Source organism: Chenopodium album, chromosome 27, assembly GCF_948465745.1.
Source record: "Chenopodium album chromosome 27, dcCheAlbu1.1, whole genome shotgun sequence".
In the NCBI taxonomy this organism is placed as follows: Eukaryota; Viridiplantae; Streptophyta; class Magnoliopsida; order Caryophyllales; family Amaranthaceae; genus Chenopodium; species Chenopodium album.
The window spans coordinates 24,789,423-24,850,370 of NC_137860.1; the positions used below are offsets into that span (position 1 = coordinate 24,789,423).

General features: G+C 33.5%; 4 protein-coding genes, 1 long non-coding RNA gene and 1 other non-coding gene across 7 annotated transcripts; 1 reads left to right on the plus strand and 5 right to left on the minus strand.

Moving 5' to 3' along the window:
* Positions 1-14,914: 14,914 nt before the first annotated feature.
* Positions 14,915-14,997, minus strand: TRNAL-UAA (transfer RNA leucine (anticodon UAA)). Its single transcript has one exon. It is a non-coding gene; the product is annotated as a tRNA-Leu (tRNA).
* A 112-nt stretch (positions 14,998-15,109) lies between these two features.
* LOC145619355 (splicing factor U2af small subunit B-like) lies at positions 15,110-19,205 on the plus strand. Of its 2 annotated transcripts, none has more exons than XM_081674032.1 (6): positions 15,110-15,453; positions 16,949-17,035; positions 17,130-17,211; positions 17,328-17,454; positions 17,539-17,994; positions 18,105-19,205. In XM_081674032.1, the coding sequence occupies exons 1-5, from the start codon at positions 15,217-15,219 to the stop codon at positions 17,978-17,980; spliced, it is 975 nt and encodes a 324-aa protein (XP_081530158.1). In that variant the 5' UTR covers positions 15,110-15,216; the 3' UTR covers positions 17,981-17,994; positions 18,105-19,205. The 2 variants fall into 2 exon arrangements, with proteins under 2 accessions (XP_081530158.1, XP_081530157.1); XM_081674031.1 differs by having other exon boundaries at positions 19,026-19,205.
* Positions 19,206-20,857: 1,652 nt separating this feature from the next.
* Positions 20,858-23,798, minus strand: LOC145620327 (histone deacetylase HDT1-like). Its single transcript, XM_081674975.1, has 9 exons — positions 23,671-23,798; positions 22,718-22,788; positions 22,425-22,630; positions 22,054-22,124; positions 21,863-21,978; positions 21,630-21,743; positions 21,468-21,552; positions 21,243-21,363; positions 20,858-21,153 (listed from the first exon to the last, which is right to left on the minus strand). Exons 1-9 carry the CDS (start codon positions 23,687-23,689, stop codon positions 21,093-21,095), a joined length of 864 nt encoding a protein of 287 aa, XP_081531101.1. The 5' UTR covers positions 23,690-23,798; the 3' UTR covers positions 20,858-21,092.
* Positions 23,799-34,033: 10,235 nt separating this feature from the next.
* LOC145619118 (uncharacterized) lies at positions 34,034-35,214 on the minus strand. The gene is made up of 4 exons (XR_014108092.1): positions 35,117-35,214; positions 34,639-34,665; positions 34,477-34,538; positions 34,034-34,184 (listed from the first exon to the last, which is right to left on the minus strand). It is a non-coding gene; the product is annotated as an uncharacterized LOC145619118 (long non-coding RNA).
* A 2,053-nt stretch (positions 35,215-37,267) lies between these two features.
* LOC145621301 (uncharacterized protein At4g22758-like) lies at positions 37,268-38,800 on the minus strand. Its single transcript, XM_081676044.1, has 2 exons — positions 38,039-38,800; positions 37,268-37,667 (listed from the first exon to the last, which is right to left on the minus strand). The coding sequence occupies exons 1-2, from the start codon at positions 38,439-38,441 to the stop codon at positions 37,495-37,497; spliced, it is 576 nt and encodes a 191-aa protein (XP_081532170.1). The 5' UTR covers positions 38,442-38,800; the 3' UTR covers positions 37,268-37,494.
* Positions 38,801-45,977: 7,177 nt separating this feature from the next.
* On the minus strand, positions 45,978-58,571 carry LOC145619829 (uncharacterized). The gene is made up of 6 exons (XM_081674521.1): positions 58,540-58,571; positions 58,406-58,451; positions 56,875-56,976; positions 46,720-47,016; positions 46,487-46,592; positions 45,978-46,405 (listed from the first exon to the last, which is right to left on the minus strand). The coding sequence occupies exons 1-6, from the start codon at positions 58,569-58,571 to the stop codon at positions 45,978-45,980; spliced, it is 1,011 nt and encodes a 336-aa protein (XP_081530647.1).
* Positions 58,572-60,948: the final 2,377 nt, after the last annotated feature.

The following is a 60,948-nucleotide window of genomic DNA, read 5'->3' on the forward strand; positions in this document are numbered from 1 at the left end:
TATAGGATATCTCTAAACAATCATGGATTTATGTATTAGCATATGTAATATTAAATTTATATAAATCATATATTAATTTGACTATAAGTGAGACAAATATATGATAATTATCATCATAAGCAAGAAAAAATCAACTATAAACTAACTAACTAACTAACTAACTAACTAACTATATATATATATATATATATATATATATATATATATATATATATATATATATATATATATATATATATATATATATATATATATATATATATATATATATATATGTATATACATATATATAAATGTATTATATATACATATTTATGTATCTTAAATATATACATAAATATGTATATATAATACATTTATATATATATATATATATATATATATATATATATATATATATATATATATATATATATATATATATATATATATATATATATATATATATATATATATATATATATATATATGTATGTATGGAAATTCTCAATGGTAGCCCTCTACTTTTGCTTTTTCCCAATGGTAGCCAATTTTTTTTTCAGTTCTCTTTGGTAGCCCTAAACTTTCACATTTTTACAAATGTAACCTTAATGATGATTTTTTGTTAAATTTCCGTTAAATCCAATTGTAGTCTACGGAATACTACACAAGTTAACTATTCCAATAATTAAAAATTAAATTAAAAAAAAAAAAAAAAACAAACAAAATTCAAAAAATCAGAAAATACCCCCACGCACAAATACTCCCATCCTTATTTCTTCTCTTTTTTCAACCTCCAAACTCCATAGATTTATTATCCACCTTCATCACCATTATTTGATGAATGTGTAAATGTCCATCAACCTCCAAACTCTCAATTGTTTTATTCTCTAAAGCCTAAAGTGATCTTCATTTCTCCATTCTCCCCCTATTTATTTTCAATTAAATTCTAGGGTTCTTCATTGTCGTGGGAGTATTTTTCATGGATGGGGTTTTTGTGCATATATGGGTGGTTATTTTCATGGAGTGTGTGGTAATATTGTGAGTTGCGGGTTTCTTGGGTGGGGTTTTGTTGGGCGGTAGTTCGGTGTTTTCGTGGGTGGGGTTGATGGCTGATTTTGTGGTGGGTTTTGGGTTCTTGGTGGTCCATTTCGTGGTGGGTTTTGGGTTCTTGGTGGCCAATTTCGTGGGAGGTTGTTGCAGTTGAGTGGAGGGGGATGGAGAGGGGGTGGTTGTTGCGGTGGAAGGAGGGATGGGAGATGTAGTGGTTTGGAGTGGAGGGCTTTGGCCTTTTGGGGTTGGAGGTGCTCTCAAGGAAGATGAGTGAAGGGAAGGAGAGAGAAAATGGTTAACAATAGTTAAAGTTAACGGATATTTAACGGTTTAGACTTAATAAGGTTACGGTTGCAACTTTTAAAAAAGTTGAAGGCTACCATTGAGAATGCAAAAAAAAATTGGCTACCATTGGGAAAAAGCAAAAGTAAAAGGCTACCATTGAGAATTTCCCTATATATATATATATATATATATATATATATATATATATATATATATATATATATATATATATATATATATATAACACCCCAAAATCTCCCTCTACGTAAATACTATATTTATACGTATACAAATACCGTAGAGATAGACTTGGGCGTATTACCGCCACGTGAAAACGTAAGGCTTAATTAATTACTCAAATTGCAGCGGAAAAATAACTAACTTTTATTAATAATAGGAATAACCATAATAACTGTTTCAAAGTAAACTAATAAAAACTTGTCCATATATAAATAAAATTAATTCCTAACTATGTGATCCCAATCCCGACTCTATATGCGCACGAACAACTTCACACCTGAAATCAAGACTGCTTACCAAAATGGTAAACAGGGCGAACCAAAACAAAAGGAAAACAGATTAGCAAAAATGCTAAGTACGAATAAGTGCAAGGCATGTAAATACATTTATTAGACAAACATGCTTTCGAAATAACCATTTAAATTTAAACCTGTCACAAGTCAGTTTCCAAAATTAAACTTTTCAAAAATAATTAAACCTTCCATGGGTAGTAATATTCATCAATAAAAGCTTTCCAAACCAATAGATTTCCAATTTATAAACTTCTCAGTTTTTTGATATATTTCTAAACCAATTTTCCTCACCTAAGTGTGCACACCCCCCAAGCAAGTTATACTATACTCGAGGAAAGACCAGATCATACAAAGCTCATGGTCTTACTTAACCAGTCCCGGGTAGAGGGACAATTAAAATACCAAATACTCAGGCCCATAATGAGCTGCAAATTAATTGAATCAAGTAATTTATAAATCAACAACTTTTATTAAATCGATCAACACTTTTAAAGGTTAAAAAACTGTAAAATTTTATATTTCAACTTATTATGAAAATCGTTAACTTAAAAATTCATACGTTTATTCAAACAATCATTTACCCAAAACACGCATTGTATCAAGAACCTAGCCACCTATACGTACCTTGATCACGAGAATAATTAAGGTACGATCACTAAACTTGACCACGATCGAGGGACTCCTCCTACACAATTAAAATAACCTTAATTAATATAAGGTTAACAAAACTAACACAAAACTATAAATAATACTCTATTTGTGCATAAACTACCGAAATATTAACTTTATCAAATTGAAAAATAGCTTATGTTATTACTAAGAATAATAACATTAGTATGGAAGTGTAACGTTGGTATCATTAGTATCTTAAATTAATAATATTGAAAATAATGATAATACTCATGATGATGATGGTGTAAGGGAGTAAAGAGTCATCATTATAGTACTAGAATTCTTGCTGCAAAAAAAAAAAAAAAAAGGCGAAAGAAAGAAAATGCTAAGTCCACCTTCTAGCAAAGCAAGTCACGGCAGCAGGATGGTTTAGAGGCAACAAAAGGTGGCGGAAAAAGGTAATGTTTGGTCGGCAAAAATGGTGGTGCGGTTGTAGTGTTTAATTGAGCAAACAAGAAAGGGATAGAGGAGGGCTTGAAATTGAGAGTAGAGTAAAGAATTTTCTGATTTTTGGTGTGAGGACTTGTGAAGGGTTGAGGGTCTATTTATAGTGTTTAAGGGGTAGTAAGATAGAGTTAAAGGAGGGTTGAGATTAACATGGGAACATGATAAATGTAAGTTTGTTAAATGAATATGAGTGAAATTTAGTCTAGGTTAATTTATGTGGAAAAGAAACTAATGAAAGATATTAGAGAAAAAAAATAAGATAAGTGTTAAATGTTTAGGGAAATAAGGAAGTAAGAAGATTAGGAGATTTTATCATATAAAGTTAGTTGAAGATAATACTACCTTCAATTCTCACGGCCAAATCCTTTTTTTTTTTTTTTTTTTTTTTTTTTTTTTTTTTTTTTTAATAAAATCGAAAATCATAATAATATAATTAAATAAATATTTTAGATAATATCAAAATTAGTTAATACTTAATGTACATTAGATATTTCTCTTGAAATAGTTAGTATAAAATATGGACCGACCTTTAAAAGATAATTAAACCTATATTATTAATTTATAAATCCGAAAATAATTAGTTATTTAAATGATTAAATACTTATATTTGGCGCCAAAATTTAAAACTCATTTTGGCTCCAAGTTAAATACATTAGGAACTTTCCAAAATATTTTCTAAAATTCGGGGTATTACAATCTACCCCCCTTAAAAAAAAGTTTCGTCCCGAAACTTTAATACCTCAAATTAATATACTGAATTATCTTGATTTAAAATTTAGTAAGTTTATGCACAACCTAAGGACTTGACTCAAAAGACTCACTTAATAAAAACATAAAAATAAAAGCGCGAAACTCTATTGCATTCTACCCCCCTTAAAAGGAAGTTACGTCCCCGTAACTTAACCACTCACCATGAAAAAGGTTAGGGTACTTTTTACGCATTTCTGCCTCAGCCTCCCAAGTTGCTTCCTCAACCTTATGGTTTGACCATAGGACCTTGACAAGCTTCACATCCTTGTTTCTGGTGCATCTAACTTTACTATCTAAAATTCTCACCGGTCTTTCTTCATAGGTCAAACTCTCATCTAGCTCAATTGTCTCTGGTTCTAGCACATGTGCAACATCAGGAACATACTTGCGGATTTGACTCACATGAAAGACATTGTGCACCCTTTCCAACTCGTTGGGTAAGTCCAACTTATATGCTACTTTTCCAACTTTCTGAAGAATCTCGTATGGCCCAATGTACTTTGGGCTCAACTTCCCCCTCTTCCCAAATCTCATCACCCCCTTCATAGGAGATATCTTTAGCAACACCTTCTCTCCTACTTGGAATTCTACATCTCTGCGCTTCTCATCAGCATAACTTTTCTGTCTATCTTGGGCTGCTTTGATTTTCTCTTGGATTAACTTCACTTGCTTAACAGTTTCCTCGATCATTTCAGGCCCAAGTACAACAGTTTCACTTATGTCACTCCAACAAACTGGGCTCCTACATTTCCTTCCATACAAGGCCTCAAATGGGGCCATTCTAATGCTTGCATGATGGCTATTATTATATGAAAACTCAATCAAGTCTAAGTGATCTTCCCATGAACCTTGATCCTCCAATACACATGCTCTCAACATGTCCTCCAAGGTCTGTATGGTCCTTTCAGTCTGACCATCAGTTGCTGGGTGGAAAGCTGTACTCATCAGTAACTTTGTTCCCATGGCCTTTTGCAAACTCTTCCAAAAGTTAGACAAGAACCTCGAATCACGATCTGAAATGATATCTGTAGGCACTCCATGATACTTCACCACAAATTTCACATATGCCCTTCCCAACTGATCCATAGACCAAGTGTTTTTCATAGGTATAAAGGTTGCAGACTTAGTCAATCGATCCACAATGACCCAAATCGTGTCATTCCCTGCCTTGGTCCTTGGTAATGCCCCCACAAAATCCATGGCGATCGAATCCCACTTCCACTTTGGTACTTCCAAGGATTGAACCATTCCTTGTGGCCTTCGATGCTCTATCTTCACTTTCTGGCATGTTAAGCATTTTGCCACAAATTCTGCTACTTCTCTCTTCATGTTTGGCCACCAAAAGACCTTTTTCATATCCTTATACAACTTATCCCCTCCAGGATGAATTGAATAAGGAGAGTTATGTGCCTCCTCCATCAGTCTCTGCTTAATGTCCCCACGATGTTGTGGAATACACCATCTCCCTTTAAATCGAATACTTCCATCATCAGCAATAGTAAAGTCCAAAACCTGCCCTCCCTCAATCTTCTCTTTTATTGCCTTTAACTTCGAGTCCCCCAACTGACTTTCTCTAATCTCATCATAAATAGAAGGTTTCACTGCCAAGGCATTTAACATCTTACTGACCTCTCCATGCTCCACCACTTCCAAATTCATCTTCTGAAATTCTACACACAACTGGTCTGGTAAAATCATCAAATTCATCAAATGACCGGTTTTCCTACTTAAAGCATCAGCTACCACATTAGCTTTCCCCTCATGATATTGTATATTTACACTATAATCTTTCATAAATTCCAACCATCGACTCTGTCTCGAGTTCAAATATTGCTGAGTGTAAATGTACTTTAGACTTTGATGATCTGTGAACATTTTACAAGTTGCACCATATAGATAATGTCTCCAAATTTTCAAAGCAAACACAATCGCAGCTAACTCCAGGTCATGGGTTGGGTAGTTCACCTCATGCTGTTCAACTGTCTCGAAGCATACGCAATGACCCTCCGATTCTGCATTAAAACACAACCCAATCCAAACTTCGATGCATCACTATACACCTCATAGTGTCCACTTTCATCTGGCAAAGCCAACACTGGTGCCGAGGTTAACTTGTCTTTCAAAGTCTGGAATGCTTGTTCACACTCCTGGGTCCAAACGAACTTACATTCCTTCTTCATTAAATTCGTCATGGGCCTCGCAATCCTCGAAAAGTCCTTCACAAATCTTCGATAATAACCTGCAAATCCCAAGAAACTTCGGACATCTGACACATTCTTCGGTGTTGGCCATTCACTCACTGCATTGATTTTCGAGGGATCTACTGAAATTCCTTCCTTAGAAATCACGTGACCCAAAAAGGCTACCTTTTCTAACCAAAACTCACACTTTGACAGCTTAGCATACAACTGGTGCTCCCTCAGGATCGACAATACTTTCCTCAAATGATCTTCATGTTCCTCCCTATTTTTGGAGTAGATCAAAATATCATCAATGAAAACCACCACAAACTTATCCAAATATGGCCTAAAGATTCGGTTCATTAAATCCATGAATACTGCAGGTGCATTAGTTAACCCAAATGGCATAACTGTGAACTCATAATGACCATAACGCGTCCTGAAAGCACTCTTGGGAATGTCTTGCTCTGCAATTCTCAACTGATGGTACCCTGACCTCAAATCTATCTTGGAAAATATTCCAGCCCCTTTCAACTGATCAAATAAATCATCAATTCTAGGCAAAGGATACTTATTCTTGACTGTCACATTATTCAACTCACGATAGTCTATGCACAACCTCAAACTTCCATCCTTCTTTTTCACAAACAACACTGGAGCACCCCATGGAGAAGAGCTAGGTCGAATGTATCCCTTATCCAACAAGTCATCTAACTGAGTTTTCAATTCCCTCATCTCAGCCGGAGCCATCCTATATGGAGTCTTCGAGTAGGTCCAGTTCCTGGTACCAATTCAATGGTAAACTCAACATCCCTCACTGGTGGCATACCTGGTATTTCATCAGGAAAGACATCTGGAAATTCCTCAACTACTGGAATACACTCTTTCTTCTCATCCTCCTTTCTCACTTCCTGAACACTGCACATGTAAATAGGATAACCCTTCCTGACACAATTTCGAAATTGCAAGGCAGAAATGATTTTGATCCCTAAACTCTTCCCTTCCTTCCTATAAGTCACTGTCACTTTACCCGGACCCAACAATTTCACTTTCTGAGCAGCACAATCTATGTGAGCCTTATACTTTCCTAGCCAGTCCATCCCTAAAATCACATCTAGGTCTTGCAACTCAAACTCAATCAAATCTGAAGGAAATTCTACTCCACCTATGGTGATAGGTACCCCTTTATGTAACTTAGAACAATTTCTCACCTCCCCAGTTGGAATAGAAACATCTAGAGACACTACCAATGGACTCTCTAACTCTAACCTCTGGACTAGAGATTTTGAAACAAAAGAATGAGACGCACCCGAATCAAACATGACTCTAGCATTCAAAGAACAAACAAGGAAAGTGCCAATTACCACATCATTAGAAGCCTCAGCCTCACGACGATTCATCACGAACACACGACCCTTAGGGGCCCCTCCTGCACCGCTACTGGTTCCATTCCTCTGAGCTGATCCATTGGTCTGGGGTGGTTTAGGTGGGTTATTGGTCTCCTGGACTTTCCCCATCTTAACATCCTTCTCCTTAGTGTAGCACTCATACTCCCGATGCCCCAGTTTCTGACAGTAACGACAAGTCACAGGATTTCCCTCACAGTCCTTCCCTGGGTGGTTTTTCTCACATCTCTTACAAAAATAACTTCTCTTAGGCCTGGTGTTATTTCCATTCCCATGATTGTTATTTCCCTGTCCATTAGCTCCCTTCCCAAGGTTTCCCCTATTGTCCCTCCTGTTGGATTGCCCATTTCCCCCAGAACTCTCCCCAATCCTAGGCCTCTTATCAACTCCATGTGAACCCCCATCACTCTTCCTTTTCCCTCCAGCTGAGTTCTCTAACTCTCTCCCTCGGATCCCATATAGGTGGGCAGCTCTCCCATAGACTTCATCTAGTGTTTCAAAGGTTACCCCTCCCAACTTCCCCTGAAGACTTAGGGTCAAACCTTGCTCGAACCTTTGGGCTTTCAACTCCTCCGTTGGTACTACCTCTGGTGCAAACCTCATCAACTCAATAAATTTATTATAATATTCATTAATGGTCATATTCCCCATCCTCAGGTTGGTAAACTCCATGCATTTCTGCTTCTTCAGATACGCAGGGTAAAACTTGTCTCTTATTGCCTTCTTTAGTTCCTTCCATCCAAAGTTAGGGGTTTCCAAAAGCCTATCCCTATTTTGACTCCACCACAGATCAGCTTCTTCCCTCAAGTAATACACAGCATTATTAACCTTTAATTCTTCAGGACAGTTAATAGCATCAAACAGTTTGTCAAATTCCCTTATCCAATTCTCTAAACTAGCAGGATCCTCCTTCCCAAGGTAAGTGGGTGGCTTTGCAGCTGCTACCCTCTTAAAAACTTCCCCAAACTGATCCAAGTCGTTGCTACGGTTCCCTTGACTCACCAGTTGGCTCATGTTCTCAGCAATGGTAGTTAGCCTCCTAAGAGTAGCGCTCATTTTGGAACCAGTGCGTCTACTACTTCCGGCTCTCAAAGACATCCTGAATAACTTAGAATAACAAATACACATTTTAAAAAAAATTCATTGAATTCTTATTAATAATTGAAACTTCATACTTAGCCACATAGGCTTATTAAAACAAATAATCTTGTCACTAGGAATTCATAAGGGCCACTATTTGGCTTACAAAACAAAACAACTTGCTACTAATAGAAGAAATCAGTCAATTATTATTCTGAAGTTCTACTCTTGGTCTTAGCTTGCTGGATCATCTTTTCTGGCCACGTCACCTGTGTTTCCTGTGGAAAGTTGAGGGGAATCAGGATCTAAAAATTTAGCCATGTGGGTTGGATTTTGGTTAGGTTCAAGCAAAAAGGTGGGATTATATTCACTGTAAGTTGGGCTACGACAAGATCCATAGCTAGAATTGCGGTTCGGGCTAACATAGGGGTTAAGTTTACAGTTTGTGTTGTGGTTTGGACTAGATACTTGACCTCTTGGGATAGGGGGTTCAGGGAAATGAGGTGGAGATTCAAAGTCACTTGGGTGAGGGATTTCTGAGTCATCTGATGATGTATAGTCGAGGTGCAAACATGGAGGTGGTAAGGGTGGCATATCATGGTTTAGATTATTCAAGTTTTGTATTTCTCGAGGTGTAAGTTGAAGCGGAATTTCAGCAACTACTGGTCTTGGGGGTTGGCTCCATTCAACTTCAGTAAAATGTAAGTCTGCCTTAAAATTGGTTAAAGTTCCTAGCCACTTTCCTTCATGCATATAGGCATCTATGTTCCACAACCCATTAGGTTTAATTAAATTCTTATACTTTATTATTAATATATCGTATTTAGGTGTGTTGGGTAAGTGAACTAAGGCCAGTAGGATGATCCATGGTTCCTCAATCATAAATTTCATATTCCTCTGTCTTTTAATATCAGTAGCATGCCAAACAATGTCTGTTATAAAGTCACGCACAGAGATAGCATCCGATTTTACTAGCCTTTGATCAAAGAAATGTCTTCTAACAGTTTCCATCATCTGAGATAATACAAACTATTTAAGTAAGCAATTCAAATTTCCTCAAGGATAAATCCAAAATGAATACCAATGGAACTGAAATTCCATAAACACACAAATAACTAGACGACCCAATTTATACTTAGACTAATGCACATTAGCTGTTTACAAATCAAATAGTTTCAATTCATTTTATTTTCAAAAATAATAATGTACTCGATTCTTGATATTGGACGGTCAAGCCCGCGTCTCCCAGGAAAGTTACCTACAGCGTCGAGGAGAGCCTTTCCTAGACAGAGAGTCGTACCCATTATAGGCCTCCGAAGAGAACTCGAGCATCCTTTCTCAATCATCTTTACAAATAAGAAAATAGTTTTTATAGAAAATAATTTTACTTTCGAAGAATGCGAAACTCTATCTATCCTATATGCCCATCTTAAGTCTACCCATAAGTTTTATTTTCAGTTTTAATCTTTCTTAGACCCGGAAATCTGATACCACTTTATAACACCCCAAAATCTCCCTCTACGTAAATACTATATTTATACGTATACAAATACCGTAGAGATAGACTTGGGCGTATTACCGCCACGTGAAAACGTAAGGCTTAATTAATTACTCAAATTGCAGCGGAAAAATAACTAACTTTTATTAATAATAGGAATAACCATAATAACTGTTTCAAAGTAAACTAATAAAAACTTGTCCATATATAAATAAAATTAATTCCTAACTATGTGATCCCAATCCCGACTCTATATGCGCACGAACAACTTCACACCTGAAATCAAGACTGCTTACCAAAATGGTAAACAGGGCGAACCAAAACAAAAGGAAAACAGATTAGCAAAAATGCTAAGTACGAATAAGTGCAAGGCATGTAAATACATTTATTAGACAAACATGCTTTCGAAATAACCATTTAAATTTAAACCTGTCACAAGTCAGTTTCCAAAATTAAACTTTTCAAAAATAATTAAACCTTCCATGGGTAGTAATATTCATCAATAAAAGCTTTCCAAACCAATAGATTTCCAATTTATAAACTTCTCAGTTTTTTGATATATTTCTAAACCAATTTTCCTCACCTAAGTGTGCACACCCCCCAAGCAAGTTATACTATACTCGAGGAAAGACCAGATCATACAAAGCTCATGGTCTTACTTAACCAGTCCCGGGTAGAGGGACAATTAAAATACCAAATACTCAGGCCCATAATGAGCTGCAAATTAATTGAATCAAGTAATTTATAAATCAACAACTTTTATTAAATCGATCAACACTTTTAAAGGTTAAAAAACTGTAAAATTTTATATTTCAACTTATTATGAAAATCGTTAACTTAAAAATTCATACGTTTATTCAAACAATCATTTACCCAAAACACGCATTGTATCAAGAACCTAGCCACCTATACGTACCTTGATCACGAGAATAATTAAGGTACGATCACTAAACTTGACCACGATCGAGGGACTCCTCCTACACAATTAAAATAACCTTAATTAATATAAGGTTAACAAAACTAACACAAAACTATAAATAATACTCTATTTGTGCATAAACTACCGAAATATTAACTTTATCAAATTGAAAAATAGCTTATGTTATTACTAAGAATAATAACATTAGTATGGAAGTGTAACGTTGGTATCATTAGTATCTTAAATTAATAATATTGAAAATAATGATAATACTCATGATGATGATGGTGTAAGGGAGTAAAGAGTCATCATTATAGTACTAGAATTCTTGCTGCAAAAAAAAAAAAAAAAAAAAAGGCGAAAGAAAGAAAATGCTAAGTCCACCTTCTAGCAAAGCAAGTCACGGCAGCAGGATGGTTTAGAGGCAACAAAAGGTGGCGGAAAAAGGTAATGTTTGGTCGGCAAAAATGGTGGTGCGGTTGTAGTGTTTAATTGAGCAAACAAGAAAGGGATAGAGGAGGGCTTGAAATTGAGAGTAGAGTAAAGAATTTTCTGATTTTTGGTGTGAGGACTTGTGAAGGGTTGAGGGTCTATTTATAGTGTTTAAGGGGTAGTAAGATAGAGTTAAAGGAGGGTTGAGATTAACATGGGAACATGATAAATGTAAGTTTGTTAAATGAATATGAGTGAAATTTAGTCTAGGTTAATTTATGTGGAAAAGAAACTAATGAAAGATATTAGAGAAAAAAAATAAGATAAGTGTTAAATGTTTAGGGAAATAAGGAAGTAAGAAGATTAGGAGATTTTATCATATAAAGTTAGTTGAAGATAATACTACCTTCAATTCTCACGGCCAAATCCTTTTTTTTTTTTTTTTTTTTTTTTTTTTTTTTTTTTTTTAATAAAATCGAAAATCATAATAATATAATTAAATAAATATTTTAGATAATATCAAAATTAGTTAATACTTAATGTACATTAGATATTTCTCTTGAAATAGTTAGTATAAAATATGGACCGACCTTTAAAAGATAATTAAACCTATATTATTAATTTATAAATCCGAAAATAATTAGTTATTTAAATGATTAAATACTTATATTTGGCGCCAAAATTTAAAACTCATTTTGGCTCCAAGTTAAATACATTAGGAACTTTCCAAAATATTTTCTAAAATTCGGGGTATTACAATGTGTGTGTGTGTGTGTGTGTGTGTGTGTATGTGTGTGTGTGTATATATACACACACACACACACACATATATATATATATATATATACACACACACACACACACACACACACACATATATATATATACACACACACACACACACATATATATATACACACACACACACACACACACACATATATATATATATATATATATATATAGAGGAAGGCTCATGTAAGAACCCTCCTCTATATAAGAACCCAATCTTATATAAGAACCAATCTCAGCCCTTTATTAGTTTTGATCTAACCATCTAAAATGATCCTTTAGTAATGGCATTTCTGTAATTTTGAGAATTCCGTATTTAGAACATAGAAAAAAACAATTTAGAACATAGAAAAAAAATTTAGAACATAAGTAGAAAAAATTTAGAACATAAGCAGAAAATTTTAGAACATAAGAAAAATAATTTAAAAGATAGCAAAAATTTAGAACATAAACAACCAAAAAATTAAGTTAGAACATAAGAAAAATAATTTAGAACATAAGTTGAAAAAAATAATCGTAGCATAGGTAAAAATTAATAACATAATCTGAAAAAAATAATTTAGAACATAGAAAATATTTAGAACATAAGCTGAAAAAATAATTTAGATCATAGGAACATATTTAGAACATAATCTAAAAACAATTTAGAACATTAAATATAATTTGGAACATACGTAGAAAAAATTTATAATATAGGAAAAACTTTAGAACATAAGCTGAAAAAATAATTTAGAACATAGAAAAAAAAAATTTAGAACATAAGCTGAAAAAAATAATTTAGAACATAGGAACAAATTTAGAACATAATCTAAAAAACAATTTAGAACATTGGAAAAATTTTGGAACATAAGTAAGAAAATTTTTCGAATATAGGAAAAACTTTAGAACATAAGTTGAAAAAAGTTTAGAACATAGGAAAAAGTTTGTAAAATTTGTCAGGGACAACCTTTTATAAAACGTTTTTTGTCTGGGACAACCTTATAAATTTTTTTTGGCAAAGTCAGACCACTTTAAAAAAAGAATTGTAAAGGGAGACCAACCCCCACTTTCAGGCCATTGACCACCGGATTCCGGCGTTGACTCCCACGTGACTTGCGCGTGCTACCATATTCTTCTAATTACACCTCTTTTCGTCCAATTTTCGCACATAAAACCCCTTTTCCCATGAGAGAGAACGAATGAATTTGTGTGTAAGAGGGGTTTTATGTGCGAAAATTGGAGGGAAAAGGGGTGTAATTAGAAGAATATGGGAGCACGTGCATGTCTCGTGGGAGTCAACGCCGGAATCCGGTGGTCAATGGCCTGAAAGTGGGGTTTGGTCTCCCTTTACAAAATTTTTTTTTAAAGTGGTCTGACTTTGCCAAAAAAAATTTATAAGGTTGTCCCAGACAAAAAATGTTTTATAAAAGGTTGGCCCTGACAAATTTTCCAAAAAGTTTAGAACATAATTAGGGTTCTTACATAAGAAAGGGTTCTTATATAAAGTGGGGTTCTTACCGGATATATATATATATATATATATATATGTATATAAATATTCGTGTGTGTGTGTGTATATATATATATGTGTGTGTATATACATATATATATGTGTATACACATATATATATGTGTATATTACATATATATGTATGTATATATGTATTAGCATATTAATTAATTGAGATCAATGTGAGAACCAAGGTGAATAATAGGAACTAGGAACCAATCTCAGTCTCTAATTACGCTACATCCGACGGCTCACATCTCACCCGCATTCATTGACATTTTTGTAATTTCGCGAATTTTTAAACTTTTTCCCAGTTTTTTAATTTTTAAGGTAATTTCATTTACTTTATGACTGATTTTATTTACTTTTACTAACTTTTCATTTACATTTTACTATTTTAGAAATGTAACTGGAAATCACTTTGTAAAGTTGAAATATTACAAAAATGTCATTAATGACACAGGAAGCATGTTGACCGTCTGATTAACATGATCTAAGGTCCTAGATTAGTTTCTAGCTTAGTTCTTATTATAGCTTTTTTTTTTTGTTTTTTTTATAAGGTAAGAAAAAGGAAAGAATTAGGACACCCTTCTCACGAGGGGTGATCCTAAAGCGCGCGCGTGTGTGCGCGCGCGCGCGCGCTTCCTTCGTGTTTTTAGTTGACACGTTTTGACTTTAGCACTATTCTCACATTTCCCTTTGACTAAGTTTTGTGATTTATATGAAATGAGATTATAGTCATGTAGGATCTTGTAAGATTCATCATGATTTATATTTTCTAAATATCAACTTTCTATACTTTTTTCTTACAGTAATTAAAATATTAATGATTGAATTTGTGCATTGACAAACATGACTAAATTTTTTTTAAAAAACGTATTAATTAAAAAGAAACGGGGGAAGTATAATACTACCCTCTATGGTTTTTTATTCGTCCTTTTTTTTATGGTCATAAATTTATTACAGTTTATATAAACAAATATGATCGCCTTGTGTGGTTGACCACACAAAACTTGTTTATAAGTTATTGCTCCCTCGGTTCCTTGGTGAGCCATGAATGGGTCAAAAAATTAACTCGTATGTCAAAGTCTCAAATTATGATACTACATATTTATCTAATAGAAACGTTGTTCCACAGAGAAGAATAATATCACAAGTTCTACATCTTCTGCGGTCATCACTATCTACAATATTATACAAATAGGCGCACACCTTACAATAAAAAAAAGGGACATAAAGGGAGTTATATGAAAAGATGCTAGCAAATGCCCTTTTTAACCAAAGCTACAATTCTCTTTTTAGTATTGTATAGACTAGTAAGTTAAATTTTGTTTTTTTTTTTTTTAATAAATTTTTATTAGAAAAAAAAAAAAGAAAGAAAACAAAAAATAATGCTAGATGCTGGCTGTGGGGTTCGAACCCACGCGCACTTATGTGCAGCAGATCTTAAGTCTGCCCCCTTAACCACTCGGGCAAACCAGCCAATATGTTTACTTTTTCACAATAAAAATATATAAACAAAAATACTTCTTCGTAAAACAAAATTATAGAACTATCCAGAAACCAAACAACTTTTTAAATCCCCAATCTCATGTTCTTCAATCTTCTACACAAACAGTGAAAAACCAGCAACAACAAACCCTAGATCAATCTCAATTTGAAGAGAGAAAACTCAGAAAAAAAAGCTTGAATCAATCAACAATGGCGAAAAACTTGGCCTCCATTTTTGGAACTGAGAAAGATAGAGTTAACTGTCCTTTCTACTTTAAGATCGGAGCATGCAGACATGGCGATCGATGTTCAAGGCTTCATACTAAGCCTAGTATTAGTCCTACTCTTTTGTTGTCTAATATGTATCAACGTCCTGATATGATTACTCCTGGTGTTGATGCTCAGGGTAATCCTATTGATCCTCGCAAAATTCAGGAGCATTTTGAGGTAATTTTTTAGTTTTATTCTAATCTTTTTTTGATTGATTGTATTTTGGTTCGAGCAAATCTAAAACTATACGATTTTCGAATTTTTGCAGTTGATTTTTCGATTGTTTTCGGTTTGTGTCAATTTAAAATAAATAATGAATTTGAAAGTTTAGCAGTTGATTTATTTGGTCTTGCTATCTTGCTTCGTGTTAATATAAAATTGCTCAAATCATACGTTGATTAAAGTTTTGCAGTTGATTATTTGATTGTTTGTATTAATCTTAAGTTACAAAATCTCCTCATTCTTTTGCGGTTGTTTGATTGTTTGTTTCTGGTTTTGGTTGATCTAAAGTCTTATGTGGTTTTCACTGTTTGTGGTTGTTTGATTAATCGTTTCTGTTTTGTGTTAATCTAAATTAATAAGCTCATGAAAGCTTTGGCTTAAGCAGTCAAAATTCTACTTGTGGATTAGTTGATTGATTGGAATAATTTGTTATTACAATTAATTAACTAATATTGGAGTTATGATAAATTGGAGTTATGGTGAGCTGAATTCTTTGCAATATCCTGTTCTGTTCTGCTTGATTGCTTGTATAAGAGGACTGTGGAGGTTTTAATATTGTAATTCAAGAAACGTACTTGACGTTGGTAATGAGCAAGATCATTGTTTTTCGAGGATTGAGGGAAGTTGTGATTGGGTGCTTGCTCAGTTGATGTAGTTACATTGCTGCTAAGACTACTGGAATTAAAGGAAATGTACCATATATTTGAGGATATAATGTTGGTTGAATGCTTTTCTCGCTATCCTTGGTTTTAAAAAGCGCGCCTCGCTCCCAGGCTCTGGGAAATGGGCTTTAGCTAGGTGAGGCTCAGTCACCTACAAAAGGCTTGCGCCTCAAAGCGCCTTTGGTAAGGCGCGCCTTTGCGCCTCAAGGAAAATGACTAAGATTTAAGTTATAAATTGAAGAATGTTGGACATTATTTCAAATTCAGACTACCTTAGCTTTACATATATCATTATTTTATTGATTATGAATCTTTATAATTGGTATTAAGTACAATCAAAGTAAAAAATATATTGAAATAAATATATAAATACATGCGCCTTGCATATAAAAGGCGCGCGCCTTCGCCTTGCGCCTCGCACCTAGGCTGCAAGGACCATTTGCGTCTTGGTGTGCCTTGCGCCTTTTATAACTAAGTCGCTATCTTGATAGTATAGAATCATTAATGTATATGTATGCATGTTTGCTTAATTTAATGTGCTATCATTATTGCCAATATGTTCCAGATTTTTTCAAGAATGCTCATCCGATATGTGTTTTAAAGAATTTTTTTTGTGATTGTAAGTTGAATTATTCAAGAATCATATTGTTTTGTGGTGTCTACGTTTTATGTGATAAATACTTTGGACTGGAATTTAGGACTTGTAATTCTTTGACAACCAAATAATTAAGTTGGATAACATTTTGTTTCTTAGCCCTGATTATTTTTATTTTGGTATGAACTCCTAGGATTTTTATGAAGATCTATTTGAGGAATTAAACAAATATGGAGAAATCGAATCTCTAAATATCTGTGACAATCTGGCTGACCACATGGTAAGTATGTTTATCACATTTACATTTCGTCTAGTCATAATTTGAAATGTGCAGCCATAATCTTAGTTGTGCTGTTTCATCCAACCTTTTTCAGGTGGGCAATGTTTATGTTCAGTATAGGGAAGAAGAAGAAGCTGCTAATGCACACCGCAATTTAACTGGGAGATTCTATGCTGGTATTATACTATTATTACTTTTACGCCTTGTTAAAATCTTGCTTCAGAAGCCTTTTCTGGGTTTTATATTGATATGAATCAATATTAATGCAGTTGATCTGCAATGTGCTGTGTAGGTCGTCCTATTATCGTAGACTTCTCTCCAGTCACCGATTTTCGCGAAGCAACTTGCAGGCAATATGAAGAGAATAATTGCAATCGAGGTGGATATTGTAACTTTATGCATTTGAAGAGGATCAGCAGGTAAATTCAATGGCTTATTGTTAATATTCTTTCAGCTGGATGTATTGCTGGAGCCTGTGTTAACTTTTGAATTTGTATGGTCAGGGAGTTGAGGCGTCAATTGTTTGGGAGGTATAGAAGAAGACATAGCAGAAGCAGAAGCCGAAGTAGAAGTCCATACAGACGCAGAAGCTATGACTATGATGACCAACACCATGGGCGTAGTCATAGCAGCAAAAGACATGATGATAGGGAAAGCTATTATGAAAGCAGAAGCAGGAGGCATAGAAGCACTAGCCCTGATCACAGGCGGGGAAGAAGCAGAAGTCCTGCTAGTAGGAGGGACAGAAGAAGCCCTAGCAGGGAAGGTAGTGAAGAGAGGCGTGCAAAAATTGAGCAATGGAATAGGGAGAAGGAAGAGGCTGCTAAGATGCAGACTGATGCTGGCAACGATAATGATGTCTATTACAATGAAGGTGCATGCAATGGTGAAGAAAATTATGGATTCCAGCAGCCAGTACAACAAACTCATCAGGAGGGATATTGATTAACTTGGACATGGTTCGTTTCTTACTATTTATTTATTCATGCTGTGGTTGTTAAAGATTACTCACAATGGCTTAGTCCAAAGTTAATTAAATTTTTCTTACAGCCCATTTTCCAATGTGCAGGTGTGCAGGTTCACACTTAGGTCACATATGGAATGTGATGTGTTTCTCCTTTTTTATTAACAAACTTCTTTCATATTGCATGATGCATGTTGTGCTCAAAATGTTTTCTTCTCTAAGTTCCTTTTTTTCAAACTTAAAATCATCATATTTTTATTCTGACAGAGCTGTTAATTTTTCTAGTGTTGCATGCATATTAATTGTTTGTTCTGTAACTTCTTTTAAAGGCAAAATTATATAGATAGAACTCTGATTTAGATTCATCTTCCTGATTTCATGTTTAGTATCAAACCATTCTCTTCTCTACCAAAAGAGGTTTTTTTTTTTTTTTTTTTTTTTTTTTTTTTTTTTTTTTTTTTTGCAAAAATAATTGTCTAGTAACTTTTTATCTTACCCTGTAATCAAACTTATCTTAAGATTTTATGTTTGCATCTTTCTTTGTGTATGTTCTTTCTGTGGTAGAAAATGCAGGCTTAACCTTGCTGTCCTATATCTCCTAATTGTTATCTTTCACTGTGACTCATGCATTGGTCAAGTCTTTGTTCGACATTTTATCATCCTGCTATGTCATTCAGTTACAAAATATTGTAGATGGAAAACTCTTGTCATTGTTACTTATTGTTCTATAATGCTTTTTTGCTGCAAGTTTGTTATATTATAATGGTCCATGGACATATTTTTTGTTAAGTCTGGTTTAAAAAGAAAACCCTTATTTGAGAGTTTATACGGTCAGGAATAAGCCACAGCACTTCCAGAGTAGTGACAGCAAAGTCTCTCACATGGTTATTTATTAGGTTTTATCCTCCTCGATAATATATCCTCGGTCAAGATCTTACGTTTAAATGAGTTTTGCAGGTGCAGTTTTTCCTGCTTCAGGAACAAGCATCTTTTTAACCAGAGCTTATGGTGGAATTTTGTGTACAGGTGATCTATTTTTGGAAATATTGGAGGGTTGCGTTTGCAGGTTGCAGGTTGTAGCAGGTTCTTGGATAGAGGTGTTTCAGGTTTAAAGATCTCTCAAAGAACTATGTAATTCTGTTTTTTTTTTTTTTTTTTTTTTTTTTTTTTTTTTTTTTTTTTTTTTTTTTTTTTTTTTTCATTTGATCTTAAGCTCTAGCTGGATATTAAACTTTGTAGTATTCTGTATTCGAGACCAATGGTTTAGCAGGAAGTTTAGGAGTTTCAATCTTACTAATTAATTCTAGTATTGGATGCTTGCTTGTACTGGACAGACATAATGGCGATTGAGCCAATCGTGTTATTTAGTAAACAATATTCTTATTGCTTCTTGCCAATAGGAATGCCTTCTTACTGGAGCTGCTATTGTTTGTTGAAAATTTGCAATGTCATTCAAGTTTGTTTGGCTAGTAATAGTAGTGATTGCGATATTACTGGAAATTAAATCTACGATTTGTTAAGCTTTCTAGACTTAAGATTTTATGTATTACGTATCTGAAATCAATGTTTCAACAGCGGAATAAGCTAATTGGACGAAGTAGCTTTTAGGGAGCAAGTGATTAACAAATATCAAGTTAGGCCCTTGTAGATATATACATCAACAATTGTTAGAAACGACTCAAAACAGATTAGTTTAACAAATACATTGAAACAGCTAATTCTGGTTGTTGGATTTACTTGTACCAGCCTTGATATGCTCGGTTGTCTCGAGTCCTGATCAGTTCTCTACTCTACTCTTGTCGTCAATGGGCAATAGTTTCTAACACATCCGTCTCTCACTTGTTCTGCTTACAAACTCCTTCAGCACCCTGCTAAAGTCCTTGTTTCCAATAGTCAAGAGCCTGCTGCACGGATGTTAGAAATGTAAGAAATACTATCAATATCGGAAAAAGGTCTTTGTTGCATAATTTAATGATCTTACATAAGTGATCTTATATGGACACTTCTTGATGATCTATTTGGTCTGGATTTAAAACCAATTTCCTTGTATAAATTTATACAATTAGGAGATTACTTCCAGAGTACTGACAGCAAATTCTCACATTGTTTCCTTACTTTTTTTATTTTTTTATTTTTTTATTATTATTACAAATATCGTCAAGATCTTTACATTCTCTTGAGTTTTGCAGGTACAGCTACACCTCCTCAGTCCTCAGGAACAAGCAAGTTTTTTTTTTGTTTTTTGTTTTCATCACAACTCATGTACAGGTTAACATGTTTTTGGCAATGTTGGAGGATTGTGTTTGCATACTGTATGTTATCCTTCGAAGGAGTTTCGATCACCAGTTTAAAGCCTTCGAAAGGAATTACTGAAGCTTGTTTCTGTTTAATTTCAATCTTAGCCTCTAGGGGTTGTGATTTTTCCTTTTTTTACAACTGTATACATATTGTTTTAAGTTTTACTGTTTGCTTAATGTTTGAAAGTGGTTTTTGTTTGCTGAAACTGATATAATTCGATTGTTCTATTACTTCTATACGGAGTTACTCTTCAGAATTTCCAAAATGTCATAATTCATGGTAATTTCTGGTTTCTAATTTGTCTTGTCTTTATATTATGGAGACAGTTTAATATGCTATTTTTTAAAAAATTACGAAATCAGGCAATATATCGAAGAAATATTTCAATCAGATAAGGAGCACTTAAGGTAATCGTATGATCTATAGTGATTCCAGTGCATCTTTCCCATATTTTTAGAGACGAGAACAAAGCCTCCCCAATCCAGAAGAGGTGGGGGTAATGAGCAACACCATAAGCAGACAGAAATAATACAACATTACTAAACACAAGTGCTGTGCTCATAAATTCTTGACTTAATCATTGATATAGCAAATATTTTGCAGGATTAACATAATATTGAAAGTTCTACTCTGATCTAGATAACATCCTCCGAAGATGGTCACATTCCTCCCACAAACAATTGAAGACCAAAAAAACAAAAAAAAGGACACCAAAATTTGAGACTAAGCTCCTTCCCCTCTTCTTTTCACTAATCATTCATACAAAAACCCATTTAAATGATGAATTTCAACACTCTACTTGCCAGAATGCTTGGCCTTGTTGTGAGATTGCAAAGCGACATCTGAGTTAAAGGTCCTGCAAAACATTGATGCAACATGTTAGCTTCAAACCAGAGGATTTCAAGTTTACAAATTAGATGTATACAAATCTAAGAATTGACTTACTTCTTGCAAGAATTGCAAGATGCTGAGCCAGCAGACTTGGAAGCTGACTTGTCACCAGGGGTCTTGCCACCTTTCTTCGATGGGTGGGGGGTTGCTGTGTGAGCAGCACCCTTCTTTCCATCTGGCAGACGGTCATATAGGAATTGTCAGTCAAAGCAAGATATAACAGCGCAACTGTATAAAAAAAAAGGAAGATATGCTGCAAACTGGACATTGAACGCTAACCTGTTTTCTGGGGGGTGACTAGCTTAGCCTTCTTAGACTCGGGTGTCTTAGCATCAGCGTTTGGCCTTTTCTTGCCAGATGCAGCCTAAAACACAAATACATAAGATCAACAATGCTAACTTGATAGAACTATATTATTTAGGTGATATAACAAATGCCCACCTTTGCAGGTGCCTTTGCTGGTGTGTCATCCTCATCTGACTCATCATCGTCATCATCCTCTTCATCATCGTCGCTGTCACTACCAAGTTCACTGCTGAAAGGTGTTGGCATGTCCTGCAATAGCAATACTCCAGATCAACATATATACCACAATCAATCATAACAAAAAAAATTGAACTTGTGCAACAGTTAACACATCTTAAAGAGTACTATGTAAGACTATGAGTTGGTACCTCATCACTAGAGTCATCATCATCACTATCATCTTCATCGCTGTCTTCTTCAACAGGAGCGTTTTTGACAGGCTTTGCAGCAGCCTTTGGCTTAGGAGCTGCAGCAGCAGCTACTCCTGAGAGAGAATAACATCAGGCCATGCATCAAATGAACACAAAACTCGAATACTTAGTTCTATAAAAATATCTACCATTTTCTTGCTGCAAAATTGGAACCTCTTCATCTGATTCATCATCGTCATCAGACATCATTTCATCATCAGTGGCACAAGAAGAAACAAAGTCAAGGAAGCCAGATAATATAAGTCAAAATAGAAAAAAAAAAAAAAAAATCTTATAAGCAATTGAATAACATAAACAAAAAGACCTGAACAAACATTCAACAGGTCAGGTATGAGCTACTAACATTATTTGCACAACCCAAAGAAACTATTTCTGTACATCTAATCATAGTCTAAAATTGTAGAGCATCAATCACTTTCAACTGCAATAATTAACATAGACCAATGAAACAAATTGAAGCTAAAAATAAATTGTAAAACAAAACAAATAGTAAGGATATCTCATTGGCATCTCGGTCTGGTACCCCAAAAAGTGAACGCTTCCATTCTTGAAGTTGTGTGAGATCTCAAACTCAGAGTCAAACACCAAGTCGAAGGACAGTTGAGGTGTGGACTGGCTTAGAATTCCAAGCACATGATCCTTGCCTTCTACCTTGACACGAAGTACTACAGGCTCGTTATCCTTCTTTACGTCACTTAGTGTAGCCTGACAAAACAAAAAAAACCAAAGTAAGCCTACTATAAACACCAGCATTTAATCAAGTCGAGAAACTCTAGGTACCAATTCAAGTACCTGAGATAGATGGATGACATTGCCAAATTCGAGTTCCACCTTGCTAGGCACCTTTGACTTAACCTCAACACCTATACAATAACAAATCCACAAAATGACTTAGAACTTGAAAAAGCTACTGTCACCGCTATAGACTGGCACAGCCAAGGTACTTTCGCACACACATTCTTTATAACACTTTGCATAATATGGCATACATTCTCATTTTCACAACAAGAGCAATACAACTAAACAGAAATGACAGAACAAGTGAAAAATGAAGTTCCAAATACCCTTGATGTAGCACTAGATGGCGTAATTACAACCGGCAATTAGAGCTTTTCAATACAATTGAATCTACAAACAACCTAAAACAATTATGCGTGAACAATGCAAAGGAAATGGGCGATGGCATAAACCGCATTCCAACATTCAATATTTTTTTCAGCTTAAACATGATAATCTTACATCATTTATTATTTGTGTTCGATTCCAAAAAACACTTTCGAAAACTACAACTTAAATTATATACGAAATGGTTGTTATAGTTCATTTCAAATTTTCAAAACTTCCGCAAATTTTATTTTTTTACATAGTTTACGCTACATTTTTTGAACTTATTATCAAAAAATTTCACAAATCATATCAACACTAACCTAAAATCAAATGAAAATTTATAGATCATCATCAAACAAACATCGAAATGTATATACGAATTTCAAAACTACAGAAAACTGAAACAAAAACACCAAAACCTAAATCAAACACAAAAATAATCAAAACAAAAATTCATCAATCAAAATACCTAATATCATAAAATCAAAGAAAACTCCAGCACCAATAAACAAAAATCAAAATGAAACTCGGGGAAAAAAAATCGAGCACAAAATCAAAATAAAAATTGACACGAAAACATCAAAAATACAGAAATTTATGAAATCAAAGAGAAAAACAATGAGAAAGATTAAACATACCCCAAAATTGCATAGACATGGCGGAAGATCGAAGATGAAAAGTAGGGGTTTAGGGTTTAAGGAGGAGAGAGAAAGGAGCGTTTAGGAGGAATTTGAAAGAGGCGGAAGGGTTTAAGGGAATATATAGGTGAGTTGCTATCCAGCTTTTCTGCTTCTTGTTTATTAAATTTTTGTTTCCCATTTTACCCTCACTAGGGTTTTCTTTTTAAAAAACTTTTTTTATTTGAAAAATTTTAATTTTGGGTATTGGGCTGTATTAGTTTTGAATTGGGGCCTAGGGAATATTTGGTGGGCTGACTAAAGGAATGAGGTTATGTGGTGGCCATTAACCATTTTTAGTTTGTCCAAAAACAAACCTTTATGTTAGTTTGGTCAATAGTTATTATGTGCACCATTAACCATTTTTGGTTTGTCAAAAAATGAATATTTAGTAAAAAAAAAATATGAACACGTTACAAACCTAGACATAAACATGCAAATTTTTATGTTCATATCTTTATAAAGAAATGATCATCTTATATACAATAAATATTCTGTTTATATTATAAAACAATTGAATTATTACGAGTCAGACAAACTTCTTTCAAAAAAATGATGTTTATTATATAGTGTTGTATTTTAATATACTACATGTTCAAAATTGCGATTGTTCAGATTTTTTTTACCAATTGTTTAAAATTTGCGATTGTTCATATATTTTACTAAATGTTCAAAAGTATAGGCATGGTGCATTGCAATTGTTCATATTTTCAACTAAATGTTCAAAATTTGTGATGTTTAAATATTTTTTTTACTAAATGTTCAAATTTGCAATTGTTCGGATTTTTTTTTAATTAAATGTTCAAAAATTTAGGCGTGGTACATAGCGATTGTTCAGATTTTTTTTACTAAATATTCGAAATTTACGACGTTCCGATTTTTTTACAAAACATTGAAAATTTATAATTGTTCAGATTTTTTTTCCTAAATGTTCAAAAAAATATACGCATGGTGCACCTTAAAATTTGCGTGTATCAAACTCAGCCCATTATCTATTGGCGGATCTGGCCCACTTATAAATGACCCTTTGAATTGCTCATCAATAAAGAAAAAGAAAAAAACAGATGAACATAGTCGTGTTAGCCCTGCCTAGTGTAGTGCCTCCTCCTCTTGCTCCCCCCCCCCCCTCTCTCTCTCTCTCTCTGAGTTCTCAATTAAAGCGCATTCAACATCTTACTTCACGTTCTCCATCAGGTAAGTTGTTGTTTCTCTTAGTAATCATCATATCAATTTCACAATCCATGGTTCATCTTTGATCAAATAATAATAATAAGATGGAAATTTTGACAATTACCACCTTCTATTATGTCCATTTTAGCAATTACCACCTTGTATTTTTTTTTTTTTTTGAAAATTACCACCATCTATTTTCAAAAATATCAAAATTTACCACTTTTTCCATCACATGACGCCATGTGGGCCCCACACTTTACAAACCAAAGCAAGCAGCCCCTTCCTCCATCAGTGACATCCAAATTTGAATAAGCAACACAAGAGAAATTATGCTACAATTTAAAGGGGTATTCAAAACACACCCATCTGACCAAACTCTCCCATCCCAATCGTTTGGAGATTTAGGCACAAACCCTTTTACACACTGACATTGAGGAGAATCCATTAGATTACGATTGACAAATTAAAATTCAATTAAAGAGGGACTACAACTTACTTAGATCAAATTGCCAAAATTTTGTCACATATAGATTCAGAGAGAAAAGAACCAAAAATGCAATAATCTTCAAATAAGCATAGAACAGAGATTAAATCCGGATGAAGAACAAAATCCAATTATTATGTGCAATAAATTAGTAAATTGTTTTCCTAAATATGAAATTATTCAAAAAAGACTAGGAAGTTACAATGAGTCTTGTTTAGGAGCTTGATCCATATTTATTTTTCTAATATGCTCTTTAAAAGCTTTTGCAAATCTTCTGTGTAATACATCACTAGGTGGCAACTCTCCGGTATGATACCTTAACCCCATAGCGTCAATCATAATCAGTCGTTCTTGTGATTGTTTCAAACCCACTCGTTCTTGTACCTGTTTCTTTTCATTTGAATTCGACGATTCCATCTTCAAACCCACTCCTTCTTCTACTTGTTTCTTTAAATTAGAATTCGACGATTCCATCTTCAAAACACAAACAGATACCTTTCAATTCATATCACAAAACAAAATATATAACTACATTTAACAAACTTTACATTAAGACCCAACAATTTCTGTAAAAATATACACAATTATTCCAGGAAATTATAGACTATATCAGGAAATTGCATGAACAAATAAATAGAATTGAGAAAATAAACAAATTAGGTCCTGTTCTCTTACGTTGAAATTCAGTTTAGTTCAGTTCAGCTGAGTTCAGTTCAGCTCAGCTCAGTTCCTAATTTCCTTCTCTTATAAAATATTCATTTCAGTTCAGTTCAGTTCAGCTGAGTTCAATTCAGTTCAGTTCAGTTCAGTCAATGAGAACATGCCCTTAATCAAATATCCCAAAACCCTAAATCAAGAACATGATTCGATTAAATTTGACTCAATCATCAAATTTGATTCATCTCGCTTTAGATATGATAGCAGTGTGGAATAATTAATTATAACAAATAGTTCCATAATCAATCCGAACCCAAATCAAATTGACGGTTAACACTAGATTGTGAAATTGATAATTAATAATTTTGAAAAAACATCTTACCTCATAAGTCGCTTCAATGGAGGAGAGAATGCTCTGCTTCAACAAAAATATTCAGATTAATAAATAATAACACGAAGAAAAGCAACGTTCTTCAATACAATGCTCAATAATACGTTAATACGTTCCTAGTATATATTTATACTCGTGACTTGCAAGTAATATTGTTGGCATTACTTGCGTACTTTCGTATTCCATCTACTTAAGAAACAAATATTTTAGATATACTGTATATAAGAATAATTACTTCTAGTCAAAAAAAAAATATAAGAGAAGATTTGATAATGTATCCTTTCAAATAAAAAAATAAAAAATAATAAATAAATAAATAAATACATATTGAGAACTATAAGTTTAAGCAAAAATATAAAAAATGATAATTTTAACCTAATTTGTGACATACGAATTTTTAGGAAAGAGTGGAAGACACAAGATTATATATTTTTTTCTTAATTTTTTTTTTTTAATATGTAAACAATTACATGCGAATAACTTTTTTTGAGGAAAACGTTAGGGATTTTATTAATTAAAATCAAAGCAAATCGGCTTCCGCTAAATCAATGATGCGAATACCAAATCAGCAAATACTTTTGTTATTTGCTTGAATAATTTATGGTTAGAATTTTAACCAATCAATAACCTATAATTAACTATGTATACTTCAACAATACTTACCAAGAATGACATGTAATTTTTTTTTTTTTTTGAATGAAATAGGGAGGGGGTGATTTCATTAAATAATAATAGCCATTCGGCACGTACAATCATCCCTTAAGAGATCTAAATTCTCAATACAAAAATTAAATATCCCTAAAATAATGGCATCGCTTTTGCTCCTGGAAAACTTTAGATGTCTTTGCATCGTTCTTGACGGAACTCCATTGATGTATAGTCGCAAAAGAGATATAAATTGATTGATCATCAAGATTAGCAAATTTGCCAGGCGAATCTTCTAAATATGCACCCCTATACCAACAGACGCGCAATTCCACAAATTTACAAGACGAATCTTCTAAATTTGTATCTCTGCACACACTAAAACCAAACAAATAAACAATACTAAATCCTACATGGAGGGACTGACAAAACCCTACATGGAGGGACTGACTATAATCACCATACTGATGGTGATCTTTATTGGCAAAAAACATTAAATTAAAGAAGAATTTGGGGCTTACCATCGATAAAAATCGATGGCAGCCCCTAAGTTTTAATATGGTGGCTAGGTTTGAAAAGAGATAACAGAGAAAATTTTAGGGTTTTTGAAGAGAAATAATGTATGAAAATGATTTAAGAATGACATGTGTTGATTATTCTTAGTGTGATTTTTTTTTTTGGTTATTTTTTTGTTATTTGACATTCAATTGATATGAATACAACATAAATTACCAAAACTATTGAATATAATATTAATTTAAAATTAAAAAATAACCGTGCATGGCGCGGGACCTAACCTTGTACTTTATATATACAAATTGTGTAATATAAGAAATTTATGTGCATGGCTCAATAAACCTTTTTTTTTTCCTAAATTATCTTATTCTAAAAAAAAAATTTATTACTTTAACAATACTTACCAAGAATGACATGTGTTGATTATTCTTAGTGTATTTTTTTTTTTTGTTATTTTTTTTTGTTTAAAACATTCTATTGATATGTATACAACATAAATTACCAAAACTATTTAATATAGTATTAATTTAAAATTAAAAAATAACCGTGCATGGCGCGGGACCTAACCTTGTACTTTATTTATACAAGTTGTGTAATATAAGATATTTATGTGCATGGCTCAATACACCTTTTTTTTTCCTAAAATATCACTATCAACCTTATTCTAAAAAAAATATATATTTATTAGTGGGTTTATTGATTTATGAAGTCATAGAGGTTAATTATTTCCACAAAAAAAAAAAGTCATAGAGCTTAATAGTATGATATGATTTTCCTCAAAAATAAATAAATAAATAAATAAGGGTGTGTTCTATTCACCTGATTTTCACTGATCTGAACTTACTAAAACTTATTAGGAACTTATTTTAGTTGTAATTTGTACTTACGAACCCTTATCAAAATTTCTCAAACCTGATTTGAACTAATCTGAATTTGACTGGACTAATCTAAACTTATTATTTCTGAAATAAGTGAAAATAAGGTTAATAGAAACACACCCAAAATAAATTATGGTAGTTTTTTTTTTTAATGGTAGTTATATTTTATAATTAATGGTAGTTTTACGATTTAATTAACTTATAATTAATTTTTAATTTTTGATAAAATAATTTTAATAAGTCCACCCACCCACACACCACCCTGCCACCATCACCACCTCTCCCCCTACCATCACCGCCCAACCAACAACAGCAACACCCTCCCGCCCCCGCATCTCCCTCACTCAACCCTGCTCCCTCATTGCCACCATAGCAGCTACAATCAGCACCACCTTACGCCACCCATCAAACATTTGCAGCAGCTCACTTTGCTACTCCCACACACACCACCAAGCAATTATTAAAGCCACCGATGCACTGTCACTTCACCACCACCTTGCAACCCTTTTTCCGGGTTTCGTGTTTAACCCTACTGTAGGCGTCGTTTGAAGCGCGCCTACGTTAAGCATGTGGTGAATATGCTTGGCACTCATAGGAAGTGGGAATTGACATATACGATTAGGGACACGATTAGGGACAAGGAAAGTAGGGAGCCGCCAACAAGTTTTTAAGGAACTTGTAAACCGTTCACGGATCATAAAAGGCAACCACGAAAAGGGACAACGAAAGGCAACAACGATTGACCCGTGAAGGTTACACCCCATTCATAATCCATGAGATTACTAACTCCATATGGTTCGGAACCACGAAAGGAGGATCGGGGATGATGGTACGAAGTGAGTCATGGAGTCACATTCGCCCGTATTGGCCTCTACTCGATTCTTATAGTGAAAAGTATTTCCTGTGATCTCAAAGGCATGCAAATAAAATATTCAATTTGCTCCAAACTATTATTAGGCTAAATTGGTTGAATATTAATACAACATATAATTCTAGAATATTGGTGATCACTTGATTAAACAACAAGATTAAAAAGGAACCTAAACCGGTCGTCCAAATTATCTTATTAAGCGTGATATTCAATTACATATTCCCTTTAACATGCAATATGGTGATCATAAATAAATAATAGAATAAACATTAATATTGGAAGCAATTTAACAACAATAGCGTTAGTCCAAATCAAATAAAAATAACCCTAATCACGATACTAGCAATAAGAAAATAAATAAGTAATTAAATTAATTAATTACTCACATTCCGCGCGCTCCTTAAAATTGCTACATCATGAATAAATTGTTAGTAACTCCAATAAAAATATTAATCAAATTAAAATAACTAAATTAAATAAAAGTAGAGTTGATTTGGTCCAAACCCTCAGTTAATTCTACCTTTCACGTCTTGGTTTAAGTATAGAAATTCGGGTATCGTATAGACTCCTTAGAGTGCTTAAGGGATATAAAATGAGAGAATAGGGTGGCTAGAGTTTAGGCTAGAGCAAGAGAATGATTTGGTGATCAAGCTTGTTGATGATTGAAAAATGGGAGATATGACCTCTATTTATAGGGAAAAAAGAGGGGTCGAATCAAGAAAAGATAAGAATTCGAATCGGATAAAACTCTTGTGATAGACAGCAGTTTTTGCGGTTTTTGTTTTTATCATATCTTTTGATCCAAAAAATTAGAATAAGATGAATAAGATATTGTTGGAAAGCTATTAAAGTCTACTTTCTAACCCAATTAGAATCAGATTAAAATATTTTGTAGAATAAAAGATATGGCCGAAATAGTGAGACAGTGTCAGTTTTGGATAGAGTTTCGTATTTCTTTTATATCTTTTTCGTTATAGCTCGGAATTAATATTATAATATATAATTGGAAAGATAATTTCAAGAGCTATCCAACCATATAAAAATCAGATAAAAACAGTGAGGAACGAAGATAATTTCTGACTATCTTTGAACGTCTTTCAATTTGAATCGAATTACTAGAGGAGTTTTATTCTATTTCAAACTCTTTAATCTTATCTTTTCAAAAAGGATAATTAAGATATTTTAGAAACTCATAGAAGCTTCCAAATAATCCTAATTGTATTAGGAATGTGATTAAATCCTTTGGACCCTCCACATGATCATTGGGTCGTAGGTAAGGTGGGCTTAGGTTCAGTTTAGATCCAGTTTAGTGTTTTGGCCATAACTTATTTGTTATAACTCGGATTTGGGCTTATAATATATCGTCGGAAAGCTCTTTTCAAACCCCATCCAACCATTTAACAATTGGACCCAGATTATGGACCAAAATAAACTGATCTAAACGTATTTATAAAAAGGACACGAAATGAATGATTTTAAAGGACACGAAATGAATTATTTTAGGTTTAAAGGCACGAAAAGAGAAAATTAAGTTATGGTTTGGTGAAATGGGTTAGTAATTGGGTTGGTTTATGAAATTTATAGGGAATGAACATGGATTTAAGCACTCCAAAGATTACATACTCAACCCGACCAATAATGGCGGTGAAAGGTTGTTCATCATCGGGTTTGGTTTTGGGGAGACATTTTTAGGTGTCTACACCTACAAAATAGGGTTTTGGGTCTTCTGGGTTAACAAATTTTGGTGGTTTTCGTTTGGGGAATAGGGTTTATGGGGGTCGGAAAACAGGATAGGGGTGGTCAGGAAGGGGTGGAACCGGAACTGATGTTTGTGAAGGTGGAGCTTGGTTGAGGTTTTCTCGGTTTAGGGGTTCATTTGGATGGGTAGCGCGATGAGTAAGGGGAGGTCGGGGTAATAGGGGGTGGGTCGGCCGGCGGTGGGTGAGCTGGACGCCAGTCGGTTGGGGGAGAGGGGAGATACGTGAAGTCGTGAAGGGGAAGAGGAGAGGGGAAATGGTGGCAGGATGGTTGGGAAGGTGGTGGCAGGGGTGGTTGGGTTTTTTTATAACATAATAATAAAAGTAATTAATATTATTTTATATATTTCAAAAATAAAAAATATTAAATAAGTTTTAAAAAATCAAATTAAATTGACAAAATTAATAAAACAACGACACGTGTCATGGTAAACTATAAAAACAGGTTAACAATCGATTTTTGCCTGTGTTAAAAAGGACACCCCTTAAAAGTTGTAATATTATTGTATAATTCAAATGTTGTATTATTAAAAAGAACCGACCAAAGGTTGTATTATTATTTGCAATTTTTCCTATATTTAATTTTAAATTTCTTTTCCCACTACTACCCATCAAAATAGTGAAATTACTTTTTTTTTTTTTTTTGAAACACAAATTAGTGAAAATTACTAATTGCAGTTATATATATATATATATATGGAAGGTGTGTTCTATTCACTTGACTTTTACTTATCTGAAGCGTCGTACTGGTATTGTCGATCTTGGTCGAGTTTTGAGGTAGGATTCGTTGAATCTGTTTAATGGAACGGTGGAGTCTGACATTTTAGCTAGGTAATCCTTGTGAGGTTGCTGCCCCTAAACTCATGAAGAAATTGGTAGATATATATTTCACAAAGGTTACCGCTTCTGCAAAATCCGCCTTTTATTTGTTTCCTCGTCAGTCGGCATTGTGGAAGTCGTAGCAGGAAGATCACACCTCTGCTTGGCTTCGAGCAGTCCCTATTTCCGGGTTGGGTCAGACGATGAACGTTAAGACATACCGATGTGTGCTATGCTATCGGCTGGGTATTCCATTGTTCTCTATCTCGACATCGTGCTCTGCTTGCTCTCGGGTTTTTACTGGGGATATTTTCGGTGACCATGCGGTGTCGTGTGCTGGTATTGTAGGTATTAAACATCGGCATAATGTTGTTCGAGATACACTTGTTGATACTTGCTACAGATCTGGGATTTCAGCAAGAAAGGAGGTTGACATAGGGTTGTCTGGAGGATGACGGGGCCCTCAGACCTGCCGATGTGTTACTTTATTCATGGGATCGTGGTCGTGATGTATGTGTCGACTTCACAGGGTCTTCTCCTTTGACACAGACAGGGCTATCTGACTTTTTTCATGGACGGGTTGTGGCTGATGCGACTCATCGGAAGCAGGTTAAGTAAGAAGTTCGTTGTCGGGCGATTGGCTACGGTTTCATTCCCTTCACCTTTTCTTCGCTTGGGGAATTAGAGAAGGAGGCTGTTGCATTGCTGAAGCGGATTCAGAGGTTCTCGACGACGCAAGACATTGGGGCTTGTGCTGCAGCTCATATCTTCACTAGGGTAGGCTTTACTATAGCTAAAGGAGTGGGGGCCCAGATTGTATCTCGGCTTCCCACTAATTTATTGTAGGTTGTATGACTTTTGTTTTTGAGATATAATAATAATAACAATAATAATAATAATAATAATAATAATAATAATAATAATATTCATTGTTCAAATGATTAATTTCACAAGCATTAATTAATATGAAAACAAAAAATTGAAACAAAAAAAAAATGGATTAATTATGAATTTTTTTTATTATTTTTCATTATTATTAGTGGATTAATATCACTAATACATAGTTAAAAATCATTAATCCATAGTCAAATATTTTAGTTCACTTGCGTTTAGCTCCAATCAATTCAATTCAGTTTCAATCAGTTCATTTGTTTTCAGTAAATCGAAACAGGCCCTTACTATAATAAATACATGGTTTACAAAAGTTATTAAAGAATGTGAGTGGGTGTAGAATAAAATAAGATGGAAAATTTGATTTTTGCTACCTCACAAACACCTCGATTTCACTTTTCCTACCTATCAAAACTTTTATTTTATTTTGCTACCTAACACTTACCCTTTTTTTAAGTTTTGCTACCACTTAACGGAATCCGTTAAGTGAGTCCATAACGACACGTGTCGCGTTATTATTGGCCCAAAAAAATAAAAAAAAATAAAAAAAATTAAAAAAAAATTAAAATAAATAAAAAAAAATTAAAATAAATAAAAAAATAGGAAAAACCTAAACTACCCAGCCACCACCCCCGCACCACCCCCGCGCCACCACCCCCTTCCCCCCACCTCACCGCACCCCTCCCCGAAACCACCAGCCGCGTCGCACCACCACCCCTAGCCACCGGAACCCTTCCCCTCCCTTTCCCGCAACCGCCTCGCCCCCAAAAACCACCAAACCCAAAGTTGTTATGGTCAATCGGGTTGATAGCCACCTGCATCACATAATGATTGCTTCCAATGAAGGTTCGAGTACAAACCCAGTCGTTCTCCCAATCCCAAAGCTTGATTTGTTTGTCATCGGACGCGGAGATCACATATGGAAGAGTGGGATGAACAACAGTACAATGTGCCTCACATAATCATCATGCGCTATAAACTCCTTCACCTTCTCTATACACACGGATCATTTTGTCATCGCTTCCTATTACTATCCAATCCTTTTGTGCTACAAATATTGCTGATCTCACTGTTATAATTAACACATTGCTACTTTATTAACAAGAGATAAAATATATAGAGTACCAAATAAAAGTTTGATACACCCGGGTATATATAATAGACTCTTGGGGAAAATCAATGACATGCCTGGTACATTGGTAGCAACCTCGAATGATTTCTCCATGCTCTGATAGAAAAAAGATCAGAAATATAATAAATAAGTTGTAAATGTCAAACAGAAAGTAAAATAGCAAAAGAATTAATATTAATTAAATGATACATCTCGATTATTATTACCTTTGACTGATAGTTCCAGATTTGGACTGTTCCTGAGTAAAGACCAACCAAGATCCTGCATATTTTAGGGAATTATGATTTATTCTTTTAAGTAGGAAGATGTATTTTAGTTTCTATCTATATATTTACTGATAAGTGATAATGTAACAATTAGTCAATGCCTTATTAACATGCTATGTATAATGATTTTATTTATGGAGTTCCAAAAAAAATCATTTGCCCTTTATATGCATTTTTATAAAGGCTAAATAAATAAATAGTTTGTTTTGTTGATTAAATGAAAATATGGTGAACTATACAGAGTACACAAGTTTATATGAAAGGTTGAAAATCGTTCATTAAATTACCATGGCTGCACTGGATGAAGGTCCAATGACTTTACTCTAGCAGATTTTTGAGTGAATTCAGCCTGAAAATAGCAAAATTGCAATAAGACTTGTGAATTTCTAAAAATAGAGATTATGACAATTTAAATTGATTTTGTGGAAATTAAAAGATGTAAAGGTGACCTGGAATTCATTGGTGTTGATGAGAGACTGCAATAATCAATGAAAAATACATATGTAGTTAGATTAAAGGCACAAATGTATATCAATATAAGAATTTCATTTAATTTTGACTCAGAAGAAACATACACATAAGAATTTGTTTGAAGTAAAAGTTTCATTTAATTTTGACTAAACTTACACATAAACATAAACATAGACATAGTAAATGGTTCTTATTAGAACATAATATAATAAAAAAAAAAAAAAAAAAAATTGACCAAAACTTGATCTTCTAATTAAAGAGTTTAAATTCTTTTTAAAAAAATAAAAAATAAAAAAAATAATTAAAGAGTTCTAATAAGACTTACTATTCTCCATCCAAAACCGAAAAAAAGCCTAAGGAATAAGACTGCATAGTAGGTGACCATATTATTTTATTTCTTCTTAAATTAAATAAAAAAAAAAACGCACAAAATGATTTAAATACATATTAAATTACCATTTTGATTTCTTGAATGTGGAAATAAACTTAAAAAATCTTCTTTTGAGTTCACAATTTTGTAGAAGAAATGAAAAATAATAGACAAAATGTATTGCATGAATTTGCAACAAAGTAAGATGGGTATTTATACTATATTTGTCACGACAACAAGAACAAGGAGTTTTAAAAAAATAAGGTTACTAATTAATGTCATCATCAAATATACTTTAAACCGTTGAATTAGTTTTTTGTAAAAATGAAGGGTGGATATTCAAGTGTGTAATGGAGTCTTGTTGAATAAATGTGCCACCGCTAATAAAAGAAAAGTCGTTTTAGGCTCCTTTGATACTGTATATCTTATCTTAAATGTGCCTCAAACTATGCACATTGGGCCTAGTTTTACTTTTAGCCTTGTCCAATAGCCCACCAAATGTGAATATACATAATACTCTGATCCATACATCATAAACATTCATTTTTTTTCTTTTTAGCAAGGATGAAACAAACAGCTTGATTAATATGCAAAAACGCTAACAAACTCATTGCATCTATTATACTTAGACAAACTTTTAAATAAAACGGATGTTCAGTAAATTACTGACCATCCGTTATAAAGTGACATTAAAATACGCAAAAGTTACACAAAAATGCACAAAAGTTGTTCTGACATATATAAGAGTTATTATGCTTAATTGATAAATTTGACAAAAGTGACAACAAATTTGACAAAAATGACACTAAATTTGACAAAAGTGAACCCGTTGTTCAGTAAATTACTGAAAATCGGGTGTATACAAAACTTTGCCTTATACTTATACACAACCAGTTCATTAGTTCAAGGATATGGACTCGAGTACAATTACGATAAATAAGGCAGGCACTACTCACTACATATGACTGGGTTTGAAATTTCGAATGCTTGATAACAATATGAGGGTAATTTATAGAGATGCCAATTGAGCTTGATGCTTGATTACCATCACAACAAGGGGCGAGTAGAGGGCTAATTAAGTAGAAACCTTGTTGAGCTAGTCTTCTTGTATAAAAGAATTGAACTTAGATGGAAGGTGTGGGATGAGAGAGCTTTCATAGTCTACCAAAAAAAGACTCGCTATTAATAACGAGATATGATACTAGCCAAAACGAGCAATTCTAATGACCTAAAGTCATAAGGGGAGTTTGGGATTATTGGCTCATTGGAACATCATTGGAACAGCCAATGTCACTTGCACTGGCTCTTGATTAGGTACTCCTTGTCTCTCGGTTTTTGAAATTAAAGACTCAACTACGTCAGAATGAAAAGAGTACTATGAATTGAACCTCCAAGATTCCTGCCAAAAGAGCCTCATTTTTATTACTCATCATTCCGTCTCTAAATTAGAAGTCTATATCTCTTTATTATGTGAATAAAAAATATTAAAAATAGGCTTCTAATAAAGGGACGGAGAGAGTAGTGTTTTTCAAACCAATGCAATGGCGGTAGTTGACACCACTGCGAACATATAACCATGATCAATTCTAGGATACTTCTCTACCATCCCCTTTGCTTCATAAAAGTATCCACTCAGAGAAATTTAGGTCCCCGCTTCCTTCTTCGGAAGGGCACTTGGAAGTGATAGAGAAAGTTAAGAGATTTTTACTAACACACGTTTATAATTGAAAGGATCTAAACCTCTTATGAGTTATGATAATTGATAACAATGTAATTTCCAACCAACTAAACCAAACTTTGTTTTTCGCATATTACATGCTACTCTATACATAATCATAATACTGTAGTTTTGTATCTAATATTTTCTACATTAGTGTCTGTTCAGATTGACTGGACTGAACTTAACTTAACTGATTATAGCTGAACTAAACTGAATATTTTATAAGAAAAGTAAATTAAGAACTAAACTGAACTTATTGAAACTGAACTGAACTGAAAATAATCTGAAGAGAACAGACCCTTAATTAATAGCGATCACAACCAATGAAACATAATACGAGTAAGAAATAATAAAACCCATGTTTATCCTTTCCACATACTAAGGATATTACTTCAGCAACTACTCTATTAAACAAGCAACTTGCCAACAAACAAATTGACAATTTGTTTAAGCAATTCTCCAGATTCAGAGTATATTCAAAGGACAGTAACATCCATACATTCAGATAAGACTAACATTCTAGCTAATTTTTTTTTTTTATGATTAATTTTTGGTGTAGGAATCTAACTGTACAAACTAATATTTTAAGATTCAACAACAAATCTTTGAGAATAAAATTAAAATCTAAATAATATACTAGTCCAAATTTCTTTCACATAATATTGGACCACCACCTTAAACAAGATTCTGGCTAGAAAATTTTCTTCATAACCAAATATCTCAATTTTTTTCTTCTTTTTTTTTTCAGAATAAGAAACTAATGAACTTGAGCCAAGGAGGGCAAGGAGAAGCAAGTTTAGTAGCTTGATCAGCCTGTTTTGCACAAGACGACGCCGTTTCCGCCACCTCTTTCCTCCTTTTGCATAGGAAGAAGTTTCTTGACCCTAACTCTGCAATCTTCTCTTCCCTATCCAAACCTGAAATCCACCAATTTAAATTTCATCAATTAACCTTCCAATCATCGATTAATAACGATACAACATAATTTGAACTAGTAATACGACAAGTAAGATGACACTATATGATCATATCAATCATAGACTAGAATATTGTCTAATACTTTCACAGTTTTAGTTGTCACGTCAATAGTATAACTTAAACGAGTACCAATAAACAAATCCGAGCAGACTAATAATAAATTAATAATAAAATTAGTTCAATAATTTGAAAGATTCTGACAGAGAAAATCGCATCAACAGAACAATTAAACCAACAAATCAGGAAAAATAACAACGGAATCTTATAAGAAATTAAAATAATAATAAAAATAAAGGAGAGAGAAAATTACTTTCAAGGCTAAACTGAGAATAATGGAGGTCAAAATCATCAACAATGGCGGAAGAAAGAACAGGACGACGACCTTCTTTAACATACTGTTTAAGAGTAGCAGCAATCAAATCTTTAACAGTAAATTCCGGACTAATAATAACCTGAACAGTACCAACACTTCCTTGAATCGTCACATTCAACAACACTTTCGTCAATTTCTTCGGCTTAACCTCCTCATTCGCCGGAGATTCGCCGGAAAATTGCATCGCCGATTTTGATTTCAAATCCGACACCGTTTTAGGTCGCCGGAGTTTCTCCGCCGCCGGTGAAACACCGGTGGTTCTACCGTTGAACGACATCGATCTCTCGGAAACCCTAGGAGAAAACAATATGCCGTTCCTGCTCGAATTTGGGGACGGCATATTGAAGAGTAAGAAAAATAATTTTTTCAGTCCGGACTGGTTTTTGAACACCCCTAGTAATGGTTAAAGCCTTGCGAGTTTACAAGTTTACGTAGCCGACCCCACCAATAGGATTAAGGTATTCGAGCAGAAGAAGCCTTACGGGTTTAAATTAGATTAGCGTAGGCGGCGGTAACGGTGGTAGCGGTGGCGAGGGAAGCCGAAAGCGGTGATAGAAGAGCGGAGGCTCTTAGACGAGTAATTAGCAGCATAAACTATCATAAGTCATTTAATTTGTTACACAATTAAGAGTAGTAATCAAAAAATTTAATGTGTTTTATTTTTTAAAGGGAGAATATTATTTGGAGTGATGACGGCAAGGAATGAGGGAGGGGGTGATTTATAGTGAGGGAGGAGAGAGAATGTGAGGAAGGTAATGATGGTCCAATCATGATAATTTTAAGGATATGGTTGATTGGTGTTTATTTTCTTTAATTAATTGTTTTTTTTTTTTTTTTTTGAAAGGTTTAATTAATTGTTGGGAAATGGGGATGTTGGGAATTATAATTACTTAATTAATTAGGGGTTATAAAAATGAAATTATTATGATTCCTTCAGATTATAAAATGAAATAATGAAGGGTGGGTCCCTAGTAAGTGAACATGCCCGGGTGAGCTCCGGCTCTGCGCACCTGCTCACACCTTTATAAGTTGGTAGCTTGATAATTTGTGGCTCATTTTAATGCTGTTTTTAAGTTAAAAGATGCAGTTACTACATCTATTTTTTGACGGCTCTTTTCTCTAATATAGTGTAATACTTTCTCAGTTTCTTTATAATTGCAACACTTCCCTAAAATGGAAATATCACAACTGTTGCAATACACTATAAAAGGAAGGTTTTATAGTGGAAATTGTACTATTACTTTTATTTAAAGCACATGGCCTACTTGATTATACTCCTAATAACCTTTTAATCCCATTTTAAGAGTATTATATCATGAGAGGTCCACTTTTCTTAAATACCATGATAAAGTGTGTATTGCAATTAAAAAGCAACGGAGGAAGTATGTTACGAGCAGTAAAAATAATACTCCCTCCGTCCCCTTTTGATAGTCCCTTATGGACATTTTTCACGGGAATTAATAAACACAAATAAGAATAGTAAAAGTACATTGAAAAAGTAAATTGACATTGGGTATGCAAAAAAGTAGAGAGAGAAAGTAATAAAAGTACATGGGAAAATAAAATTTACATGGAAAATATAACTTTGCACAAGTATTGTTGCAAATTGGAGAGAAATTTGGTAAAAAAATTAATATTAATAGTTGTTGAAAAAAACAAATGGGGTGAACATTTTGGGATTAAGGGCCTGTTCTCATTGACTGAACTCAGCTGAACTGAACTGAACTGAACTGAAATGAATATTTTATAAGAGAAGGAAATTAGGAGCTGAACTGAACTGAACTGAACTGAACTGAACTGAACTGAACTGAACTGAATTTCAATGTAAGAGAACATGTCCTAAAATTTGCCCATAAGGGACTATTAAAAGGGGACGGAGGTAGTAAAATGTTTGATGGTATGATGGTATGAATTTATATATTATGACAAATCCAATAATATATTATACTCTGTATAATAATATTTAATAATTATACATTTGTTAGATCAACGCGTTTTGTATGTGTTGCCGTGATCACTTGTAAAAACAACAAATCTAAAAACTATTACTAAAACAAAACATGCCGACATCATCAAAAGACACATGTCAATTTCTTATTAAAAATTTTCCTGCCTAAACTATTTTTGACATCTTCCTTTTTTTTCCTTTATCTTTTCCCTCATATATTCCAAACTAAATAAATACAATAGTACTTCTTTGAAAATTAATTAATGAGATTATGATTACAATTTTTTCGAAAATAAAATGACAACTATTTAAACAAATAATAGCTACTTAATCCGGGCAATGCACGGGGACTAAACTACTTAACCATATAACATATTCCGAGTAACCCTTATAATACTGAGCGAGTAACCCCGCCTTGTAATACGGGCCAACAGTGACGGATCCAGGATCTTACGAGTGATGTGCCATCGTCATCCATCGATCGCATACCAGTCAATATGCATGAATATTCAAAAGTTAATAATTCATTAATAAAAAGTCATTCCAAAAGTATTCATATTACAACCAAATAGTTAATTTTTTTAAAAATTACTTTTATTTCTACGAGTTTCATGTTTTGATATCAATCTATAATATCATTCTTGTCAACATTCAAAAACATATCTTTCTCTATGTAAGTAATCAAGAAATCATTCAGCATTTGATCTCCCATGCTATTACACAGCAGAAGGTATTGTGTGAGACCAAACTCACCGTGAGTCAAGTTGATAGTAACAACATTAGATATTAAAATTTTAATATCATATTAATACTTTCTATATGATGTTAATACTTTAATTAATATTAATATATGATAAATTAACATTTTAATATCTGATATGAGTACTTTAATATCTGATATATTCACACTTTCATATGTAACAAACATTAATACTTTGATTTCTTTCACAATATACCATTGAGTAATTCGTTCATTCGTCATCATATATATACCCATTTTCAAATTCACCTTATGCTCTTGAGTTTAACAAAAATATCACCAAATGCCCAGATGACTAATGGATGTTAACTCCGTTAGTCATTAAGGCTAATTATGCCACGTGATAGCATCTGATTGATTCTCTTTTAAATAATTTAAATTTTAAAATATTTGTTTTTTCATTATTAAAATATATAAAAATAAATAAAAAAAAAACCCACCCACCACGCCCCTCCACCAAGCCACCCCCAACCCCGCCACATAGCCCAACCCTCGCTAGCGCCCAATTCCCCCCGAATTCCTGTGCTGACGCCACCCCGACCCAATCCCGCTCCCGTCACCCATTCTAGCTCTTTCCCTAAGCTGCCATCCTCTCACCTTAACTCTGGTCCCTCTAAAAGCCCTCCTTCCCCACCCACGAGGCGCCCAAACCCCCCTCCCCTGCGCTGATGAACCCAATTCACCTTCCCTATGTCATCTCCACCCAATCCCCCCCACCCCCTTTGACGAACCACCACCCCGAAACCTTAAACCCCAAAATCAAAATGTCTAGGGTTTTGAATTTGGGTTTTAGGATTTTGATTTTCCGAGTTAGGGTGGCGACCATTTTCCTTATAAGGAAAGGGAGAGGAGGCGTTCGGGTGGTGTAAGGTCTTTTTTAGGTGGGGAGCTAGGGCTGGTGGCTAGCTTTAGATTATAAGAGTTTTGGGTGGAAGGAGGGGGAATTCAAGGTGGGTTAGTAGTTTATAGAATGGGCGGCACCGGCGCAAGGTAGGGGGGGATGGCGCCAGCGTGGGGGAGGGGAGGGGCGCTAGTAAGGGGGAGCCAGCCTGGGCTGGGGCGAGGAAGGGTGATATTTTTTTTTTATTATTATTACTTTTTTTTTTTAATGTTTTTTAAATTTTTTTTAATTAATTTATTAAATAAGAACTAATAAGAGGTGGTGGCACACTTAACTTACATGACTAACAGAGTTAACAAAAATGGCATTTGGTGACATGTTCATTAAACTTATGAGTATATTGTGAATTTGAAAATTCTGATGGGCATATTGTGAATTAAGTAATAACTCAGAAGTATATCGTAAAAAAACCGGAAACAAAACCATAATCGATGTTTTAATATATTACTTGTATATACTAGTATGTATATCATAAGATTTATAACAAACTAACAATAATATGGTAATCTTAACACAAAACAAATAAGAAAAATAAAACCTTTTGTTAAATCAAAGCTTAACATTAAGCACTCTCGCTTATACGAAATAAGACCCTCTTCACTCTACCTTAAAAAAATATTAAGTAAAAATAATTTTAGTTCAGTAAAAATCAGTTTTAATCAGTAAAAATAATTTAAGTTCAGTAAAAATAAGTTTAGTAAAAATAAATCCAGTAAAAATTATTTCAGTTCTGCAAAAATAATTTCAGTTCAGTAAAAATAATTTCAGTTCGGCAAAATTAATTTCAGCAAAATTAATTTAAGTTCATGTACATTGATGCTTTTTTTACTATGATTTTCTTTATGTAAATTTTTTCCATATATTGCAAAATATTGTGGTACAAGATTTTTTTTTTTTTTATACTTCACATATATTTTTTATGCATCACTTTTGTCTACACTTTTATCACATACTAGGTTAGTTCCCGTGCCTTGCACGGAAATTTTCAATAATCATTTTAAAACTATCATTATAATTTATAATTAGTTTTTTATAAAATCTAAAAATAGAGTTGACAAATTTTGATCAAAATAAAGGATTACAAATATAAAATGATGTAAAAAGTTATCAAACTTATATTAAGAATGTTTTTTTTATTATAGCTATATAAATATTTTGCGTTAAAGATATGTCAAATCTTTTTTATTTTAAGTAATTATATTGTATAAATTTAGAGAGCTATATTTGTATAAGATTTGTTCCTTAAAATATTAAAAAAAAAAAAAAAAAAAAAACTAAGGACACACCAGGAGATGACACGTGTCATTGCTGGTGTGTCTTTTAGTATATATTCGTATATTAATGATATAAAGTTATAAAATATAATTTTTTTTTTTTACTTTTTATTATTATTATTATTATTATTATTATTATTATTATTATTATTATTATTTTTTATCAAGTATAAGATATTATGTCTTATTGATAATATTGTAGTCGGTTATATTTGGTAAACAAGTACTATTTTTTATAAATTTATCGTAATAGGATACCTAATATCACATACAACATACAACTATATGTAATAAATCAAATATATCAAATACAATTTCCCATAATTTTCCTAATAAAGTCTCTATACTGCTATACATAGAGATATACAATGACTATCCAAGCTAGTAATCTTTTTATGGTTCATCATGGGTCCAAACTTCAAAGATTGAAGGCAAATACTACCTCTGTTAAATGTTATGTGCAACTTTGGAATATTTTATATCTCACAAATAATACCCCAAAGTTGCACATAACTATTAACGGAGGTAGTATATAAATGTACGCACTCAGATCACTTCTCCAGCTGATTAATAAGGCTCCAAGTTCCATCAAAAGCATTTTTAGATCATGGATATTATTATATACGGACAAATGGACAATTCTTTGCAAAATTCTTAAATTGTCCATATACATTATCGTTATAGGCCAACCATATACGAAATTATGTAAATTTATATGGTTGGCATAATATATCATCGTGATATATATATGCCAACTATATACATTATAAAAATAGATTATTTAAATTAGTAGAAATAATATTTAAATCAGTAAAAATAAGTTCTGTTTAGTAAAAATGATTTCAGTAAAATTAGTTTTAATTAGTAAAAATAATTTCAATTCAATAAAAATAATTTTAATTCAGGAAAATTAAGGTGAAGTAGTGAACGAGCCTAATTAACACATAAGAAATAATTAAGCCTCTAAAAAAGGTAGAACTACTCGTTATTATTGCTATTTATTACAATTAGGCAATTATTAATTGTCAATATCAAAATGAAATATATGAGCCTGTCAAAAAAAAAAAAAAAAAAAAAAAGAAATATATGAGGTCGTATTTCTTGTCTTTTTCTCCCATTATTCTTAAGTCCTAAACTCTCATACTTCACTTTCATAATACTACGCGTAACAAGTGTCGATATCATTGTGGCGGAGTAATGCTGATGCATATTTTTTTTTTTTTTTTTTTTTTGAATGAAAAAGGGGCATTCATTAAGTTAGGCTAAAAGAGTTTTGGCTTCCTATTGGAGAGCCCAAAATTACAGACTGGGGAATACATTCAGTACCAATGTTTGCAATGTCATCATCTAAGGCTTTAATACATATAATCGGAGGAACTGATATATTACATAACTGATGCTTATGAACGCGACAAATTTATACTAAATATTTAATCATTGTTTATACCCTATAATCTACACTTGGACGGTGGATATTAATCTTCCTGGTATTTTGAGTAATCTCATTCTAAGTTTCTATGCCAACGTAAATGTTTTGATTTCAAACTATATTATATAGGAATATTTATTAGGATATACTCCCTCCGTCTTAAAATGATAGTCGGCCTATGTTTAATCCTAAATTGATAGTCCCATTTGCTTTTTTCAAGTACCATTAATATTAATTTTTTTTTTATCAAATTTACCTCCAATTGCAACAATATTTGTGCAAATTTAACTTTTGCATGTAAATTTTGTTTTTCAATGTACTTTTATTACTTTTTCTCTCTACTATTTTACATATCCAATGTAAATTTATCTTTTTAATGTAATTTTATTACTTTTATTTAAGTTTCTTAATTCCCGTGATTTTTGGCCATAGAGGACGGAAGGAGTATGTATTACGAAGTACAGTACTATGTATAAAAAATACTCTACCTATAAGACTAGCGGTTTAAAAACTAAAATTTCGAGATAAATATAATAAGATTCTATAGAAATATTGAAAAGTAGATAAAATAATATAATACATTTACAATTTTATTAAGATTCATAATCCAAATTTAAATAATTATATAAAAAAAAGGAGTCTTCTCAATCTCTAATGCCTATATACAACCAAAGCAATAAAAAAGACAGATCGATAGAGAACCGACTGCTCTTTGATAAACTATACGAAGTATATGATAAATGAATTTAGAGCCTCAAATAAAATCGTTAAACTACCCTCACTCCGATTTTTCACCGGTGATGTTCCCTATAATGACCAATTCTAAATGTTACATTTAGCACAACTCATCAATGGAACGAGTGAAAAAAGAATGAATAGAACTTTAACGAGCAATGGAAATATCAAACATGTACTCGTATGCAACATTCAAAACCCTTTTTCCGCACAAAATACACGGCTATGAAAAATATGCGTGTTTGGTACGTGGAATACTGGAATGGAAATTTTGGGAATAACACGGATATGTTGTTAGAAATCCATACATATAAGAATAATGCATTATTTGATGGATATGTTGTTAGAAAGCCATACATATATAAGAAGATTATAATAATAATAATTTTTCAATTGACACACGTAATAAAAAAAATAAAAATTGTCAATTGAAAAAAACAAAGAATAAAGGAAGTAACTTCTTATTTTCTCACCAAAAAAATTAGTCCAAGCTAAGTTAATTAAACAGAGCCTTGGTACCATACACGTTAACATTATGATGATATTTTTTTCACTACTCGTAGTAAATGATGGGGGTTTTGAATTTTGATTATATTGTTTTTTTTAAAAAAAAATAAATTAATTGGTAACTGGTTTTTGGCCAAAAAGTAGACTTTTTTTGCTTTATTTTTACTATTCATTCTCAAATTTAATTTTCTATCCTTGTTGTTCACTACTCCATATTAGTTATTTATAAGTGAAGTAGTTTTATTTATTTTTTATTTATTTTTTTACAATAGTGACTCTCAAAGAAGAAAACCACAAATACACACAAAAGAAATCAAAAGGATCAAAACAAAATCCAGTGCTCGCAAGCCCGTCTAGCAAGCCAATGAGCTGGTGTTGTCCAGTAGGAACGAGGAACCTTAGAGATCTTGCAAACAGAAAGACTCCGAAGAAGACGACGAATATCATACACCAACCATAGGCAGGAAATATCGACTGGATTATCCTGAGCAAGAAGAGAAACCATAATAGCACTATCCGTATAAATATACAGCCTAATGAACCCTCTACGGATAGCTGCCTGAAGACCCCAAAAGCAAGCCTGAAGCTCAGCTTGAAGAGCAGAAGCTGCTCGACAAGCCCTAGAAGCACCTCCTAAAACCTCACCCGAACCAGGATTGTGAAAAATCCAACCTGCCCCCGTAGAAAGATCAGTAGCAGACCATGCTCCATCCAACACCAGATAAACCTGCACAGGATCGGAGGAAATGCCTCGAAGACACCGAAAAGCCAAAGGAGAGGTGGAACTGACCCGTCCTTATTGACTTGGAAGAAGTTAAAGAGAAAACAGACCAGCTTGATCTTCCCGAAACACCCATTCATCCGCTATAGCGAAAATGGTGGCAAGAGAGTAAAGGGCTTGCCTAAAAATAAGCTGATTACGTGTCAACCAAACAACCTAAAGGAGGCAAAGAAAGGACCGTAAATCCCTCCACTATCTTAGAATACTAAAATCCACAAGGAACTCCGAGAACCACATCTCAAAAGGTTTCATAGAAGCAGAAAGAATATCCGAGGATGGAAACCTGCAGGTAAGGAGATGCCGAACAAAAGAGTAGTCCCGAAAAAAGGTGAGAAGTCGATCCAGGAGCTTCCCTACAAAAAACACAACTGGGATTGACCGGAACGCCTCGTAAGCTAAGAGAATCCAAGAGAGGTAAGGCATGATGTAGGATTTTCCAACCGAAAATCTTCAACTTCGGAAGAAGAGGCCAACCCCACATCTTTTTCCACCAAGAGTCCGAAGTAGGCTGACTTACAATATTATCTATTGAGCCACGGACAAGCAAAGAGTAGGCAGACTTAGTGGAGAATCGACCATCCTTCGAATGATGGTCAGTAGTTTAGTAGTTAATAATTACTATCTACCTTTGATGTTTTTATATGCAGCAATTTTCATTTCATGTTGGTCAGTATATTATTTTAATCGCTTATATAAGACAAATCTAAAAAAATTTTAAATGACTTTAGTTTATCTAAAAATAAATCATCAAAAACAGTCAAATTAGTAGCATATGTAAATAATACTAAATTAAAAGGTTTTTTTTTTTTTTTTTTTTTTTTTTTTTTTTTTTTTTTTTTTTTGTTGTAACAAGAGCAAATTTATTTATAAAATGAAAGTTTACAAAATACAGAATAAGAACTAAAACTTAAAGCATGACTTTTAACACTTAAGCCTTTACAATAACTTTTGACATTAAAAATAAAAATAAACTTGAGTTGGCCGGACCTGTCGCAGATCAGGGACTCCTTACAAACCAAGGAGCAAAAACATACTACACACTATAAAGAGAGCAACGGAGAGAATCGAAACTGTTTGACCATGGCTAGCTTTTCCTTACCTGGCGGGATCAACTCATCACCAAGCTAAAGTAAGGTCGTCAAACGGGTCACTTGAACTAGTGACCTTCCAATCAATAACTTTCCTTGTTGGCAAGAAAGCTTTGACAACGTCGAGGCTCGATAAACCCCAAAACAAAGTTTGGGCGCCTGCTTCAGACAACAAATTTCAAGAGTAATGATCACAAGAATCATTACAACCGAGGGAAAAAAAAGTGAACTGCTAAACGTCGCTCCCATTTTACATACTAACGCTCCCTTTTTGACATGGAAGGACAATATTGCCCTTTGTGTAAGTTGTATTGTATAATGGCATAATATCATTCCCGACCCCTCCATCTACTACCACGTGGTAAAAAAAAAATCCCGACACTACCACATCCGACACCGAAGCTTCGCCGGAGGATTATGTAAGTCGTCGTACTTTTTTAAAAAAAAATTGAGAAAAACATCCGCCTAAAAAATTAGGATCCACCTAGGTGGATCCACTTAAAATTTTCCGGATCCACCAAGGATGATCCAAAAATTTTAGGTGGATGTGAAGGAATTGTGTCTTCGATAAGTGCAATTACTAGATATATCAAGGATCACTATTATGGAGATAATAAGTTCATTCTATTGGGGCGTCATCCTTTGTTGCTAGACTATGAGAGATGATCTTTGGGCTAGTCAAATAGTCCAAAGCCCTTTAGAATGGATCCTATATTGGTCACACACAAGGGTATTGGGTTAAGCAAGTTAGAGGCCCATTAATGGGCCTCATGAGCAATCAATTAGTCATAAGCATGAGTGGGCTAAGTATAGTTTGAGTGGGATAAGGAAGTGGGCTTGGATTTGGACTTGGACTATTATTTAGAGATACGATCTATAAATAATAGTCTTGCCTAGGGTTGAAGATACAAGTCACAATTGACAATACAGTGAATTGTGAATCAAGCAACCACCATCCAAAGGCCCTCATCCTCCCTCTCTCACACGCACGCCTCTCTCCTCCCCTCTCACCCACGGCCGGCCACCCCTAGTGGCCCACGTGGTGTTGCGCGGTGGTTCTTGGCTAGTTGATCGTTCGTTCATCTCCGTAGAAGGTCGATAGAAGTGTTCTTTCGCGACTAACTAGCATTAGTGGAGGTCTTAATCTGTGCCCGTGGACCAAGTAGAGGAATCACGTTTGAGGTTCTTTATCTCCCTTTGTTCTTGCTCGATCGCTCGTGGAATCACGCTTCAAAGGTACGATTATTTGTGCTTTATGTGTTATGCATTAGATCCTTGGATTAGGTACTGTATGAATATGATTCATGTTATTTCCGCTGCGTAGTACCTATAAACTCCTACAGTGGTATCAGTTAGCCTATTGCATTTACGCATATTGCCAATAATTCTTTGATAATCCACAATTTTAATTCAATTAGGAGGGAGAATATTTAATTATGAGTCAATTATTATATTAAATGTGATTTAACTCTTGGAATTGATTAAATGTGATTTAATAATGCTCAAAATAGCCATGATGTGATCCGAATTTTGCCCCAAATTAAAAAAAAAAAAATTCGAATCCCTAAACCCTAATTTCGAAAATTTCGAAATTTTGAACCCTAATTTGTGAAATTTGTGTTTAATTTTGATCTATTTTGATGATAATATGTTTAAGGAATTTAATCTATTTGATTACATGTTAAAATTATGAATTTTTCATGATCAAATTATTTAATTTAAGTGTTAAATTAAATTGGGGATTAATTTCATCAAGAACCCTAATTTCAAAATTGAATATGATTTAATTTTGGGATTAATAGGACCACATAAAGTTTAATTGATTTTTACAAAATTTGTTTTGTTTTAATTAATTAAAATAAAAATTATAAAAAAAAAAAAAGGAAATTACAGCAGCAGCACCGCGGCTGGGTGGCGCTGCCACGGTGGTGCCGCTGCTGGTGGTCCGGAGGGAGGGGCGGGGAGGGGCAGCAGCAAGGATCAGAACAGCAGCAACAGCAGTGCCGCACCGCAGGTGCACGGTGCTGCTGCTGCTGCCCTGCGCCGCTGCACAGCAGCGTACACCTTGCGGTGTACGGCCACCGTGGCTGGCGATTTTTCAAAAAAAAAAAAAAAATCAGTTTTTGAAAATTTATTTCAAGATAATTATGAATTATTTTGGGATAAAATCAGTTTTATTTTGGATAAGTTAAAATATTTTGAAAATATGATCTTTTAATTTTAAAAGATAAAATTGGTTTTATTTAGATAAAATCTTTTATTTTAGGATAAAATCAAATATTCAAAAGTTGTTATATTTGATATTATCCATATTTAAGTTGTTAAATTGGTAATTATCCAAAATTAAAGTGGTTAATTATGGATAAGATTTGTTAGTATATTCTGAGCATATTCCAAAAGGATAATAATTGATTTAAATAATGTGATTATCTCATAATTATTTATGGATAATAATTGATTTAAAATATGTGATTGGCAAGTAATTAGGATAGAATTCCTAAATTATTTAGGATAATCATGGAAAATAAATATGATTTATATTCCATAATTTCAAATAAGATTTGATTCTATCTCATACCTAAATTGAAATATATGATATTTTATAATTGATTGTGATTAATATATGATATTATCTAATTACAGTAATTAATTAAAATATGAGATATTTATAGCCATGTTTCCTTCATTATGATCATCAGATGTTGTAGTTTAGGAAAGCATGATGAGTGATTTATTATATGGCACTTTATAATATATGATATTGTTTATTGCTATATATAGACTAGTATGGCCCATAGATTCTAAAATACGATCTGCGCATCGTGATGTATTTTTGTAATCTAAATACGGTCTGCGTACCGTTGAGTATTTTTGTAATTTATTTTATTTTATTTAAGTAGTAGATAGAATAGAATAAATTTACAGGTTGCAGTTGATCCAAAAGCCAATGAAGTGAAGGCCCAATGGAGCAAGATGGATGAGATCCATGAAGATCCAAGTGGGAGCATTTTACTTTATTAGTTTTCTTAGGATTAAGGGACCATACTATGTCATGTTTTATTGCATTAGTAGATTATGCATGTTTAGGTTTATTTATGTTGCTTGATGATGCGCTAGAGTTCACTATACAATCACAACATAATAAATCTAGATCCCAGAAATATTGATGCAGCTTTCCCAATTAAAAACCCGACGAAAACCTTGATCGTTTGTGATGGGTCGGCCTCAGCAGAGCATCATAATATATCTTGGGGAAGTGGGGGTAGATCACGTTCTACATTTTAATTGGTTATATTCAACAAGGTTACCTAAAGATCAGTTTAGAACCTTGAAGCTAAGAGTAATAATTAAACATGTGATGGTTAATTATTCAACCAAGAATTACAAGAGTTGTAATCAGTAAAGAGTTTACTCACCTTGAAAATGTAATGGTTAATGGCAGGGCCTCAGTCCGGTTAATTATTGCACAAATAAAGGATCTTGGAATCATTTTATTCAATAGGGATCATTTAAATATTGAATGAATGCTTTAAAGTTACCAATTTAATTCGCTTTTGGTACTTTAAATTTAATAAACATAATTGAATTTTGCGTTTACTTATAAGTAACATGTCGTTCTAATTTTATTATTATATATAATCTCCTCGATTGAAAAATAAAGTTGAGAAACGTTCTCAAAAAGTTTAAAAGATAATCCATAAACCTATATTCCAATTTTGCTAAGGTGATTCTAAAAGGCAAGTTTTAGAAATTCATGTCACATGTCTAAGGTTGGTTTTATTCAAAATGTTTGAGTAAAATACCAACACATCTTCATTTTGAAAAATGTTTCAAGGGATATAATGAGATGGGAGGTACAAATCCTCCAAAAGACAAGTATAGAAATCCAATAAAATCTCTTATCTTCAATATGATTGAATATGAGAAAGTGATTGGAAATATCTATGATCAAAAGTTGATCAAATAACAATATTCTTCATCTATTTTATATAGAGTTTAATGCTTGATTAAACTCAAATATAAATAATGATAGAATAGACTTAGCAAAATCATGAAAAATGCTTAAAGTAGTTGAGCAAGGTATCATTTTGAATCTAAGAGAAATGTTCTAAGTGGCTCAAATGGAAGGGTTTAGGAATATATGAGGATTGCATTAAGAAGTTATAGGCCAAGAATTGCAAACAAGTTGCTACTTCTCAAACCTAGAACTACAATGTTTCTAATTAAATGGATCAATTCCAATTGATTAGATACTATCTCATATAGTTGGAAGGTAAAAGAATGGAAATGTTCCAATTTAAGAATTATATTATAGAAATTGATTTAGCATATTGCTACTTCTTGGACATATGATGTCTTGTTTAGATCACTCATTGCACAATCTGGTTGAACTAAAGGAAGAATTTAGCTAAAGGAGGAATAAATCTACAAGTTTAGAAGCAAATTTTGCTACTTCACAAGTAGAATCTACAAGTTTGGAAGCAAAAGTTGCAACTTTACAAGTAGAACCTATATTTCACCTTGCCTTGGTATTGGCTAGAATTAAATAAATGTTATTCATTCTTGCCATTATCAAAACACCATTCAATGTTAGTAATGACTAAGCATCGAAGATTCAAAACGTGGAATAAATGTTATTCTATGCTTCTTTGAGTCATAATGTGTTTTGAATTGCTAAATAGGTTTAAAGTTCTATATGATAGAAATATTTAAACCATTTCTATGTAAGTTGTCTCTAAAAATGTCAATTAATTCGAATGAAAATGAAAATTGCATGCGAAAGATCCAAAGGGATGGACTTTCAATATCATTAGATTATGAATCTATTGATATATGTAATTATCATTCTAATTTGAAATTATGACTAAGTCACCATTTAGAGAAATGATGATGTGAACTCGAGGTCGAATACATATCGATGTAAGAAAACCAAAGGTTCAAAGGTTAGAGACGACAATGAAACTTCATTTGTGATATGATCACTACTTGTGCTTAGTTGAAACATAAGGGTGAAAATTTTGAAATGTTCAAAATGTTCAGTATGAAGTTCAATATCAACTTGACAAGATAATGATTACACTACAATATGATTGTAATTGTGGAAATTTTAAGTCGAGACATGATTGGCAACACATTCAAAGTATTGCGATATGATCGTAATAATGAGAATTTAAGCCAAGACCTTGATAAACATCCAAGAGTTGTGAAAACGTTTTACAACAAACTCCAAAAGCAAACCTTGTGAAGTGTTTATGGAGGACGCTATCAATCTATATGAGATATATTTTGATAATGGATGTAAACTACCTATCTTCCAACCATTGTTCAAGGGATATACTTTTAAGATAAGCTCAAAACTAAACAAAAACTACATACGTCAAATCAAAAGTAGCAAAGACTTTATATGTGATATGGATGAGAAAAGTTCTTATAAAGTCTTTCTACAAAATAAGGAATAAAAGTTGTATTAAAACGTTTAATGCACGTTCTATTCCTATATAGAGCACGGGGTACTACTACACAACCATACTTAGCACAAAATGTTTGTTGCTCAAGTAGGTGCCCTTATGGAAATTGTTCCAAAAGGTCAAGTGGGAGTAGTGTAAATCTCAAAAGAGTTCGAGAAAAGCAACAAACAAACATGGTTCAAAACCATGGTTGGTTCACCCTATGCTAAATATGCCTCCCTAAAAGGCAAGTGGGAGTATAAGAATCTTGAAAAGTTCGAGAGTCTTGAAAGAGTTCAAGAAAAGTGACTTCGAAAATCTTGAAGAAATTCGAGAAGTTATCGAATAAAAGCAACAATATGAGCATGATTCACCTCATGTTACAAATGACAACGCGTGGTCTCATTATGTGTAATGGGATTAATAACCATGTGTCGAAGGTAGTACATTCCAAGTGCACATCCTCTATTGTCGTTTCTCATTGAAAACTAAACAAAGTTGTTGTATGAGTTTCAATTGTTGCATAAAAACCCACAATGATGACTAGCATATGTAAAACTTAGCCAAAGAAATATGATTTCATATTGACTAAGAGTTATAAAATATTTATTTTGGAACATTATGATTATGCAAGTAATAAAGATGATTTGACAAGCTATGACTCCAAGTGGTTTTAAAACCATGAAATCTGAAATAGATTCTAAGTCTGTAAGCAAGCGTATGACACTTGAATAATTTGCCTAAGTTGGGTGAAACCCATATAAGCAGAGCAGACAAGAAAGAAAAACGTTTTCTAACTAAAGCAAAGACTTGTTATAGGATTCAACTAAATCATAGTATGACTATGATTACGATGAAACCTTTACATGTTGCAAAGATCTATTAAAGATATTTAGTGATTTCTACCTTATGAGATTTGGTAGATGGATTTCAAAACGCTTTCTTGAAATTGTTCATGAAAGAAGATTTGTATATGATACAATCAAAAGTTTGGAGATCCAATAATCCTAGGGATGCCTAAAAGATCCATAATGGATTGAAGTTAGCATCAGGGAGTTAATGTTCTTAATTTTGTGAGTTAATCAAATCGTTTGATGTTCTCGTAAAATGAAGGAAAGGTCTTGTATGTACAAGATATTTAGTGGGAGCTATGAAGTCTTCTTGGTCTAGTATAAAGAGCAATTATTTATTGCTTGAAGAGTCAAGTGGTGGGTAATGCATTTTGTATGAAAACCTTGAAGAAGAAGATGAGTACATTTGGGATTCAAGATCTAAATAGATAGGTCTCGAAAGATGTTTGAGTTTTGGTTAAGAAGCTTATATTGATAAGATTCTTATAGGGTTCAACATTATATTGAAAGGAGTTTCAATCCCATGTAACATGGCACATTGCTTAATGATTCAATACTTTAAGAAAGGTTGATGAAATTAAGACTTTGAGTGATGATCCTTGTGCAATTTGCAAAAGATGCATCATGCATACCATGGACTATACTCGTCTATTTGATTCACGTGTTTTAAGAACAAGTGATGATAGATTTCAATCGAAATCCAATGTAACGTTGGAATACAAATTAGAAATTCCTAAGTTCATTCCTTGCGAAAGGGCGAAGGAAAATTATTAGTGTATGGAGATGAAAATGATTATAAGATTTAGAAATTGCAAAATTCATGTTTATGAGAATGTCTCATGAACTCTACTTACTAAACCCCTTCCATGACCAAGGTATGAGAGTCATACTAAGGTTTTTGGATTGAAGCAAGTTATGTAATTTTAGTTGCGTATGTTTTGAGAAAGCATATTACAAAAGTAAATACATTAGCTTGCAGAATTATGTTTATCAATTGAAACAAAGTTTCAATCTTATTTAATCGTGGTTTCAAGATTAAATAAAATGTCCAAAATAATTATGGATTGATGGGCTCATCAGGTTATCTATTTTAGAGACCTGGTGTATGAAACCCCACAGGTGAACAAAATCCACATATTATTTAAGTTCCTAGTTCGAAATCATTAAAGTGGACATAAATGATTTCAATGAATGGACTAGCATGTAAGATTGATTGGATAGCTCGGTTTCATGGGCTATAGGAGTATAGTGATAATGCTCGGTCAATCACATGGATATGCATGAATGATGCAGGATCGAACTATAGACCTACTTTGAAGTTCAAGTATAGAACTTCCGGATATATTAGTGGATTCCTTTGACATGAGTGGAACATTGGTTTCATTCAATGGATGATATAACTGTGGTACATTCAAACGTCTTCCCGTAACTGGAGATTATAAAGGGTGTTTCCTGGTTATTTCAAAAGTTGAGTGGGAGCTTTGGTTGCCACAAGATTGGATAGAGTCTTCCTATTAAATTAGGAATGTGTCATGTTTTGGCCTCTTGAAGAGGGAGAATTCAGAAAATGCATGGCCGTTCTCAAATGTGTTATAAAGTAACCATTTGTTTTGTAATTCTAACTCAGATTTCAAGAAATGATTTGAGGATTAATATTGATTACATATGATGCAATCATATTATCAAATCGACACAAAATGACTTAAGGAATTTGAATATTGCGCACTTGTCTCAGACAAGTGGGAGATTGAAGGAATTGTGTCTTCGATAAGTGCAATTACTAGATATATCAAGGATCACTATTATGGAGATAATAAGTTCATTCTATTGGGGCGTCATCCTCTGTTGCTAGACTATGAGAGATGATCTTTGGGCTAGTCAAATAGTCCAAAGCCCTTTAGAATGGATCCTATATTGGTCACACACAAGGGTATTGGGTTAAGCAAGTTAGAGGCCCATTAATGGGCCTCATGAGCAATCAATTAGTCATAAGCATGAGTGGGCTAAGTATAGTTTGAGTGGGATAAGGAAGTGGGCTTGGATTTGGACTTGGACTATTATTTAGAGATACGATCTATAAATAATAGTCTTGCCTAGGGTTGAAGATACAAGTCACAATTGACAATACAGTGAATTGTGAATCAAGCAACCACCATCCAAAGGCCCTCATCCTCCCTCTCTCACACGCACGCCTCTCTCCTCCCCTCTCACCCACGGCCGGCCACCCCTAGTGGCCCACATGGTGTTGCGCGGTGGTTCTTGGCTAGTTGATCGTTCGTTCATCTCCGTAGAAGGTCGATAGAAGTGTTCTTTCGCGACTAACTAGCATTAGTGGAGGTCTTAATCTGTGCCCGTGGACCAAGTAGAGGAATCACGTTTGAGGTTCTTTATCTCCCTTTGTTCTTGCTCGATCGCTCGTGGAATCACGCTTCAAAGGTACGATTATTTGTGCTTTATGTGTTATGCATTAGATCCTTGGATTAGGTACTGTATGAATATGATTCATGTTATTTCCGCTGCGTAGTACCTATAAACTCCTACAGGATGTAGGAGATCCACCTAAAATTTCCGGATCTAGGTGAATCCACTTAAAAAATTAGGATCCACCTAGGTAAATCCTAAATTTTTGGGCGGATGTACGGTGGTTTTGTTGTTGTTGTTTTTGTTTTTTTTTTTTGTTTTTGTTTTGGTTTTTTTTTTTTGTTTTTTTTTTTTTGGTTTTTGTTTTGTTTTTTTTTTCTAATCTTTGTATTTTTATTATTCATTTTGTGATTAATTGAATAATTAGTATTAGTACTTTTATTGTTGTTGTGATCAATGTTGTGGCTTTTTTTCTTCTTGATTTTACATATTTTAAAAAAATAAATAAATTAAGAGAGATAAAATGAGAGTTGTGAGTGCCGTGGAGTGAGTCGTGGGTATTTATTTGATAGGGGTAAAAATGGAAAATCTTAAAAAAAAATGCGAGCGTTGCCTAGTAAAAGGGGAGCGACGTTTAACAACACCCAAAAAAAACCAAACCAATACCACTCCAACAAAACACACACTTCACCTTAGCCAAGGCCAACTTCTTGTTCAAATCCCCAACCAAACCTGTAAACTCTCTTACCACTAAAATCACACCACAATCCTTAACAAAGGATCTTAACTCCCTCTGCACACAACCATCCAAAATACTATAGCCAAAACAACTTAATAGCCCAGAAAACAACCAAAGGGGGCTAAAAATTACCATAAAAACAAGTTAAGACAAGTAAACTCTGATAAATACCAAGAAAAAACATACTTAGGAAAGAGAACAAACCGGAGGAGAGCACCGTTCAAACCGAGACCACGACCACAAGGAACCTCGAAACCCTAGCCCTAACTTCACCATTACCGTCACGAACTTCTCTTGACGGCGGCGTTAGGCCTAGCCCTCCAACGCAAGGACCCACAAAACCCTAACCCTAACTTTACTATTTCCGTCACGGTCAAAATTACCGATGACCAATGACGATGGCGTTAGAATTAATTAAACTCATCCTAAATTAATTAATTTAATTCTTTTCGAAGCAATAATACATATTGGACGTCTTAGAAGGGTCTTTGATATGTAATTGTTTTTTTCTAACATAATTGTACTCTTTAATCATTAGCTAGCTAAGCCGTTGGTGAATTGGATTCTAATGCTAACAATAACACCATTTGCTTTGATAAATCATTTCCTCAAATTATCCTCTATAATTGGGGTAAAGACTTAGGAGAAAACAAAACTGAAAACATAATAATAATAGGAGAAACGTGGAAACACACTAGTTATAGCGCAATAAATCAATAATTTTGATAATAATTCATAGAATTGTTTTAGGTATAAAATAAAGGAAATCAAAATTGATTTAATTTGATTGATTTATATATATATTTTAGATGATGTCATTTGTGATTCTAATGATTCTTGAAAATAGAAAAGTTGTTGGCAATTCAATTTTAATTTGTTAAATTTAAAAGTTTTAAAAATTATTAAGCATGAACTTTATGTGAGTTTTCATGATATTACATCGGATAATCACCATCCCTTGAAAGTATTTCAAGAACATAAGAGTCGACTATTCCATTACCCTAGAAAGTTTTTTTTTTTTTTTTTTTTTTTTTTTGTTATTCAAAAAAAAAGTGTTTTTTTTTTCCCCTTAAACTGCCATAAGTGTTGAAACCACCTTGTATATAGCACCGCCTTGATTCTAGCGAGCTGTAGCCTACATTACAAGTTAATCTCAGTGTCCTTTTTCCACCAAGGGTGAAGCTTGGGTAATTGACCATGGTAGAAACATCTATCAACCTATGGAGCTTGAACAACAACACCAAAGCAAGAAACGAAAGGAAGGTAATATCACAGTAACAAGTAACTTGATTTCTCTCCTTCAAATGAAAGAAATTCTTGAATGGTAGCATACTATGAACCCCAAATAATATAGGAGCAGTGCAAAGATTTAAAATTTTGAATGTTATGAATACAAAACCCATCACAGACCTGAAAAACTAAAACTAAAAAAATTCCAATTAACAAAATTAGAGCCAATTGACAATGAAACAAAACACCAAACCTTCCCACTGCCAAGGACTATAACGAGGAGATCAACGTCTCCAAATCTAGACATGAAACATAGGTAAAGGCCAAGGCAAAACTTCCTCTGACCACCTAAAACTTAGAGTCAAACCCAAATATACTTCCACTTACCTCTTCCAGCTGGACAAGCCCACCTTGGCCATCCATCCAAAATCCCAACATGAACACAATACAAGGAAAAAAACAAACCAACAAACCCAAAAGGGGGACATCTAATCACAAAGCAGATACTTAAACACAAAACTTAGCTTACATACTTGCTTCAAAGAAAGAAGAACTAAGGAAACGAAGACTTGCATAGCCAAATTAAAGCACCCAACCTTCAAAAGCCGAATCAAACTAGCCAAACCAAAGAAGAAAACCAGAACAGAGAATTTCGAAACCAAACGCAAGAAATTTATGAAACCCTAACCCCAACTTCACCTTTACCGTTGCAATGTCCTTTTTCAGGCAATCCCCTGACAGCGGTGTTAGAGTTAGCCCAAGACCCCTAAAAAAATGTCAATTACGTTCCCTAAACACATGGATCTGAACCTAGATCCTTATTCTATGCGGCGTAAAACCTTGGTGGCGTTTGGCTTCTTCTCCTTTCCGGTGAGAAGAAGGTAGCACTAAACGGAGTTAGAAGCTTTTTGGGAGTTTGGTTTCGCTTCAACTTCACCACACTGGAACAAAACGGGCTTAAGAAACTTGAAAATAGAGAAAGGATGAAAAGGAAACTCGCCGGAGAACCGGCCGCGGCGCCATCCAGTGAGTTCTAGGTTTTCAGAAGGGTCTTTGTTTTAAGAGGAGGAGAGAGAATCGAGAGTTTCAGGATTTTTTTTATTATAAAAGAACAAACTTTTTAAAATAAGGTAACATATACTCCCTCCGTCCCACAACAATTGACATGTTGGATTTTAATTTTTCACTATTCATATACTTGTACTCCTTGTGTATTTTATTACTTTTAGGAGAATATGAAGGAAGATGGGTTAGTTTTTTTTTTTTTTTTTTTTTTTTTTTGATCACGAGGGGCAAGCCCCAAAACAAAGAGAAACTAGCAAACTAGAAACAAAAATACACGAAATAAAAAACAAAATTAAAGCAACCTACAACTACTCAGGATCTCCACCCTTCTCAAGTCCTCCAATAAAACTAAGGGTTCGAAGGCCCTTCGGGACCACCTCAAAGATAAAAGCTTTTGCTCCATCGTAACCCCATAGTTCACCAACCAATCAGCTACCATATTGGCTTCTCTATACCAGTGTCCGATCGTGACTTCCCAACTGTTCCTCACGATAGTTTACAATTTCGGATGATCTAATATATATATATAAAGGGGAGGTTTTCCCCGAGTTTTTAGAGAGCCACGTAGGATCTAATTTTCTCAACGCGCTATGTAAGATTATAAAGCTTAGTAGTAGCCAATTAAATAAGAGATTATTAATTTCTTTTAGAATTAAATAATTCAAATGCCACGTAAGCAAAATTGGCGAATGAGATTTCTAAGTTTAAATTAATTAAGTTTAAATATTATCTTTAAATATTAGGAATTTTATCTAAAAATATACTCGTAACAAAGTTTAGCTCATTAATACAAAAAAAAATGAAAAAAATTAAAAAAAATCAAACAAACTGTGCGTCGCACGGGCTTCATCTAGTGTGAATAAAAGGAGAGTTAGAGGGAGTAGGATCCACTAACATATGAACCACAACCTTTGAGCTGAGTCAACTCTCAATTGCACCTTGCGATGTCCTCCATTCCACCCAATAGCCAATCCCCTCAACACTGCCAACAATTTAGCTCTTGTGCAAGTACAATTACCACTTTTTAACACAAATCTAATGAACCTCGATCACCAGTGTGGCTACGCACAACACCTGGCCTCCACCCCCTGCCATCACATGATTCCCTTTAGAAGAACCATATGCGCTATGTTTAACCGAACTCACCCTTCTGGTGGTGCATTCTAGGAAGTGGGTTGGTGGAAGAATAAAGTATGATAGTTAGGAGAAGAGATAATCTAATTTTTATTAAAATATAATAAAAAAAAATACGACCGCAAAAGGAAGTTGGGTCAAAAAATAAAATATGGAGGGAGTATTTATTTTGATAACATAATAAAATATATTTTACTGCATATAATAAAAATAACTAGATTAAAATCCCGTGCAATTGCATGGTTGTTTAATATTTTTGACAATAATATTACAAAATATGAAGTACAAATTATATAAAAGATATTCAGAAAATATTTCATTTGGATATACATCGAATATGATTGTGAAACTTAAAGAAAATACATAAGGTTTAAATAGTTTACTTAAAGAATTGCACAAAAAAAAAAAAAAAAAAAAAAAAGGAAGGCGGGAAAATTTTTCACAAGGTAATGACAAGTGTTATTTTAGGTTTGCTTTTAGTATAGTTTAATAGATAGATGTGCTGTAAAATTAACATTAATATAAAGTTTCATATTATCAAGTTTTATGTATTTTTTTTTGTTTTTTTTGGGTGAACAAGAGGGGAAAGACTTGAGA

Bases quoted from the DNA above. Each gene is read 5' to 3' on its own strand.
- LOC145619355 (XM_081674032.1), top strand. From the start codon at position 15,217: ATGGCGAAAAACTTGGCCTCCATTTTTGGAACTGAGAAAGATAGAGTT. The intron at 15,454-16,948 runs GTAATTTTTTAG...ATGAACTCCTAG, and splicing joins AAATTCAGGAGCATTTTGAG to GATTTTTATGAAGATCTATT. The intron at 17,212-17,327 runs GTATTATACTAT...TGTGCTGTGTAG, and splicing joins AACTGGGAGATTCTATGCTG to GTCGTCCTATTATCGTAGAC.
- LOC145621301 (XM_081676044.1), bottom strand. From the start codon at position 38,441: ATGCCGTCCCCAAATTCGAGCAGGAACGGCATATTGTTTTCTCCTAGG. The intron at 37,668-38,038 runs GTAATTTTCTCT...GGTGGATTTCAG, and splicing joins TTCTCAGTTTAGCCTTGAAA to GTTTGGATAGGGAAGAGAAG.
- LOC145619829 (XM_081674521.1), bottom strand. From the start codon at position 58,571: ATGGCCAAGGTGGGCTTGTCCAGCTGGAAGAG. The intron at 56,977-58,405 runs GTTTGGTGTTTT...GGTTGTGTGCAG, and splicing joins TAGTCCTTGGCAGTGGGAAG to AGGGAGTTAAGATCCTTTGT. The intron at 47,017-56,874 runs GTGAAGTGTGTG...CATCATTCGAAG, and splicing joins AGAAGTTGGCCTTGGCTAAG to GATGGTCGATTCTCCACTAA.
- LOC145620327 (XM_081674975.1), bottom strand. The intron at 22,631-22,717 runs GTACTTGAATTG...TTGTTTTGTCAG, and splicing joins ATGTCATCCATCTATCTCAG to GCTACACTAAGTGACGTAAA. The intron at 21,744-21,862 runs GTACCAACTCAT...TTGCTATTGCAG, and splicing joins ATGATGACTCTAGTGATGAG to GACATGCCAACACCTTTCAG.